This window comes from Haliotis rufescens, unplaced genomic scaffold (assembly GCF_023055435.1).
Source record: "Haliotis rufescens isolate VD_foot unplaced genomic scaffold, xgHalRufe1.0.p SCAF_2, whole genome shotgun sequence".
Taxonomy (NCBI): domain Eukaryota; kingdom Metazoa; phylum Mollusca; class Gastropoda; order Lepetellida; family Haliotidae; genus Haliotis; species Haliotis rufescens.
Genome location: NW_025963890.1, coordinates 31,905,377 through 31,977,465, shown reverse-complemented (window position 1 = coordinate 31,977,465; position 72,089 = coordinate 31,905,377). Strand labels below are relative to the sequence as shown.

The 72,089-nt window shown below is 40.0% G+C and overlaps 2 protein-coding genes across 2 annotated transcripts; one reads left to right on the top strand and one right to left on the bottom strand.

Moving 5' to 3' along the window:
- The first annotated feature begins 36,861 nt into the window (after positions 1 to 36,861).
- Positions 36,862 to 51,487, top strand: LOC124127441. Its single transcript, XM_046490836.2, has 2 exons — positions 36,862 to 37,691; positions 48,333 to 51,487. The coding sequence occupies exon 2, from the start codon at positions 49,629 to 49,631 to the stop codon at positions 51,483 to 51,485; it is 1,857 nt and encodes a 618-aa protein (XP_046346792.1). The 5' UTR covers positions 36,862 to 37,691; positions 48,333 to 49,628; the 3' UTR covers positions 51,486 to 51,487.
- A 2,530-nt stretch (positions 51,488 to 54,017) lies between these two features.
- On the bottom strand, positions 54,018 to 56,439 carry LOC124127442 (the record flags this gene model as incomplete). The annotated part of the gene is made up of 1 exon (XM_046490837.1): positions 54,018 to 56,439. A coding segment is annotated over one exon (2,007 nt), but the record flags the coding sequence as incomplete, so codon positions are not given.
- Positions 56,440 to 72,089: the final 15,650 nt, after the last annotated feature.

Sequence of the window (72,089 nt, the reverse complement as noted above, 5' to 3'; positions counted from 1 at the left end):
AGTTACCATCTAGTGTAACTGACAGCATATTACCGTTTAGTGTAACTGACAGCCTATTACCATGTAGTGTAAGTGACAGCATGTTACCATCTAGTATAACTGACAACATATTACCATAAAGTGTAACTGACAGGATGTTACCATCTAGTGTAACTGACAGCATGTTACCATGTAGTGTAACTGACAGCATGTTACCATGTAGTGTAACTGACAGCATGTTACCATGTAGTGTAACTGACAGCATGTTACCATCTAGTGTAACTGACAGCATGCTACCATGTAGTGTAACTGACAGCATATTACCATGTAGCGTAACTGACAGCATGTTACCATGTAGTGTAACTGACAGCATGCTACCATGTAGTGTAACTGACAGCATGTTACCATGTAGTGTAAGTGACAGCATGTTACCATCTAGTATAACTGACAGCATATTACCATAAAGTGTAACTGACAGGATGTTACCATCTAGTGTAACTGACAGCATGTTACCATGTACTGTAACTGACAGCATGTTACCATGTAGTGTAACTGACAGGATATTACCATCAAGTGTTACGGATAGCATGTTACCATGTAGTGTAAGTGACAACATGTTACCATGTAGTGTAAGTGACAGCATGTTACCATCTAGTGTAACTGACAGCATATTACCATCAAGTGTAACTGACAGCATGTTACCATGTAGTGTAACTGGCAGCATGATACCATGTAGTGTAACTGACAGCATGTTACTATGTAGTGTAAGTGACAGCAAGTTACCATCTAGTGTAAGTGACAGCATATTACCATAAAGTGTAACTGACAGGATGTTACCATGTAGTGTAACTGACTGCATGTTACCATGTTGTGTAACTGACAGCATGTTACCATCTAGTGTAACTGACAGCATATTACCATGTAGTGTAACTGACAGCATGTTAAAATCTAGTGTAACTGACAGCATGTTACCATGTAGTGTAACTGACAGCATGTTACCATGTAGTGTAACTGACAGCATTTTACCATCTAGTGTAACTGACAGCATATTACCATGTAGTGTAACTGACAGCATGTTAAAATCTAGTGTAACTGACAGCATGTTACCATGTAGTGTAACTGACAGCATGTTACCATGTAGTGTAACTGACAGCATGTTACCATCTAGTGTAACTGACAGCATGCTACCATGTAGTGTAACTGACAGCATGTTACCATGTAGTGTAACTGACAGCATGTTACCATGTAGTGTAACTGACAGAATGCTACCATGTAGTGTAAGTGACAGTATGTTACCATGTAGTGTAACTGACAGCCTATTACCATGTAGTGTAACTGACAGCATGTTACCATCTAGTGTAACTGACAGCATGTTACCATGTAGTGTAACTGACAGCATGTTACCATCTAGTGTAACTGACAGCATGTTACCATGTAGTGTAACTGACAGCATGTTACCATCTAGTGTTACTGACTGCATGTTACCATCTAGTGTTACTGACAGCATGTTACCATCTAGTGTAACTGACAGCATGTTACCATCTAGTGTAACTGACAGCATGTTACCATCTAGTGTAACTGACAGCATGTTACCATCTAGTGTAAGTGACAGCAAGTTACCATCTAGTGTAACTGACAGCATGTTACCATGTAGTGTAACTGACAGCATGTTACCATCTAGTGTAACTGACAGCATGTTACCATGTAGTGTAACTGACAGCATGTTACCATCTAGTGTAAGTGACAGCAAGTTACCATCTAGTGTAACTGACAGCATGTTACCATAAAGTGTAACTGACAGGATGTTACCATGTAGTGTAACTGACAGCATTTTACCATCTAGTGTAACTGACAGCATATTACCATTTAGTGTAACTGACAGCATGTTAAAATCTAGTGTAACTGACAGCATGTTACCATGTAGTGTAACTGACAGCATGTTACCATGTAGTGTGACTGACAGCATGTTACCATGTAGTGTAACTGACAGCATGTTACCATGTAGTGTAACTGACAGCATGCTACCATGTAGTGTAACTGACAGCATATATCCATGTAGTGTAACTGACAGCATGTTACCATGTAGTGTAACTGACAGCATGCGGCCATGTAGTGTAACTGACAGGATGTTACCATGTAGTGTAACTGACAGCCTATTACCATGTAGTGTAAGTGACAGCATGTTACCATCTAGTGTAACTGACAGCATATTACCATAAAGTGTAACTGACAGGATGTTATCATCTAGTGTAACTGACAGCATGTTACCATGTAGTGTAACTGACAGCATGTTACCATCTAGTGTAACTGACAGCATATTGCCATGTAGTGTAACTGACAGCATGTTAAAATCTAGTGTAACTGACAGCATGTTACCATCTAGTGTAACTGACAGCATGTTACCATCTAGTGTAACTGACAGCATGTTACCATCTAGTGTAACTGACAGCATATTACCATGTAGTGTTACTGACAGCATATTACCATAAAGTGTAACTGACAGGATGTTACCATCTAGCGTAACTGACAGCATGTTACCATGTAGTGTAACTGACAGCATGTTACCATGTAGTGTAACTGACAGGATATTACCATCAAGTGTTACAGATAGCATGTTACCATGTAGTGTAAGTGACAACATGTTACCATGTAGTGTAAGTGACAGCATGTTACCATCTAGTGTAACTGACAGCATATTACCATCAAGTGTAACTGACAGCATGTTACCATGTAGTGTAACTGGCAGCATGCTACCATGTAGTGTAACTGACAGCATGTTACTATGTAGTGTAAGTGACAGCAAGTTACCATCTAGTGTAAGTGACAGCATATTACCATGTAGTGTAACTGACAGGATGTTACCATGTAGTGTAACTGACTGCATGTTACCATGTAGTGTAACTGACAGCATGTTACCATCTAGTGTAAGTGACAGCATATTACCATGTAGTGTAACTGACAGCATGTTAAAATCTAGTGTAACTGACAGCATGTTACCATGTAGTGTAACTGACAGCATGTTATCATGTAGTGTAACTGACAGCATGTTACCATGTAGTGTAACTGACAGTATGTTACCATGTAGTTTAACTGACAGCATGTTACATCCGGTGTAACTGACAGCATGTTACCATGTAGTGTAAGTGACAGCAAGTTACCATCTAGTGTAACTGACAGCATATTACCATAAAGTGTAACTGACAGGATGTTACCATGTAGTGTAACTGACAGCATTTTACCATCTAGTGTAACTGACAGCATATTACCATGTAGTGTAACTGACAGCATGTTAAAATCTAGTGTAACTGACAGCATGTTACCATGTAGTGTAACTGACAGCATGTTACCATGTAGTGTAACTGACAGCATGTTACCATCTAGTGTAACTGACAGCATGCTACCATGTAGTGTAACTGACAGCATATTACCATGTAGTGTAACTGACAGCATGTTACCATGTAGTGTAACTGACAGAATGCTACCATGTAGTGTAAGTGACAGTATGTTACCATGTAGTGTAACTGACAGCCTATTACCATGTAGTGTAACTGACAGCATGTTACCATCTAGTGTAACTGACAGCATGTTACCATGTAGTGTAACTGACATCATGTTACCATCTAGTGTAACTGACAGCATGTTACCATGTAGTGTAACTGACAGCATGTTACCATCTAGTGTTACTGACAGCATGTTACCATCTAGTGGAACTGACAGCATGTTACCATCTAGTGTAACTGACAGCATGTTACCATGTAGTGTAACTGACAGCATGTTACCATCTAGTGTTACTGACTGCATGTTACCATCTAGTGTTACTGACAGCATGTTACCATCTAGTGGAACTGACAGCATGTTACCATCTAGTGTAACTGACAGCATGTTACCATGTAGTATAACTGACAGCATGTTACCATCTAGTGTAACTGACAGCATGTTACCATGTAGTGTAACTGACAGCATGTTACCATCTAGTGTAACTGACAGCATGCTACCATGTAGTGTAACTGACAGCATGTTACCATCTAGTGTAACTGACAGCATGTTACCATGTAGTGTAACTGACAGAATGCTACCATGTAGTGTAAGTGACAGTATGTTACCATGTAGTGTAACTGACAGCCTATTACCATGTAGTGTAACTGACAGCATGTTACCATCTAGTATAACTGACAGCATGTTACCATGTAGTGTAACTGACAGCATGTTACCATCTAGTGTAACTGACAGCATGTTACCATGTAGTGTAACTGACAGCATGTTACCATCTAGTGTTACTGACTGCATGTTACCATCTAGTGTTACTGACAGCATGTTACCATCTAGTGGAACTGACAGCATGTTACCATCTAGTGTAACTGACAGCATGTTACCATGTAGTGTAACTGACAGCATGTTACCATCTAGTGTTACTGACTGCATGTTACCATCTAGTGTTACTGACAGCATGTTACCATCTAGTGGAACTGACAGCATGTTACCATCTAGTGTAACTGACAGCATGTTACCATGTAGTATAACTGACAGCATGTTACCATCTAGTGTAAGTGACAGCAAGTTACCATCTAGTGTAACTGACAGCATATTACCGTTTAGTGTAACTGACAGCCTATTACCATGTAGTGTAAGTGACAGCATGTTACCATCTAGTATAACTGACAGCATATTACCATAAAGTGTAACTGACAGGATGTTACCATCTAGTGTAACTGACAGCATGTTACCATGTAGTGTAACTGACAGCATGTTACCATGTAGTGTAACTGACAGCATGTTACCATGTAGTGTAACTGACAGCATGTTACCATCTAGTGTAACTGACAGCATGCTACCATGTAGTGTAACTGACAGCATATTACCATGTAGTGTAACTGACAGCATGTTACCATGTAGTGTAACTGACAGCATGCTACCATGTAGTGTAACTGACAGCATGTTACCATGTAGTGTAACTGACAGCCTATTACCATGTAGTGTAAGTGACAGCATGTTACCATCTAGTATAACTGACAGCATATTACCATAAAGTGTAACTGACAGGATGTTACCATCTAGTGTAACTGACAGCATGTTACCATGTAGTGTAACTGACAGCATGTTACCATGTAGTGTAACTGACAGCATGTTACCATGTAGTGTAACTGACAGCATGTTACCATGTAGTGTAACTGACAGCATGTTACCATGTAGTGTAACTGACAGCATGTTACCATCTAGTGTAACTGACAGCATGCTACCATGTAGTGTAACTGACAGCATATTACCATGTAGTGTAACTGACAGCATGTTACCATGTAGTGTAACTGACAGCATGCTACCATGTAGTGTAACTGACAGCATGTTACCATGTAGTGTAAGTGACAACATGTTACCATGTAGTGTAAGTGACAGCATGTTACCATCTAGTGTAACTGACAGCATGTTACCATGTAGTGTAACTGGCAGCATGATACCATGTAGTGTAACTGACAGCATGTTACTATGTAGTGTAAGTGACAGGAAGTTACCATCTAGTGTAAGTGACAGCATATTACCATAAAGTGTAACTGACAGGATGTTACCATGTAGTGTAACTGACAGCATGTTACCATGTTGTGTAACTGACAGCATGTTACCATCTAGTGTAACTGACAGCATATCACCATGTAGTGTAACTGACAGCATGTTTAAATCTAGTGTAACTGACAGCATGTTACCATGTAGTGTAACTGACAGCATGTTACCATGTAGTGTAACTGACAGCATGTTACAATCTAGTGTAACTGACAGCATATTACCATGTAGTGTAACTGACAGCATGTTAAAATCTAGTGTAACTGACAGCATGTTACCATGTAGTGTAACTGACAGCATGTTACCATGTAGTGTAACTGACAGCATGTTACAATCTAGTGTAACTGACAGCATGTTATCATGTAGTGTAACTGACAGCATGTTACCATGTAGTGTAACTGACAGCATGTTACCATGTAGTGTAACTGACAGCATGTTACATCCGGTGTAACTGACAGCATGTTACCATGTAGTGTAAGTGACAGCAAGTTACCATCTAGTGTAACTGACAGCATATTACCATAAAGTGTAACTGACAGGATGTTACCATGTAGTGTAACTGACAGCATTTTACCATCTAGTGTAACTGACAGCATATTACCATGTAGTGTAACTAACAGCATGTTAAAATCTAGTGTAACTGACAGAATGTTACCATGTAGTGTAACTGACAGCATGTTACCATGTAGTGTAACTGACAGCATGTTACCATCTAGTGTAACTGACAGCATGCTACCATGTAGTGTAACTGACAGCATATTACCATGTAGTGTAACTGACAGCATGTTACCATGTAGTGTAACTGACAGAATGCTACCATGTAGTGTAAGTGACAGTATGTTACCATGTAGTGTAACTGACAGCCTATTACCATGTAGTGTAACTGACAGCATGTTACCATCTAGTGTAACTGACAGCATGTTACGATGTAGTGTAACTGACAGCATGTTACCATCTAGTGTAACTGACAGCATGTTACCATGTAGTGTAACTGACAGCATGTTACCATCTAGTGTTACTGACTGCATGTTACCATCTAGTGTTACTGACAGCATGTTACCATCTAGTGTAACTGACAGCATGTTACCATCTAGTGTAACTGACAGCATGTTACCATGTAGTGTAACTGACAGCATGTTACCATCTAGTGTAAGTGACAGCAAGTTACCATCTAGTGTAACTGACAGCATGTTACCATGTAGTGTAACTGACAGCATGTTACCATCTAGTGTAACTGACAGCATGTTACCATGTAGGGTAACTGACAGCATGTTACCATCTAGTGTAAGTGACAGCAAGTTACCATCTAGTGTAACTGACAGCATATTACCATCAAGTGTAACTGACAGGATGTTACCATCTAGTGTAACTGACAGCATATTACCATTTAGTGTAACTGACAGCATGTTAAAATCTAGTGTAACTGACAGCATGTTACCATGTAGTGTAACTGACAGCATGTTACCATGTAGTGTGACTGACAGCATGTTACCATGTAGTGTAACTGACAGCATGTTACCATCTAGTGTAACTGACAGCATGCTACCATGTAGTGTAACTGACAGCATATATCCATGTAGTGTAACTGACAGCATGTTACCATGTAGTGTAACTGACAGCATGCGGCCATGTAGTGTAACTGACAGCATGTTACCATGTAGTGTAACTGACAGCCTATTACCATGTAGTGTAAGTGACAGCATGTTACCATGTAGTGTAACTGACAGCATATTACCATAAAGTGTAACTGACAGGATGTTATCATCTAGTGTAACTGACAGCATGTTACCATGTAGTGTAACTGACAGCATGTTACCATCTAGTGTAACTGACAGCATATTGCCATGTAGTGTAACTGACAGCATGTTAAAATCTAGTGTAACTGACAGGATGTTACCATGTAGTGTAACTGACAGCATGTTACCATCTAGTGTAACTGACAGCATGTTACCATGTAGTGTAACTGACAGCATGTTACATCCGGTGTAACTGACAGCATGTTACCATGTAGTGTAAGTGACAGCAAGTTACCATCTAGTGTAACTGACAGCATATTACCATAAAGTGTAACTGACAGGATGTTACCATGTAGTGTAACTGACAGCATTTTACCATCTAGTGTAACTGACAGCATATTACCATGTAGTGTAACTGACAGCATGTTAAAATCTAGTGTAACTGACAGCATGTTACCATGTAGTGTAACTGACAGCATGTTACCATGTAGTGTAACTGACAGCATGTTACCATCTAGTGTAACTGACAGCATGCTACCATGTAGTGTAACTGACAGGATATTACCATGTAGTGTAACTGACAGCATGTTACCATGTAGTGTAACTGACAGAATGCTACCATGTAGTGTAAGTGACAGTATGTTACCATGTAGTGTAACTGACAGCCTATTACCATGTAGTGTAACTGACAGCATGTTACCATCTAGTGTAACTGACAGCATGTTACCATCTAGTGTAACTGACAGCATGTTACCATGTAGTGTAACTGACAGCATGTTACCATCTAGTGTTACTGACTGCATGTTACCATCTAGTGTTACTGACAGCATGTTACCATCTAGTGTAACTGACAGCATGTTACCATCTAGTGTAACTGACAGCATGTTACCATGTAGTTTAACTGACAGCATGTTACCATCTAGTGTAAGTGACAGCAAGTTACCATCTAGTGTAACTGACAGCATATTACCGTTTAGTGTAACTGACAGCCTATTACCATGTAGTGTAAGTGACAGCATGTTACCATCTAGTATAACTGACAGCATATTACCATAAAGTGTAACTGACAGGATGTTACCATCTAGTGTAACTGACAGCATGTTACCATGTAGTGTAACTGACAGCATGTTACCATGTAGTGTAACTGACAGCATGTTACCATGTAGTGTAACTGACAGCATGTTACCATCTAGTGTAACTGACAGCATGCTACCATGTAGTGTAACTGACAGCATATTACCATGTAGCGTAACTGACAGCATGTTACCATGTAGTGTAACTGACAGCATGCTACCATGTAGTGTAACTGACAGCATGTTACCATGTAGTGTAAGTGACAGCATGTTACCATCTAGTATAACTGACAGCATATTACCATAAAGTGTAACTGACAGGATGTTACCATCTAGTGTAACTGACAGCATGTTACCATGTAGTGTAACTGACAGCATGTTACCATGTAGTGTAACTGACAGGATATTACCATCAAGTGTTACGGATAGCATGTTACCATGTAGTGTAAGTGACAACATGTTACCATGTAGTGTAAGTGACAGCATGTTACCATCTAGTGTAACTGACAGCATATTACCATCAAGTGTAACTGACAGCATGTTACCATGTAGTGTAACTGGCAGCATGATACCATGTAGTGTAACTGACAGCATGTTACTATGTAGTGTAAGTGACAGCAAGTTACCATCTAGTGTAAGTGACAGCATATTACCATAAAGTGTAACTGACAGGATGTTACCATGTAGTGTAACTGACTGCATGTTACCATGTTGTGTAACTGACAGCATGTTACCATCTAGTGTAACTGACAGCATATTACCATGTAGTGTAACTGACAGCATGTTAAAATCTAGTGTAACTGACAGCATGTTACCATGTAGTGTAACTGACAGCATGTTACCATGTAGTGTAACTGACAGCATTTTACCATCTAGTGTAACTGACAGCATATTACTATGTAGTGTAACTGACAGCATGTTAAAATCTAGTGTAACTGATAGCATGTTACCATGTAGTGTAACTGACAGCATGTTACCATGTAGTGTAACTGACAGCATGTTACCATCTAGTGTAACTGACAGCATGCTACCATGTAGTGTAACTGACAGCATATTACCATGTAGTGTAACTGACAGCATGTTACCATGTAGTGTAACTGACAGAATGCTACCATGTAGTGTAAGTGACAGTATGTTACCATGTAGTGTAACTGACAGCCTATTACCATGTAGTGTAACTGACAGCATGTTACCATCTAGTGTAACTGACAGCATGTTACCATGTAGTGTAACTGACAGCATGTTACCATCTAGTGTAACTGACAGCATGTTACCATGTAGTGTAACTGACAGCATGTTACCATCTAGTGCTACTGACTGCATGTTACCATCTAGTGTTATTGACAGCATGTTACCATCTAGTGTAACTGACAGCATGTTACCATCTAGTGTAACTGACAGCATGTTACCATCTAGTGTAACTGACAGCATGTTACCATCTAGTGTAAGTGACAGCAAGTTACCATCTAGTGTAACTGACAGCATGGTACCATGTAGTGTAACTGACAGCATGTTACCATCTAGTGTAACTGACAGCATGTTACCATGTAGTGTAACTGACAGCATGTTACCATCTAGTGTAAGTGACAGCAAGTTACCATCTAGTGTAACTGACAGCATGTTACCATGTAGTGTAACTGACAGCATGTTAAAATCTAGTGTAACTGATAGCATGTTACCATGTAGTGTAACTGACAGCATGTTACCATGTAGTGTAACTGACAGCATGTTACCATCTAGTGTAACTGACAGCATGCTACCATGTAGTGTAACTGACAGCATATTACCATGTAGTGTAACTGACAGCATGTTACCATGTAGTGTAACTGACAGAATGCTACCATGTAGTGTAAGTGACAGTATGTTACCATGTAGTGTAACTGACAGCCTATTACCATGTAGTGTAACTGACAGCATGTTACCATCTAGTATAACTGACAGCATATTACCATAAAGTGTAACTGACAGGATGTTACCATCTAGTGTAACTGACAGCATGTTACCATGTAGTGTAACTGACAGCATGTTACCATGTAGTGTAACTGACAGCATATTACCATCTGGTGTAAGTGATAGCATGTTACCATGTAGTGTAACTGACAGCATGTTACATCTGGTGCAATTGACAGCATGTTACCATCTGGTGTTAATGACAACATGTTACCATCTAGTGTAAGTGACAGCAAGTTACCATCTAGTGTAACTGACAGCATGTTACAATGTAGTGTAACTGACAGCATGTTACCATCTAGTGTAACTGACAGCATGTTACCATGTAGTGTAACTGACAGCATGTTACCATCTAGTGTAAGTGACAGCAAGTTACCATCTAGTGTAACTGACAGCATGTTACCATAAAGTGTAACTGACAGGATGTTACCATGTAGTGTAACTGACAGCATTTTACCATCTAGTGTAACTGACAGCATATTACCATTTAGTGTAACTGACAGCATGTTAAAATCTAGTGTAACTGACAGCATGTTACCATCTAGTGTAAGTGACAGCAAGTTACCATCTAGTGTAACTGACAGCATGTTACAATGTAGTGTAACTGACAGCATGTTACCATCTAGTGTAACTGACAGCATGTTACCATGTAGTGTAACTGACAGCATGTTACCATCTAGTGTAAGTGACAGCAAGTTACCATCTAGTGTAACTGACAGCATGTTACCATAAAGTGTAACTGACAGGATGTTACCATGTAGTGTAACTGACAGCATTTTACCATCTAGTGTAACTGACAGCATATTACCATTTAGTGTAACTGACAGCATGTTAAAATCTAGTGTAACTGACAGCATGTTACCATCTAGTGTAACTGACAGCATGTTACCATGTAGTGTGACTGACAGCATGTTACCATGTAGTGTAACTGACAGCATGTTACCATGTAGTGTAAGTGACAGCAAGTTACCATCTAGTGTAACTGACAGCATGTTACCATAAAGTGTAACTGACAGGATGTTACCATGTAGTGTAACTGACAGCATTTTACCATCTAGTGTAACTGACAGCATATTACCATTTAGTGTAACTGACAGCATGTTAAAATCTAGTGTAACTGACAGCATGTTACCATCTAGTGTAACTGACAGCATGTTACCATGTAGTGTGACTGACAGCATGTTACCATGTAGTGTAACTGACAGCATGTTACCATGTAGTGTAACTGACAGCATGCTACCATGTAGTGTAACTGACAGCATATATCCATGTAGTGTAACTGACAGCATGTTACCATGTAGTGTCACTGACAGCATGCGGCCATGTAGTGTAACTGACAGGATGTTACCATGTAGTGTAACTGACAGCCTATTACCATGTAGTGTAAGTGACAGCATGTTACCATCTAGTGTAACTGACAGCATATTACCATGTAGTGTAACTGACAGGATGTTATTATCTAGTGTAACTGACAGCATGTTACCATGTAGTGTAACTGACAGCATGTTACCATCTAGTGTAACTGACAGCATATTGCCATGTAGTGTAACTGACAGCATGTTAAAATCTAGTGTAACTGACAGCATGTTACCATGTAGTGTAACTGACAGCATGTTACCATCTAGTGTAACTGACAGCATGTTACCATGTAGTGTAACTGACAGCATGTTACCATGTAGTGTAACTGACAGCATGTTACCATCTAGTGTAACTGACAGCATGCTACCATGTAGCGTAACTGACAGCATATTACCATGTAGCGTAACTGACAGCATGTTACCATGTAGTGTAACTGACAGCATGCTACCATGTAGCTTAACTGACAGCATGTTACCATGTAGTGTAACTGACAGCCTATTTTCATGTAGTGTAAGTGACAGCATGTTACCATCAAGTATAACTGACAGCATATTACCATCTAGTGTAACTGACAGGATGTTACCATGTAGTGTAACTGACAGCATGTTACCATGTAGTGTAACTGACAGCATGTTACCATGTAGTGTAACTGACAGGATATTACCATCAAGTGTTACTGATAGCATGTTACCATGTAGTATAACTGACAGCATGTTACCATGAAGTGTAACTGACAGCATATTACCATGTAGTGTAGCTGACAGCATATTACCATCTGTTGTAAGTGATAGCATGTTACCATGTAGTGTAACTGACAGCATGTTACCATGAAGTGTAACTGACAGCATGTTACCATGTAGTGTAACTGACAGCATATTACCATCTGGTGTAAGTGATAGCATGTTACCATGTAGTGTAACTGACAGCATGTTACATCTGGTGCAATTGACAGCATGTTACATCTGGTGTTAATGACAACATGTTACCATGTAGTGTAAGTGACAGCATGTTACCATATAGTGTAACTGACAGCATGTTACCATGAAGTTCAAATGACAGCATGTTACCATCTAGTGTAACTGACAGCATGCTACCATGTAGTGTAACTGAGAGCATGCTACCATGTAGTGTAACTGACAGCATGCTACCATGTAGTGTAAATGACAGCATGTTACAATGTAGTGTTACTGACAGCATGTTACCATCTAGTGTTACTGACAGCATGTTACCATGTAGTGTAACTGACAGCATGTTACCATCTAGTGTAACTGACAGCATATTACCATGTAGTGTTACTCATAGCATGTTACCATGTAGTATAACTGACAGGATGTTACCATGTAGTGTAACTGACAGCATATTACCATGTAGTGTAACTGACAGCATGTTACCATGTAGTGTAACTGAAAGCATGTTACCACCTTGTGTAAGTGACAGCATGTTACGATGAAGTGTAACTGACAGCATGTTACCATGTAGTGTAACTGACAGCATATTACCATCTGGTGTAAGTGACAGCATGTTACCATGTAGTGTAACTGACAGCATGTTACATCTGGTGCAATTGACAGCATGTTACATCTGGTGTTAATGACAACATGTTACCATGTAGTGTAAGTGACAGCATGTTACCATCTAGTGTAACTGACAGCATATTACCATGTAGTGTTACTGACAGCATATTACCATAAAGTGTAACTGACAGGATGTTACCATCTAGTGTAACTGACAGCATGTTACCATGTAGTGTAACTGACAGCATGTTACCATGTAGTGTAACTGACAGGATATTACCATCAAGTGTTACAGATAGCATGTTACCATGTAGTGTAAGTGACAACATGTTACCATGTAGTGTAAGTGACAGCATGTTACCATCTAGTGTAACTGACAGCATATTACCATCAAGTGTAACTGACAGCATGTTACCATGTAGTGTAACTGGCAGCATGCTACCATGTAGTGTAACTGACAGCATGTTACTATGTAGTGTAAGTGACAGCAAGTTACCATCTAGTGTAAGTGACAGCATATTACCATCAAGGGTAACTGACAGGATGTTACCATGTAGTGTAACTGACTGCATGTTACCATGTTGTGTAACTGACAGCATGTTACCATCTAGTGTAACTGACAGCATGTTAAAATCTAGTGTAACTGACAGCATGTTACCATGTAGTGTAACTGACAGCATGTTATCATGTAGTGTAACTGACAGCATGTTACCATGTAGTGTAACTGACAGCATGTTACCATGTAGTTTAACTGACAGCATGTTACATCCGGTGTAAATGACAGCATGTTACCATGTAGTGTAAGTGACAGCAAGTTACCATCTAGTGTAACTGACAGCATATTACCATAAAGTGTAACTGACAGGATGTTACCATGTAGTGTAACTGACAGCATTTTACCATCTAGTGTAACTGACAGCATATTACCATGTAGTGTAACTGACAGCATGTTAAAATCTAGTGTAACTGACAGCATGTTACCATGTAGTGTAACTGACAGCATGTTACCATGTAGTGTAACTGACAGCATGTTACCATCTAGTGTAACTGACAGCATGCTACCATGTAGTGTAACTGACAGCATATTACCATGTAGTGTAACTGACAGCATGTTACCATGTAGTGTAACTGACAGAATGCTACCATGTAGTGTAAGTGACAGTATGTTACCATGTAGTGTAACTGACAGCCTATTACCATGTAGTATAACTGACAGCATGTTACCATCTAGTGTAACTGACAGCATGTTACCATGTAGTGTAACTGACAGCATGTTACCATCTAGTGTAACTGACAGCATGTTACCATGTAGTGTAACTGACAGCATGTTACCATCTAGTGTTACTGACTGCATGTTACCATCTAGTGTTACTGACAGCATGTTACCATCTAGTGGAACTGACAGCATGTTACCATCTAGTGTAACTGACAGCATGTTACCATGTAGTATAACTGACAGCATGTTACCATCTAGTGTAAGTGACAGCAAGTTACCATCTAGTGTAACTGACAGCATATTACCGTTTAGTGTAACTGACAGCCTATTACCATGTAGTGTAAGTGACAGCATGTTACCATCTAGTATAACTGACAGCATATTACCATAAAGTGTAACTGACAGGATGTTACCATCTAGTGTAACTGACAGCATGTTACCATGTAGTGTAACTGACAGCATGTTACCATGTAGTGTAACTGACAGCATGTTACCATGTAGTGTAACTGACAGCATGTTACCATCTAGTGTAACTGACAGCATGCTACCATGTAGTGTAACTGACAGCATATTACCATGTAGTGTAACTGACAGCATGTTACCATGTAGTGTAACTGACAGCATGCTACCATGTAGTGTAACTGACAGCATGTTACCATGTAGTGTAACTGACAGCCTATTACCATGTAGTGTAAGTGACAGCATGTTACCATCTAGTATAACTGACAGCATATTACCATAAAGTGTAACTGACAGGATGTTACCATCTAGTGTAACTGACAGCATGTTACCATGTAGTGTAACTGACAGCATGTTACCATGTAGTGTAACTGACAGGATATTACCATCAAGTGTTACGGATAGCATGTTACCATGTAGTGTAAGTGACAACATGTTACCATGTAGTGTAAGTGACAGCATGTTACCATCTAGTGTAACTGACAGCATATTACCATGTAGTGTAACTGACAGCATGTTAAAATCTAGTGTAACTGACAGCATGTTACCATGTAGTGTAACTGACAGCATGTTACCATGTAGTGTAACTGACAGCATGTTACAATCTAGTGTAACTGACAGCATATTACCATGTAGTGTAACTGACAGCATGTTACCATCTAGTGTAACTGACAGCATATTGCCATGTAGTGTAACTGACAGCATGTTAAAATCTAGTGTAACTGACAGCATGTTACCATGTAGTGTAACTGACAGCATGTTACCATGTAGTGTAACTGATAGCATGTTACATCTGGTGTAACTGACAGCATGTTACCATGTAGTGTAAGTGACAGCAAGTTACCATCTAGTGTAACTGACAGCATATTACCATAAAGTGTAACTGACAGGATGTTACCATGTAGTGTAACTGACAGCATTTTACCATCTAGTGTAACTGACAGCATATTACCATTTAGTGTAACTGACAGCATGTTTAAATCTAGTGTAACTGACAGCATGTTACCATGTAGTGTAACTGACAGCATGTTACCATGTAGTGTAACTGACAGCATGTTACCATCTAGTGTAACTGACAGCATGCTACCATGTAGCGTAACTGACAGCATATTACCATGTAGCGTAACTGACAGCATGTTACCATGTAGTGTAACTGACAGCATGCTACCATGTAGCGTAACTGACAGCATGTTACCATGTAGTGTAACTGACAGCCTATTTTCATGTAGTGTAAGTGACAGCATGTTACCATCAAGTATAACTGACAGCATATTACCATCTAGTGTAACTGACAGGATGTTACCATGTAGTGTAAGTGACAGCATGTTACCATGTAGTGTAACTGACAGCATGTTACCATGTAGTGTAACTGACAGGATATTACCATCAAGTGTTACTGATAGCATGTTACCATGTAGTATAACTGACAGCATGTTACCATAAAGTGTAACTGACAGCATATTACCATGTAGTGTAGCTGACAGCATATTACCATCTGTTGTAAGTGATAGCATGTTACCATGTAGTGTAACTGACAGCATGTTACCATGAAGTGTAACTGACAGCATGTTACCATGTAGTGTAACTGACAGCATATTACCATCTGGTGTAAGTGATAGCTTGTTACCATGTAGTGTAACTGACAGCATGTTACATCTGGTGCAATTGACAGCATGTTACATCTGGTGTTAATGACAACATGTTACCATGTAGTGTAAGTGACAGCATGTTACCATATAGTGTAACTGACAGCATGTTAACATGAAGTTCAAATGACAGCATGTTACCATCTAGTGTAACTGACAGCATGCTACCATGTAGTGTAACTGACAGCATGCTACCATGTAGTGTAACTGACAGCATGCTACCATGTAGTGTAAATGACAGCATGTTACAATGTAGTGTTACTGACAGCATGTTACCATCTAGTGTTACTGACAGCATGTTACCATGTAGTGTAACTGACAGCATGTTACCATCTAGTGTAACTGACAGCATATTACCATGTAGTGTTACTGATAGCATGTTACCATGTAGTATAACTGACAGGATGTTACCATGTAGTGTAACTGACAGCATATTACCATGTAGTGTAACTGACAGCATGTTACCATGTAGTGTAACTGAAAGCATGTTACCACCTTGTGTAAGTGACAGCATGTTACCATGAAGTGTAACTGACAGCATGTTACCATGTAGTGTAACTGACAGCATATTACCATCTGGTGTAAGTGACAGCATGTTACCATGTAGTGTAACTGACAGCATGTTACATCTGGTGCAATTGACAGCATGTTACATCTGGTGTTAATGACAACATGTTACCATGTAGTGTAAGTGACAGCATGTTACCATATAGTGTAACTGACAGCATGTTACCATGAAGTTCAAATGACAGCATGTTACCATCTAGTGTAACTGACAGCATGCTACCATGTAGTGTAACTGACAGCATGCTACCATGTAGTGTAACTGACAGCATGCTACCATGTAGTGTAAATGACAGCATGTTACAATGTAGTGTAACTGACAGCATGTTACCATCTAGTGTTACTGACAGCATGTTACCATCTAGTGTAACTGACAGCATGTTACCATGTAGTGTAACTGACAGCATGTTACCATCTAGTGTAACTGACAGCATATTACCATGTAGTGTTACTGACAGCATATTACCATAAAGTGTAACTGACAGCATGTTACCATCTAGTGTAAGTGACAGCATATTACCATGTAGTGTAACTGACAGCATGTTAAAATCTAGTGTAACTGACAGCATGTTACCATGTAGTGTAACTGACAGCATGTTATCATGTAGTGTAACTGACAGCATGTTACCATGTAGTGTAACTGACAGCATGTTACCATGTAGTTTAACTGACAGCATGTTACATCCGGTGTAAATGACAGCATGTTACCATGTAGTGTAAGTGACAGCAAGTTACCATCTAGTGTAACTGACAGCATATTACCATAAAGTGTAACTGACAGGATGTTACCATGTAGTGTAACTGACAGCATTTTACCATCTAGTGTAACTGACAGCATATTACCATGTAGTGTAACTGACAGCATGTTAAAATCTAGTGTAACTGACAGCATGTTACCATGTAGTGTAACTGACAGCATGTTACCATGAAGTGTAACTGACAGCATGTTACCATCTAGTGTAACTGACAGCATGCTACCATGTAGTGTAACTGACAGCATATTACCATGTAGTGTAACTGACAGCATGTTACCATGTAGTGTAACTGACAGAATGCTACCATGTAGTGTAAGTGACAGTATGTTACCATGTAGTGTAACTGACAGCCTATTACCATGTAGTATAACTGACAGCATGTTACCATCTAGTGTAACTGACAGCATGTTACCATGTAGTGTAACTGACAGCATGTTACCATCTAGTGTAACTGACAGCATGTTACCATGTAGTGTAACTGACAGCATGTTACCATCTAGTGTTACTGACTGCATGTTACCATCTAGTGTTACTGACAGCATGTTACCATCTAGTGGAACTGATAGCATGTTACCATCTAGTGTAACTGACAGCATGTTACCATGTAGTATAACTGACAGCATGTTACCATCTAGTGTAAGTGACAGCAAGTTACCATCTAGTGTAACTGACAGCATATTACCGTTTAGTGTAACTGACAGCCTATTACCATGTAGTGTAAGTGACAGCATGTTACCATCTAGTATAACTGACAGCATATTACCATAAAGTGTAACTGACAGGATGTTACCATCTAGTGTAACTGACAGCATGTTACCATGTAGTGTAACTGACAGCATGTTACCATGTAGTGTAACTGACAGCATGTTACCATGTAGTGTAACTGACAGCATGTTACCATCTAGTGTAACTGACAGCATGCTACCATGTAGTGTAACTGACAGCATATTACCATGTAGTGTAACTGACAGCATGCTACCATGTAGTGTAACTGGCAGCATGATACCATGTAGTGTAACTGACAGCCTATTACCATGTAGTGTAAGTGACAGCATGTTACCATCTAGTATAACTGACAGCATATTACCATAAAGTGTAACTGACAGGATGTTACCATCTAGTGTAACTGACAGCATGTTACCATGTAGTGTAACTGACAGCATGTTACCATGTAGTGTAACTGACAGGATATTACCATCAAGTGTTACGGATAGCATGTTACCATGTAGTGTAAGTGACAACATGTTACCATGTAGTGTAAGTGACAGCATGTTACCATCTAGTGTAACTGACAGCATGTTACCATGTAGTGTAACTGGCAGCATGATACCATGTAGTGTAACTGACAGCATGTTACTATGTAGTGTAAGTGACAGGAAGTTACCATCTAGTGTAAGTGACAGCATATTACCATAAAGTGTAACTGACAGGATGTTACCATGTAGTGTAACTGACAGCATGTTACCATGTTGTGTAACTGACAGCATGTTACCATCTAGTGTAACTGACAGCATATTACCATGTAGTGTAACTGACAGCATGTTAAAATCTAGTGTAACTGACAGCATGTTACAATCTAGTGTAACTGACAGCATATTACCATGTAGTGTAACTGACAGCATGTTACCATCTAGTGTAACTGACAGCATATTGCCATGTAGTGTAACTGACAGCATGTTAAAATCTAGTGTAACTGACAGCATGTTACCATGTAGTGTAACTGACAGCATGTTACCATCTAGTGTAACTGACAGCATGTTACCATGTAGTGTAACTGATAGCATGTAACATCTGGTGTAACTGACAGCATGTTACCATGTAGTGTAAGTGACAGCAAGTTACCATCTAGTGTAACTGACAGCATATTACCATAAAGTGTAACTGACAGGATGTTACCATGTAGTGTAACTGACAGCATTTTACCATCTAGTGTAACTGACAGCATATTACCATTTAGTGTAACTGACAGCATGTTTAAATCTAGTGTAACTGACAGCATGTTACCATGTAGTTTAACTGACAGCATGTTACCATGTAGTGTAACTGACAGCATGTTACCATCTAGTGTAACTGACAGCATGCTACCATGTAGCGTAACTGACAGCATATTACCATGTAGCGTAACTGACAGCATGTTACCATGTAGTGTAACTGACAGCATGCTACCATGTAGCGTAACTGACAGCATGTTACCATGTAGTGTAACTGACAGCCTATTTTCATGTAGTGTAAGTGACAGCATGTTACCATCAAGTATAACTGACAGCATATTACCATCTAGTGTAACTGACAGGATGTTACCATGTAGTGTAACTGACAGCATGTTACCATGTAGTGTAACTGACAGCATGTTACCATGTAGTGTAACTGACAGGATATTACCATCAAGTGTTACTGATAGCATGTTACCATGTAGTATAACTGACAGCATGTTACCATGGAGTGTAACTGACAGCATATTACAATGTAGTGTAGCTGACAGCATATTACCATCTGTTGTAAGTGATAGCATGTTACCATGTAGTGTAACTGACAGCATGTTACCATGAAGTGTAACTGACAGCATGTTACCATGTAGTGTAACTGACAGCATATTACCATCTGGTGTAAGTGATAGCATGTTACCATGTAGTGTAACTGACAGCATGTTACATCTGGTGCAATTGACAGCATGTTACATCTGGTGTTAATGACAACATGTTACCATGTAGTGTAAGTGACAGCATGTTACCATATAGTGTAACTGACAGCATGTTAACATGAAGTTCAAATGACAGCATGTTACCATCTAGTGTAACTGACAGCATGCTACCATGTAGTGTAACTGACAGCATGCTACCATGTAGTGTAACTGACAGCATGCTACCATGTAGTGTAAATGACAGCATGTTACAATGTAGTGTTACTGACAGCATGTTACCATCTAGTGTTACTGACAGCATGTTACCATGTAGTGTAACTGACAGCATGTTACCATCTAGTGTAACTGACAGCATATTACCATGTAGTGTTACTGATAGCATGTTACCATGTAGTATAACTGACAGGATGTTACCATGTAGTGTAACTGACAGCATATTACCATGTAGTGTAACTGACAGCATGTTACCATGTAGTGTAACTGAAAGCATGTTACCACCTTGTGTAAGTGACAGCATGTTACCATGAAGTGTAACTGACAGCATGTTACCATGTAGTGTAACTGACAGCATATTACCATCTGGTGTAAGTGACAGCATGTTACCATGTAGTGTAACTGACAGCATGTTACATCTGGTGCAATTGACAGCATGTTACATCTGGTGTTAAAGACAACATGTTACCATGTAGTGTAAGTGACAGCATGTTACCATATAGTGTAACTGACAGCATGTTACCATGAAGTTCAAATGACAGCATGTTACCATCTAGTGTAACTGACAGCATGCTACCATGTAGTGTAACTGACAGCATGCTACCATGTAGTGTAACTGACAGCATGCTACCATGTAGTGTAAATGACAGCATGTTACAATGTAGTGTAACTGACAGCATGTTACCATCTAGTGTTACTGACAGCATGTTACCATCTAGTGTAACTGACAGCATGTTACCATGTAGTGTAACTGACAGCATGTTACCATCTAGTGTAACTGACAGCATATTACCATGTAGTGTTACTGACAGCATATTACCATAAAGTGTAACTGACAGCATGTTACCATCTAGTGTAAGTGACAGCATATTACCATGTAGTGTAACTGACAGCATGTTAAAATCTAGTGTAACTGACAGCATGTTACCATGTAGTGTAACTGACAGCATGTTATCATGTAGTGTAACTGACAGCATGTTACCATGTAGTGTAACTGACAGCATGTTACCATGTAGTTTAACTGACAGCATGTTACATCCGGTGTAAATGACAGCATGTTACCATGTAGTGTAAGTGACAGCAAGTTACCATCTAGTGTAACTGACAGCATATTACCATAAAGTGTAACTGACAGGATGTTACCATGTAGTGTAACTGACAGCATTTTACCATCTAGTGTAACTGACAGCATATTACCATGTAGTGTAACTGACAGCATGTTAAAATCTAGTGTAACTGACAGCATGTTACCATGTAGTGTAACTGACAGCATGTTACCATGTAGTGTAACTGACAGCATGTTACCATCTAGTGTAACTGACAGCATGCTACCATGTAGTGTAACTGACAGCATATTACCATGTAGTGTAACTGACAGCATGTTACCATGTAGTGTAACTGACAGAATGCTACCATGTAGTGTAAGTGACAGTATGTTACCATGTAGTGTAACTGACAGCCTATTACCATGTAGTATAACTGACAGCATGTTACCATCTAGTGTAACTGACAGCATGTTACCATGTAGTGTAACTGACAGCATGTTACCATCTAGTGTAACTGACAGCATGTTACCATGTAGTGTAACTGACAGCATGTTACCATCTAGTGTTACTGACTGCATGTTACCATCTAGTGTTACTGACAGCATGTTACCATCTAGTGGAACTGACAGCATGTTACCATCTAGTGTAACTGACAGCATGTTACCATGTAGTATAACTGACAGCATGTTACCATCTAGTGTAAGTGACAGCAAGTTACCATCTAGTGTAACTGACAGCATATTACCGTTTAGTGTAACTGACAGCCTATTACCATGTAGTGTAAGTGACAGCATGTTACCATCTAGTATAACTGACAGCATATTACCATAAAGTGTAACTGACAGGATGTTACCATCTAGTGTAACTGACAGCATGTTACCATGTAGTGTAACTGACAGCATGTTACCATGTAGTGTAACTGACAGCATGTTACCATGTAGTGTAACTGACAGCATGTTACCATCTAGTGTAACTGACAGCATGCTACCATGTAGTGTAACTGACAGCATATTACCATGTAGTGTAACTGACAGCATGTTACCATGTAGTGTAACTGACAGCATGCTACCATGTAGTGTAACTGACAGCATGTTACCATGTAGTGTAACTGACAGCCTATTACCATGTAGTGTAAGTGACAGCATGTTACCATCTAGTATAACTGACAGCATATTACCATCAAGTGTAACTGACAGGATGTTACCATCTAGTGTAACTGACAGCATGTTACCATGTAGTGTAACTGACAGCATGTTACCATGTAGTGTAACTGACAGGATATTACCATCAAGTGTTACGGATAGCATGTTACCATGTAGTGTAAGTGACAACATGTTACCATGTAGTGTAAGTGACAGCATGTTACCATCTAGTGTAACTGACAGCATGTTACCATGTAGTGTAACTGGCAGCATGATACCATGTAGTGTAACTGACAGCATGTTACTATGTAGTGTAAGTGACAGGAAGTTACCATCTAGTGTAAGTGACAGCATATTACCATAAAGTGTAACTGACAGGATGTTACCATGTAGTGTAACTGACAGCATGTTACCATGTTGTGTAACTGACAGCATGTTACCATCTAGTGTAACTGACAGCATATTACCATGTAGTGTAACTGACAGCATGTTAAAATCTAGTGTAACTGACAGCATGTTACCATGTAGTGTAACTGACAGCATGTTACCATGTAGTGTAACTAACAGCATGTTACAATCTAGTGTAACTGACAGCATATTACCATGTAGTGTAACTGACAGCATGTTACCATCTAGTGTAAGTGACAGCATATTACCATGTAGTGTAACTGACAGCATGTTAAAATCTAGTGTAACTGACAGCATGTTACCATGTAGTGTAACTGACAGCATGTTACCATCTAGTATAACTGACAGCATGTTACCATGTAGTGTAACTGATAGCATGTTACATCTGGTGTAACTGACAGCATGTTACCATGTAGTGTAAGTGACAGCAAGTTACCATCTAGTGTAACTGACAGCATATTACCATAAAGTGTAACTGACAGGATGTTACCATGTAGTGTAACTGACAGCATTTTACCATCTAGTGTAACTGACAGCATATTACCATTTAGTGTAACTGACAGCATGTTACCATGTAGTGTAACTGACAGCATGTTACCATGTAGTGTAACTGACAGCATGTTACCATGTAGTGTAACTGACAGCATGTTACCATCTAGTGTAACTGACAGCATGCTACCATGTAGCGTAACTGACAGCATATTACCATGTAGCGTAACTGACAGCATGTTACCATGTAGTGTAACTGACAGCATGCTACCATGTAGCGTAACTGACAGCATGTTACCATGTAGTGTAACTGACAGCCTATTTTCATGTAGTGTAAGTGACAGCATGTTACCATCAAGTATAACTGACAGCATATTACCATCTAGTGTAACTGACAGGATGTTACCATGTAGTGTAACTGACAGCATGTTACCATGTAGTGTAACTGACAGCATGTTACCATGTAGTGTAACTGACAGGATATTACCATCAAGTGTTACTGATAGCATGTTACCATGTAGTATAACTGACAGCATGTTACCATGAAGTGTAACTGACAGGATGTTACCATGTAGTGTAACTGACAGCATTTTACCATCTAGTGTAACTGACAGCATATTACCATAAAGTGTAACTGACAGGATGTTACCATCTAGTGTAACTGACAGCATGTTACCATGTAGTGTAACTGACAGCATGTTACCATGTAGTGTAACTGACAGGATATTACCATCAAGTGTTACGGATAGCATGTTACCATGTAGTGTAAGTGACAACATGTTACCATGTAGTGTAAGTGACAGCATGTTACCATCTAGTGTAACTGACAGCATGTTACCATGTAGTGTAACTGGCAGCATGATACCATGTAGTGTAACTGACAGCATGTTACTATGTAGTGTAAGTGACAGGAAGTTACCATCTAGTGTAAGTGACAGCATATTACCATAAAGTGTAACTGACAGGATGTTACCATGTAGTGTAACTGACAGCATGTTACCATGTTGTGTAACTGACAGCATGTTACCATCTAGTGTAACTGACAGCATATTACCATGTAGTGTAACTGACAGCATGTTAAAATCTAGTGTAACTGACAGCATGTTACCATGTAGTGTAACTGACAGCATGTTACCATGTAGTGTAACTAACAGCATGTTACAATCTAGTGTAACTGACAGCATATTACCATGTAGTGTAACTGACAGCATGTTACCATCTAGTGTAAGTGACAGCATATTACCATGTAGTGTAACTGACAGCATGTTAAAATCTAGTGTAACTGACAGCATGTTACCATGTAGTGTAACTGACAGCATGTTACCATCTAGTATAACTGACAGCATGTTACCATGTAGTGTAACTGATAGCATGTTACATCTGGTGTAACTGACAGCATGTTACCATGTAGTGTAAGTGACAGCAAGTTACCATCTAGTGTAACTGACAGCATATTACCATAAAGTGTAACTGACAGGATGTTACCATGTAGTGTAACTGACAGCATTTTACCATCTAGTGTAACTGACAGCATATTACCATTTAGTGTAACTGACAGCATGTTACCATGTAGTGTAACTGACAGCATGTTACCATGTAGTGTAACTGACAGCATGTTACCATGTAGTGTAACTGACAGCATGTTACCATCTAGTGTAACTGACAGCATGCTACCATGTAGCGTAACTGACAGCATATTACCATGTAGCGTAACTGACAGCATGTTACCATGTAGTGTAACTGACAGCATGCTACCATGTAGCGTAACTGACAGCATGTTACCATGTAGTGTAACTGACAGCCTATTTTCATGTAGTGTAAGTGACAGCATGTTACCATCAAGTATAACTGACAGCATATTACCATCTAGTGTAACTGACAGGATGTTACCATGTAGTGTAACTGACAGCATGTTACCATGTAGTGTAACTGACAGCATGTTACCATGTAGTGTAACTGACAGGATATTACCATCAAGTGTTACTGATAGCATGTTACCATGTAGTATAACTGACAGCATGTTACCATGAAGTGTAACTGACAGCATATTACCATGTAGTGTAGCTGACAGCATATTACCATCTGTTGTAAGTGATAGCATGTTACCATGTAGTGTAACTGACAGCATGTTACCATGAAGTGTAACTGACAGCATGTTACCATGTAGTGTAACTGACAGCATATTACCATCTGGTGTAAGTGATAGCATGTTACCATGTAGTGTAACTGACAGCATGTTACATCTGGTGCAATTGACAGCATGTTACATCTGGTGTTAATGACAACATGTTACCATGTAGTGTAAGTGACAGCATGTTACCATATAGTGTAACTGACAGCATGTTAACATGAAGTTCAAATGACAGCATGTTACCATCTAGTGTAACTGACAGCATGCTACCATGTAGTGTAACTGACAGCATGCTACCATGTAGTGTAACTGACAGCATGCTACCATGTAGTGTAAATGACAGCATGTTACAATGTAGTGTTACTGACAGCATGTTACCATCTAGTGTTACTGACAGCATGTTACCATGTAGTGTAACTGACAGCATCTTACCATCTAGTGTAACTGACAGCATATTACCATGTAGTGTTACTGATAGCATGTTACCATGTAGTATAACTGACAGGATGTTACCATGTAGTGTAACTGACAGCATATTACCATGTAGTGTAACTGACAGCATGTTACCATGTAGTGTAACTGAAAGCATGTTACCACCTTGTGTAAGTGACAGCATGTAACCATGAAGTGTAACTGACAGCATGTTACCATGTAGTGTAACTGACAGCATATTACCATCTGGTGTAAGTGACAGCATGTTACCATGTAGTGTAACTGACAGCATGTTACATCTGGTGCAATTGACAGCATGTTACATCTGGTGTTAATGACAACATGTTACCATGTAGTGTAAGTGACAGCATGTTACCATATAGTGTAACTGACAGCATGTTACCATGAAGTTCAAATGACAGCATGTTACCATCTAGTGTAACTGACAGCATGCTACCATGTAGTGTAACTGACAGCATGCTACCATGTAGTGTAACTGACAGCATGCTACCATGTAGTGTAAATGACAGCATGTTACAATGTAGTGTAACTGACAGCATGTTACCATCTAGTGTTACTGACAGCATGTTACCATCTAGTGTAACTGACAGCATGTTACCATGTAGTGTAACTGACAGCATGTTACCATCTAGTGTAACTGACAGCATATTACCATGTAGTGTTACTGACAGCATATTACCATAAAGTGTAACTGACAGCATGTTACCATCTAGTGTAAGTGACAGCATATTACCATGTAGTGTAACTGACAGCATGTTAAAATCTAGTGTAACTGACAGCATGTTACCATGTAGTGTAACTGACAGCATGTTATCATGTAGTGTAACTGACAGCATGTTACCATCTAGTGTAACTGACAGCATGTTACCATGTAGTGTAACTGACAGCATGTTACCATGTAGTGTAACTGACAGGATATTACCATCAAGTGTTACGGATAGCATGTTACCATGTAGTGTAAGTGACAACATGTTACCATGTAGTGTAAGTGACAGCATGTTACCATCTAGTGTAACTGACAGCATATTACCATCAAGTGTAACTGACAGCATGTTACCATGTAGTGTAACTGGCAGCATGCTACCATGTAGTGTAACTGACAGCATGTTACTATGTAGTGTAAGTGACAGCAAGTTACCATCTAGTGTAAGTGACAGCATATTACCATAAATTGTAACTGACAGGATGTTACCATGTAGTGTAACTGACTGCATGTTACCATGTTGTGTAACTAACAGCATGTTACCATCTAGTGTAAGTGATAGCATATTACCATGTAGTGTAACTGACAGCATGTTAAAATCTAGTGTAACTGACAGCATGTTACCATGTAGTGTAACTGACAGCATGTTATCATGTAGTGTAACTGACAGCATGTTACCATGTAGTGTAACTGACAGCATGTTACCATGTAGTTTAACTGACAGCATGTTACATCCGGTGTAACTGACAGGATGTTACCATGTAGTGTAAGTGACAGCAAGTTACCATCTAGTGTAACTGACAGCATATTACCATAAAGTGTAAATGACAGGATGTTACCATGTAGTGTAACTGACAGCATTTTACCATCTAGTGTAACTGACAGCATATTACCATGTAGTGTAACTGACAGCATGTTAAAATCTAGTGTAACTGACAGCATGTTACCATGTAGTGTAACTGACAGCATGTTACCATGTAGTGTAACTGACAGCATGTTACCATCTAGTGTAACTGACAGCATATTACCATGTAGTGTAACTGACAGCATATTACCATGTAGTGTAACTGACAGCATGTTACCATGTAGTGTAACTGACAGAATGCTACCATGTAGTGTAAGTGACAGTATGTTACCATGTAGTGTAACTGACAGCCTATTACCATGTAGTATAACTGACAGCATGTTACCATCTAGTGTAACTGACAGCATGTTACCATGTAGTGTAACTGACAGCATGTTACCATCTAGTGTAACTGACAGGATGTTACCATGTAGTGTAACTGACAGCATGTTACCATCTAGTGTTACTGACTGCATGTTACCATCTAGTGTTACTGACAGCATGTTACCATCTAGTGGAACTGACAGCATGTTACCATCTAGTGTAACTGACAGCATGTTACCATGTAGTATAACTGACAGCATGTTACCATCTAGTGTAAGTGACAGCAAGTTACCATCTAGTGTAACTGACAGCATATTACCGTTTAGTGTAACTGACAGCCTATTACCATGTAGTGTAAGTGACAGCATGTTACCATCTAGTATAACTGACAGCATATTACCATAAAGTGTAACTGACAGGATGTTACCATCTAGTGTAACTGACAGCATGTTACCATGTAGTGTAACTGACAGCATGTTACCATGTAGTGTAACTGACAGCATGTTACCATGTAGTGTAACTGACAGCATGTTACCATCTAGTGTAACTGACAGCATGCTACCATGTAGTGTAACTGACAGCATATTACCATGTAGTGTAACTGACAGCATGTTACCATGTAGTGTAACTGACAGCATGCTACCATGTAGTGTAACTGACAGCATGTTACCATGTAGTGTAACTGACAGCCTATTACCATGTAGTGTAAGTGACAGCATGTTACCATCTAATATAACTGACAGCATATTACCATAAAGTGTAACTGACAGGATGTTACCATCTAGTGTAACTGACAGCATATTACCATAAAGTGTAACTGACAGGATGTTATCATCTAGTGTAACTGACAGCATGTTACCATCTAGTGTAACTGACAGCATGCTACCATGTAGCGTAACTGACAGCATATTACCATGTAGTGTAACTGACAGCATGTTACCATGTAGTGTAACTGACAGCCTATTACCATGTAGTGTAAGTGACAGCATGTTACCATCAAGTATAACTGACAGCATATTACCATCTAGTGTAACTGACAGGATGTTACCATGTAGTGTAACTGACAGCATGTTACCATGTAGTGTAACTGACAGCATGTTACCATGTAGTGTAACTGACAGGATATTACCATCAAGTGTTACTGATAGCATGTTACCATGTAGTATAACTGACAGCATGTTACCATGAAGTGTAACTGACAGCATATTACCATGTAGTGTAGCTGACAGCATATTACCATCTGTTGTAAGTGATAGCATGTTGCCATGTAGTGTAACTGACAGCATGTTACCATGAAGTGTAACTGACAGCATGTTACCATGTAGTGTAACTGACAGCATATTACCATCTGGTGTAAGTGATAGCATGTTACCATGTAGTGTAACTGACAGCATGTTACATCTGGTGCAATTGACAGCATGTTACATCTGGTGTTAATGACAACATGTTACCATGTAGTGTAAGTGACAGCATGCTACCATGTAGTGTAACTGACAGCATATTACCATGTAGTGTAACTGACAGCATGTTACCATGTAGTGTAACTGACAGAATGCTACCATGTAGTGTAAGTGACAGTATGTTACCATGTAGTGTAACTGACAGCCTATTATCATGTAGTGGAACTGACAGCATGTTACCATGTAGTGTAACTGACAGCATGTTACCATCTAGTGTTACTGACAGCATGTTACCATCTAGTGTAACTGACAGCATGTTACCATCTAGTGTAACTGACAGCATGTTACCATGTAGTATAACTGACAGCATGTTACCATCTAGTGTAAGTGACAGCAAGTTACCATCTAGTGTAACTGACAGCATATTACCGTTTAGTGTAACTGACAGCCTATTACCATGTAGTGTAAGTGACAGCATGTTACCATCTAGTATAACTGACAGCATATTACCATAAAGTGTAACTGACAGGATGTTACCATCTAGTGTAACTGACAGCATGTTACCATGTAGTGTAACTGACAGCATGTTACCATGTAGTGTAACTGACAGCATGTTACCATGTAGTGTAACTGACAGCATGTTACCATCTAGTGTAACTGACAGCATGCTACCATGTAGTGTAACTGACAGCATATTACCATGTAGCGTAACTGACAGCATGTTACCATGTAGTGTAACTGACAGCATGCTACCATGTAGTGTAACTGACAGCATGTTACCATGTAGTGTAACTGACAGCCTATTACCATGTAGTGTAAGTGACAGCATGTTACCATCTAGTATAACTGACAGCATATTACCATAAAGTGTAACTGACAGGATGTTACCATCTAGTGTAACTGACAGCATGTTACCATGTAGTGTAACTGACAGCATGTTACCATGTAGTGTAACTGACAGGATATTACCATCAAGTGTTACGGATAGCATGTTACCATGTAGTGTAAGTGACAACATGTTACCATGTAGTGTAAGTGACAGCATGTTACCATCTAGTGTAACTGACAGCATATTACCATCAAGTGTAACTGACAGCATGTTACCATGTAGTGTAACTGGCAGCATGATACCATGTAGTGTAACTGACAGCATGTTACTATGTAGTGTAAGTGACAGCAAGTTACCATCTAGTGTAAGTGACAGCATATTACCATAAAGTGTAACTGACAGGATGTTACCATGTAGTGTAACTGACTGCATGTTACCATGTTGTGTCACTGACAGCATGTTACCATCTAGTGTAACTGACAGCATATTACCATGTAGTGTAACTGACAGCATGTTAAAATCTAGTGTAACTGACAGCATGTTACCATGTAGTGTAACTGACAGCATGTTACCATGTAGTGTAACTGACAGCATGTTACAATCTAGTGTAACTGACAGCATGTTATCATGTAGTGTAACTGACAGCATGTTACCATGTAGTGTAACTGACAGCATGTTACCATGTAGTGTAACTGACATCATGTTACATCCGGTGTAACTGACAGCATGTTACCATGTAGTGTAAGTGACAGCAAGTTACCATCTAGTGTAACTGACAGCATATTACCATAAAGTGTAACTGACAGGATGTTACCATGTAGTGTAACTGACAGCATTTTACCATCTAGTGTAACTGACAGCATATTACCATGTAGTGTAACTGACAGCATGTTAAAATCTAGTGTAACTGACAGCATGTTACCATGTAGTGTAACTGACAGCATGTTACCATGTAGTGTAACTGACAGCATGTTACCATCTAGTGTAACTGACAGCATGCTACCATGTAGTGTAACTGACAGCATATTACCATGTAGTGTAACTGACAGCATGTTACCATGTAGTGTAACTGACAGAATGCTACCATGTAGTGTAAGTGACAGTATGTTACCATGTAGTGTAACTGACAGCCTATTACCATGTAGTGTAACTGACAGCATGTTACCATCTAGTGTAACTGACAGCATGTTACCATGTAGTGTAACTGACAGCATGTTACCATCTAGTGTAACTGACAGCATGTTACCATGTAGTGTAACTGACAGCATGTTACCATCTAGTGTTACTGAGTGCATGTTACCATCTAGTGTTACTGACAGCATGTTACCATCTAGTGTAACTGACAGCATGTTACCATCTAGTGTAACTGACAGCATGTTACCATGTAGTGTAACTGACAGCATGTTACCATCTAGTGTAAGTGACAGCAAGTTACCATCTAGTGTAACTGACAGCATGTTACCATGTAGTGTAACTGACAGCATGTTACCATCTAGTGTAACTGACAGCATGTTACCATGTAGTGTAACTGACAGCATGTTACCATCTAGTGTAAGTGACAGCAAGTTACCATCTAGTGTAACTGACAGCATATTACCATTAAGTGTAACTGACAGGATGTTACCATGTAGTGTAACTGACAGCATTTTACCATCTAGTGTAACTGACAGCATATTACCATTTAGTGTAACTGACAGCATGTTAAAATCTAGTGTAACTGACAGCATGTTACCATGTAGTGTAACTGACAGCATGTTACCATGTAGTGTAACTGACAGCATGTTACCATGTAGTGTAACTGACAGCATGTTACCATCTAGTGTAACTGACAGCATGCTACCATGTAGTGTAACTGACAGCATATATCCATGTAGTGTAACTGACAGCATGTTACCATGTAGTGTAACTGACAGCATGCGGCCATGTAGTGTAACTGACAGCATGTTACCATGTAGTGTAACTGACAGCCTATTACCATGTAGTGTAAGTGACAGCATGTTACCATCTAGTGTAACTGACAGCATATTACCATAAAGTGTAACTGACAGGATGTTATCATCTAGTGTAACTGACAGCATGTTACCATGTAGTGTAACTGACAGCATGTTACCATCTAGTGTAACTGACAGCATATTGCCATGTAGTGTAACTGACAGCATGTTAAAATCTAGTGTAACTGACAGCATGTTACCATGTAGTGTAACTGACAGCAGGTTACCATCTTGTGTAACTGACAGCATGTTACCATGTAGTGTAACTGATAGCATGTTACATCTGGTGTAACTGACAGCATGTTACCATGTAGTGTAAGTGACAGCAAGTTACCATCTAGTGTAACTGACAGCATATTACCATAAAGTGTAACTGACAGGATGTTACCATGTAGTGTAACTGACAGCATTTTACCATCTAGTGTAACTGACAGCATATTACCATTTAGTGTAACTGACAGCATGTTTAAATCTAGTGTAACTGACAGCATGTTACCATGTAGTGTAACTGACAGCATGTTACCATGTAGTGTAACTGACAGCATGTTACCATCTAGTGTAACTGACAGCATGCTACCATGTAGCGTAACTGACAGCATGTTACCATGTAGCGTAACTGACAGCATGTTACCATGTAGTGTAACTGACAGCATGCTACCATGTAGCGTAACTGACAGCATGTTACCATGTAGTGTAACTGACAGCCTATTACCATGTAGTGTAAGTGACAGCATGTTACCATCAAGTATAACTGACAGCATATTACCATCTAGTGTAACTGACAGGATGTTACCATGTAGTGTAACTGACAGGATATTACCATCAAGTGTTACTGATAGCATGTTACCATGTAGTATAACTGACAGCATGTTACCATGAAGTGTAACTGACAGCATATTACCATGTAGTGTAGCTGACAGCATATTACCATCTGTTGTAAGTGATAGCATGTTACCATGTAGTGTAACTGACAGCATGTTACCATGAAGTGTAACTGACAGCATGTTACCATGTAGTGTAACTGACAGCATATTACCATCTGGTGTAAGTGATAGCATGTTACCATGTAGTGTAACTGACAGCATGTTACATCTGGTGCAATTGACAGCATGTTACATCTGGTGTTAATGACAACATGTTACCATGTAGTGTAAGTGACAGCATGTTACCATATAGTGTAACTGACAGCATGTTACCATGAAGTTCAAATGACAGCATGTTACCATCTAGTGTAACTGACAGCATGCTACCATGTAGTGTAACTGACAGCATGCTACCATGTAGTGTAAATGACAGCATGTTACAATGAAGGGTTACTGACAGCATGTTACCATCTAGTGTAACTGACAGCATGTTACCATGTAGTGTAACTGACAGCATGTTACCATCTAGTGTAACTGACAGCATATTACCATGTAGTGTTACTGATAGCATGTTACCATGTAGTATAACTGACAGGATGTTACCATGTAGTGTAACTGACAGCATATTACCATGTAGTGTAACTGACAGGATGTTACCACCTTGTGTAAGTGACAGCATGTTACCACCTTGTGTAAGTGACAGCATGTTACCATGAAGTGTAACTGACAGCATGTTACCATGTAGTGTAACTGACAGCATGTTACCATCTAGTGTTACTGACAGCATGTTACCATATAGTGTAACTGACAGCATGTTACCATGTAGTGTAAGTGACAGCATGTTACCATATAGTGTAACTGACAGCATGTTACCATGAAGTTCAAATGACAGAATGTTACCATCTAGTGTAACTGACAGCATGCTACCATGTAGTGTAACTGACAGCATGCTACCATGTAGTGTAACTGACAGCATGCTACCATGTAGTGTAAATGACAGCATGTTACCATGTAGTGTAACTGACAGCATGTTACCATCTAGTGTAACTGACAGCATGTTACCATGTAGTGTAACTGACAGCATGTTACCATCTAGTGTAACTGACAGCATACTACCATGTAGTGTTACTGATAGCATGTTACCATGTAGTATAACTGACAGGATGTTACCATCTAGTGTAACTCACAGCATGTTACCATGTAGTGTAACTGAAAGCATGTTACCACCTTGTGTAAGTGACAGCATGTTACCATGTAGTGTAACTGACAGCATGTTACCATGTAGTGTAAGTGACAGGATATTACCATGTAGTACAACTGACAGCATGTTACCATGTAGTGTAACTGACAGCATGTTACATCTGGTGTAACTGACAGCATGTTACTATGTAGTGTATCTGACAGCATGTTACCATGTAGTGTCACTGAAAGGATGTTACCATGTAGTGTAAGTGACAGCATGTTACCATGAAGTTCAACTGACAGGATGTTACCATGTAGTATAACTGACAGCATGTTACCATGTAGTGTAACTGACAGCATATTACCATGTAGTGTAACTGACAGCATGTTACCATGTAGTGTAACTGAAACATGTTACCACCTTGTGTAAGTGACAGCATGTTACCATGTAGTGTAACTGACAGCATGTTACCATGTAGTGTAAGTGACAGGATGTTACCATGTAGTATAACTGACAGCATGTTACCATGTAGTGTAACTGACAGCATATTACCATGTAGTGTAACTGACAGCATGTTACCATGTAGTGTAACTGAAACATGTTACCACCTTGTGTAAGTGACAGCATGTTACCATGTAGTGTAACTGACAGCATGTTACCATGTAGTGTAAGTGACAGCATGTTACCATGTAGTGTAACTGACAGCATGTTACATCTGGTGTAACTGACAGCATGTTACCATGTCGTGTAACTGACAGCATGTTACTATGTAGTGGAACTGACAGCATATTACCATGTAGTTCAACTGACAGCATGTTACCATGTAGTGTAATTGACAGCATGTTACATCTGGTGTAACTGACAGCATGTTACCATGTAGTGTAACTGACAGCATGTTACGATGTAGTACAACTGACAGCATGCTACCATGTAGTGTACCTGATAGCATGCTACCATGTAGTGTACATGACAGCATGTTACCATGTAGTTTAGCTGACAGCATGTTACCATGTAGTGCCACTGAAAGCATGTTACCATGTAGTGTAAGTGACAGCATGTTACCATGTAGTTCAACTGACAGCATGTTACCATGTAGTGTAACTGACAGGATGTTACCATGTAGTGTAACTGACAGCATGTTACCATGTAGTGTAACTGACAGCATCTTACCATGTAGCGCATGTTACATCTAGTGTAACTGACAGCATGTTACATCTGGTGTAACTGACAGCATGTTACTATGTCGTGTAACTGACAGCATGTTACCATGTGGTTTTACTGACAGCATGTAACCATGTAGTGTAACTGAGAGCATGTTACCATGTAGTGTAACTCACAGGATGTTACCATGCAGTGTAACTGACAGCATGTTACCATGTAGTGTAACTGACAGCGTGTTACCATGTAGTGTAACTGACAGCATGTTACCATGTAGTGTAACTGACAGCATGTTACCATGTAGTGTAACTGACAGCATGTTACCATGTAGTGTAACTGACAGCATGTTACCATGTAGTGTAACTGACTGCATGTTACCATGTAGTGTAACTGACAGGATGTTACCATGTAGTGTAACTGACAGCATGTTACCATGTAGTGCATGTTACATGTAGTGTAAGTGACAGCATGTTACATCTGGTGTAACTGACAGCATGTTACCATGTCGTGTAACTGACAGCATGTTACTATGTAGTGTAACTGACAGCATATTATGATCTAGTGTAAGTGACAGGATATTATGATCTAATGTAACTGACAACATGTTACCATGTAGTGTAACTGACAGCATATTATGATCTAGTGTAACTGACAGCATATTATGATCTAGTGTAACTGACAGCATGTTATTATCTACTGCCACTTGAGGTCCTTTTTGACAAACACTTGTCATTTGTCTCATTTGCGTGGGATACTTGTTTTGATCACATATGTTTTCGTAGAAAAATAGCATGTGTACATTGACATGAGTAAAGGAGTGTGATGGGCCATGGGTGGGGAAGGTGTGTTGGTGTGTCTATGGATGTGTCTTGGGAGTGTTACATCCTGAGGTATAAAAAGAAATGCACAATATGTATAAAAATAGTGAAACAGATTGTGCAAAATATCTCACAACAGATTTGAGAGAATTTACACACATATTTACAAAATACCTCTTTTGTGAGGAGAGCACCGGATAAAGTAGTAGGTTGCTAAGGCAACATTGGGTGCATTCTAAATGACATAACAATAGAAATGAGTTGTGTGTGACTGGCGGCAGAATCATCAGTTGAAACTATACAGTAAAACAATCAGAGTAAATCTCTATCTTGGTATTTCATATCTGAACAATGCCAACATTTGCAACATGAGTGCAGTATTTGTAACACTAAGTAAATATATAGCACTGTTTGAGTTCACAATTAATCCAAACTACCCTGGAGCCAGGTATACATCAATAAATCAAAGAACAGAAACTTAGGTGATATCCAAAGCAGCCAGATGAGCTGGATGTGTTACCTGGATCATCTTACACCTTTACTGATGGCCATCCTTAACATGGCACCTGTTGACAAGCTATTGTTAGAATGAAACATGAATGAGTATCTCAGTGTCATTTAGCCTCACATACATGTTATGAACCCTGTTTCGGAGAGAAAGTGCAAGATATTAACCTGTGGTGATCTGGCATATCATCTTCCTTGAAAATAACCATCCCAAACTACTGAGTTGATGTTTCTCTTCCAACCATAACAAAAAAAAATGCATATTCACATTGGCCTTTTAACAGAGTGTACAGTCAAAACAGCCATGTGCTTACCTAAAGCATGAATGTAGTGGTGTAGATTGCCTTATAATATCAGCAGACCAGCCTTCACCATGATAACAAGGGTGAAGTTACATTTTCATTCAGATCAATAGTAATAACTGTTCAATGGGGACAGCAGACATTATGTACAGTTTGACAGAAAAATCAATAAAGCCAGCAGCTATGTAAAAAAGGCAGCTACTATCTAGCATTGATGTGTATACCATTGCAACATGAGACTGTTGCTAGCAACACTATTGGCAACCAAAAGCCAAACCTCCATGGGTACAACCATAGAACCAGGATAGGAAAGTCCACATGTGTCCTGCATGCAGCGACGATATATAGCCTGCACCTTGACAGTAGTGAATACGGCCTGCACCATGCCAGCAGTGAATACAGCCTCGACTTGAGAGTAGTGAATACAGCCTGCACCATGACAGTAGGTAATATAGCCTGCACCTTGACAGTAGTGAATACAGCCTGCACCTTGACAGTAGTGAATACAGCCTGCACCATGCCAGCAGTGATTATAGCCTGCACCTTGACAGTAGTGAATATAGCCTGCACCTTGACAGTAGTGAACACAGCCTGCACCATGCCAGCAGTGATTATAGCCTGCACCTTGACAGTAGTGATTATAGCCTGCACCTTGACAGTAGTGAACACAGCCTGCACCTTGCCAGTAGTGATTATAGCCTGCACCTTGCCAGTAGTGAATACAGCCTGCACCTTGACAGTAGTGATTATAGCCTGGACCTTGACAGTAGTGAATATAGCCTGCACCTTGACAGTAGTGATTATAGCCTGCACCTTGACAGTAGTGAATACAGCCTGCACCTTGACAGTAGTGATTAGAGCCTGCACCTTGACAGTAGTGAATACAGCCTCAAACTTGACAGTAGTGAATACAGCCTGCACCTTGACAGTAGTGAATACAGCCTGCACCATGCCAGTAGTGATTAAAGCCTGCACCTTGACAGTAGTGAATATAGCCTGCACCTTGACAGTAGTGAATACAGCCTGCACCTTGACAGTAGTGATTATAGCCTGCACCATGCCAGCAGTGATTATGGTCTGCACCTTGACAGTAGTGAATATAGCCTGCACCTTGACAGTAGTGTACACAGCCTGCACCTTGACAGTAGTGATTATAGCCTGCACCTTGACAGTAGTGAACACAGCCTGCACCATGCCAGCAGTGATTATAGCCTGCACCTTGACAGTAGTGAATATAGCCTGCACCTTGACAGTAGTGAATACAGCCTGCACCTTGACAGTAGTGATTATAGCCTGCACCTTGACAGTAGTGAACACAGCCTGCACCTTGACAGTAGTGAATATAGCCTGCACCTTGACAATAGTGAATATAGCCTGCACCTTGACAGTAGTGAATACAGCCTGCACCTTGACAGTAGTGAATATAGCCTGCACCTTGACAGTAGTGAATACAGCCTGCACCTTGACAGTAGTGATTAAAGCCTGCACCTTGACAGTAGTGAATACAGCCTGCACCATGCCAGTAGTGATTATAGCCTACACCTTGTCAGTAGTGAATATAGCCTGCACCTTGACAGTAGTGAATACAGCCTGCACCTTGACAGTAGTGATTATAGCCTGCACCTTGACAGTAGTGAACACAGCCTGCACCTTGACAGTAGTGAATATAGCCTGCACCTTGACAATAGTGAATATAGCCTGCACCTTGGCAGTAGTGAATACAGCCTGCACCATGCCAGCAGTGATTATAGCCTGCACCTTGACAGTAGTAAATACAGCCTGCACCTTGACAGTAGTGATTATAGCCTGCACCTTGACAGTAGTGAATATAGCCTGCACCTTGACAGAAGGTAATATAGCCTGCACCTTGACAGTAGTGAATATAGCCTGCACCTTGACAGTAGTGAATATAGCCTGCACCTTGACAGTAGTGAATATAGCCTGCACCTTGACAGTAGTGAATATAGCCTGCACCTTGACAGTAGTGAATATAGCCTGCAACATGACAGTAGCGAATATAGTCTGCAACATGACAGTAGCGAATATAGCCTGTATCATGACAGTAGCGAATATAGCCTGCACCATGACAGTAGTGTATATAGCCGGCATCATGACAGTAGTGAATATAGCCTGCACCGTGACAGTAGTGAATATAGCCTACACCTTGTCAGTAGTGAATATAGCCTGCACCTTGACAGTAGTGATTATAGCCTGCACCTTGACAGTAGTGAACACAGCCTGCACCTTGACAGTAGTGAATATAGCCTGCACCTTGACAGTAGTGAATACAGCCTGCACCTTGACAGTAGTGATTAAAGCCTGCACCTTGACAGTAGTGAATACAGCCTGCACCATGCCAGTAGTGATTATAGCCTACACCTTGTCAGTAGTGAATATAGCCTGCACCTTGACAGTAGTGAATACAGCCTGCACCTTGACAGTAGTGATTATAGCCTGCACCTTGACAGTAGTGAACACAGCCTGCACCTTGACAGTAGTGAATATAGCCTGCACCTTGACAATAGTGAATATAGCCTGCACCTTGGCAGTAGTGAATACAGCCTGCACCATGCCAGCAGTGATTATAGCCTGCACCTTGACAGTAGTGAATACAGCCTGCACCTTGACAGTAGTGATTATAGCCTGCACCTTGACAGTAGTGAATATAGCCTGCACCTTGACAGAAGGTAATATAGCCTGCACCTTGACAGTAGTGAATATAGCCTGCACCTTGACAGTAGTGAATATAGCCTGCACCTTGACAGTAGTGAATATAGCCTGCACCTTGACAATAGTGAATATAGCCTGCACCTTGACAGTAGTGAATATAGCCTGCAACATGACAGTAGCGAATATAGTCTGCAACATGACAGTAGCGAATATAGCCTGTATCATGACAGTAGCGAATATAGCCTGCACCATGACAGTAGTGTATATAGCCGGCATCATGACAGTAGTGAATATAGCCTGCACCGTGACAGTAGTGAATATAGCCTGCACCATGACAGTAGTGATTATAGCCTGCATCATGACAGTAGTGAATATAGCCTGCACCTTGACAGTAGTGAATATAGCCTGCACCTTGACAGTAGTGAATATAGCCTGCACCTTGACAGAAGTGAATATAGCCTGCACCTTGACAGTAGAGATTACAGCCTGCACCTTGAAAGTAGTGAATATAGCCTGCATCATGACAGTAGTTGATATAACACACCACGATAGGTGTGACTATATCACACACAACATCGCAGGTGCAATTTTATAACAGACACCACAGCAGGTGTGACTATATAACACACCACGGCATGTGCGACTACATAACACACACGACGATGGGGTTTTACTATATAACACACACCACAGCAGGTGTGACTATATAACACACCATGGCATGTGCAGCTACATAACACACACGACGATGGGGTTGACTATATAACACACACCACAGCAGGTGTGACTATATAACACACCATGGCATGTGCGACAACATAACACACGCCTCTATGGGTGTGACGATATAACACACACCACAGCAGGTGCAACTACATAACACACACCACAGCAGGTGTGATTATATATAACACACACCACAGCAGGTGCAACTACATAACACACACCACAGCAGGTGTGACTATATAACATACACCACAGCAGGTGCATCTACATAACACACACCACAGCAGGTGCAACTATATAACTCACATGACAATAGCTAACTACTATATAACAAACACCACGATGGCTGCGACTATATAACACACACCACAACAAGTGCGATTACAGAACACACACTATGATGGATGGGACTATATACCACACACCACAGCAGGTGCAACTATATAACTTACACCATGATGGGTGAAACTATATAACACACACCATGACAGGTGTGACTTTATAACACACACCATGACAGGTGTGACTATATAACACACACCATGACAGGTGTGACTATATAACACACACCATGACAGGTGTGACTATATAACACACACCATGACAGGTGTGACTATATAACACACCATGACAGGTGTGACTATATAACACACACCATGACAGGTGTGACTATATAACACACATCATGACAGGTGTGACTATATAACACACACTACGACAGGTGCGACTATATAACACACACCATGACAGGTGCGACTATATAACACACACCATGACAGGTGCGACTATATAACACACACCACGACAGGTGTGACTATATAACACACACCGCGACAGGTGCGACTATATAACACACACCACGACAGGTGCGACTATATAACACACACCACGACAGGTGTCACTACATAACACACATATACAGGGATTAATCATGTCAATTTTAATACTCCATTCCATCCCTGTGCTTCAGAAACCTAACAACGAACCACTGCTCACGTAAAAGTACAGGTATCTCCAATCATTTACAATATCATAGTTACACCATGTGAGTAGTGCTAAACTTTCTTCTACGGGTGTGCATAGTCACAACGAGACGAATCAGCTTCTGTACATGAGCATTTATTTATCTGTGCTGTGAAAGTACCAACAATATCTCCGCCATTAAACACAAACCATCGAACGATATGTATTATGATAACAGTATGTATAACATGGCTTTGAAGAATATTCCAATTACCGTATTCGACGTAATAAGCGCCCCGCTCTAATAAGCGCCCAAGGCGATATTTGCTAATATATTGGCAAGTGAACAATCCCAATTAGCACCCCTTCCGATTGATCAATGTACACAAGACTTATCTATTCGTGTATAATACGCACTCGTGTGTTATATGCACCCTTAATTATGGGCAATTAAATTCTGAAAAATATATCTGTCGTATATAAACAGTTCAAACCGTCAGCATAAACCACAAAATTTATCTGTCAACTGTTTTTTCCACCAAAATAACATTCTAACAAAAGCCCCCTATTTCTAATTTTGAGAGCGCCCTGGGCGCTTATTACGTCGAATACGGTATATAAAAACGCCATGCCAGTTGAAAGAAACTCAAAACTGAACGCTAATCACGGGAACAGGTGTAGGGTGCTATTGTATCAAGAACAATAATTGGTGTGACAGTGGGATTTGAACCCCAAATCAGCAGACGTCTAAGGGATGTGATTCACCCCTTCCTAATTTGCTAATTGTAACCCTGTTGTCATAACGTCAATAGGCAGTCAGGTGACTCACATTACTAATCCATGGCAATGGGGGGGACTGTAAAGTCTGCTTCAACAATAAACAGAACATATAGTCAGCTCCAATAACGCCTGCATTAATAACCAAAAATATGACATTATGGAAATACCAGCTCTAAAACATTTGACGTTGTGAAATAGTAACGGAAGACAAAAGATTTGGCTTTGTGTTCAAATAGATATGTCATTCGTTTGTGTATAGGTTAAAGTATTTGGAAACTCAAAAGTCACCAAATAAAAGTAAACTTGAGCGATTACTTAACTTCAAGAAGTTATCAGTTGCCTGGTATTTATACACGATCTGTGAGCAAATTCTGACACGCCTCAAAATGTAGTGTAGGATAAGATGTTGGGTTTCACAAGACTTGATCCATACACTGTATAATGAGGATGTTCATAGTGCGATGTACGTCAGCAGCATCTTAGGTACAAGCAAACACTGTCAGACACCGTGTTTGTGTGTTCACAACAGCACTTCAACATTTGGCATACTAGACATTATTAGCACAAGTGTAATTGTAACAGTGAATATTATCCTACCCTATTTGTTATACCGGAGATGAAATTCTCTAGTGTCAGGATGATTCTCCAGAGTGAATTTGAACCCATACCAGTGTGTTTAATCCTATCCTATACGATACTCAAGAGTAAAACTTCCCCCGGGATAATATTTAGGTAGGATATAATCATTGCTGACATCAGAGACCATATATGGTCTGACATAATCACTCTCTTGGTTGTTGTGGAGACCAATAATACAGCTATACCGTAAACAGACACATTATACATTAGAAAATCTTATTATTTCAATCATGAAGAAATGTAGCCTTCCTGGTGTTACATTACAGATAGACTGGTAAGTGTATGAATTGGGTTTAATACGGCTTTAAACAGTATTCATGTTATATCACTGTTTGTCAGCATAATGTGGGAGGAAGTCTGAAGTGATGCAGGTCTCAGATGCTTATCACTTTAGAGAAAACCTTGAACATGGGTATGGTGCTGACAAACCTAGAAACATAATCGGGGTGAACCAGGATTTGAACCCACAATCATAGGTTTCTGGCATGCCCAAGGGACACAACTCTGTACAGTGAATTGTGGCACCTTGGCCACACATGCCCCCCTCCCCCCAAATACAGGGAAATAACATTGATAGTTAATAGATTCCAATATGACTATATGATTAGAAAGGTGTTTGCGTTACATGCTGAAACATAGTGCCATGACACTCAAAGCAGCTCATCTAGATGTGCAGTCAACAGTTTAAGAGTAACAAAATATGCTGTCAGCATTTATATTCAATTATTTTCTGAATAAACAATGAGGACAAAGAACAAACACTAAAATCTATCATTTGATCAAAATATGCAGCATGTGAAGAAGAAACATACAAGTGCAGAGGTCAAATAAAGATTTAAGTGAGTGAGGGAGTTGGTTTTAATGCCGTTTTGAACACTATTCAAGTCATATCATGGTGTGTCAGGTTCATGTGGGAGGAAAGGCTGAAGTGATGCAAGTCTCAGACGTTTACCACTTCGGTGAAACCCATGGGCACGGGTATGGTGCTGACAAACCTGGAAACATAATCGGGGCGACCTGGAATTCAAACCCACAATCACAGGTTTCTGGCGTGCCCAAGGGACACAACTTTGCACAGTGAATTGTGGCGCCTTAGACAACTGGGTCATTGTGCCCACATCAAGGTTAAAAATATTGCAAAAAATGGAATATAGTAACTACTGACTAAATGTGGCTACCTTGGTGAATAAATTCAGGGGCCATAATGTGTTTGAACAAGCATGTGACATTTCTGCAACATTGGTCAAGTTGTCTCTGAGGAGATGATGTTTACTGTGCAAGGAAGTGCATTTTGAGAGAATTTAGGAGCATAGTAAAAGTAAAGGTCAAACCAAGGTCAAGATGTACCGGTAACATATCGTGACAAAGGGACCATGTGTTCAGCCCCACTTCTAAAAAAACATCCCCTATTTGTGGAATTAATTACCTAGCTCCAATGAGCAACACATGACCAACGTTGAGACCAATCTTCAATTTCTAGCTGTCAGTAGGATCAAAGTGCAGCATCATAACTGGTGGTAACAAGTATGTGAAGTTTCAGCTTCACTGGTTCAATGGTTGCTCAGATGTTTCCGATGCCCGATGCACCATGCATGACGGACAAGCAGGCCACAACATAAGCTCTCATAACTTTCTGTCAGGTGAGCTAATAAGCAGTCCACCATTTATGGAATACCTCAAAACTTTCGAACCAGAAACATATATCATAAACAATTTTGATATTACTAAATCAGTTGACAGATGATCTCATCAATATGATTCATGTTTTATACCTTATATTGTCTAATGCAATACAACTTGATCTTTGCCTCAAGCTACCCTAACAACAAGTTATACTTACTTCCAGGCAAAGGACTTCTGCTTTGGGATAACACATGCACTGTGAAGTACAACATTGAAACAGAAGAAAGTCTCATGCATGTAACCACCAAAATGAGAATCTAACAGATACTTCAAGTCTAATGACCTTGACCTTCAATCTCAGACATCAAGAATGGTTTCTTGAAAATTTCAAACTGAAAGCATATGTTGTGTTACAAATGTAAAGTAACTGTAGCCTAATGTAATAATACACTTCTAAGTATACTGTTTTACTGTTTACAAATCCTAGAATGTGTCAATGAGCTTGACATATGGCAGGTATAGACAAAAATGTATAATACATATTGTTATTATAATAGATAATCGTGAATTAAAAATCAAGCATTCCATGTTTTTACATTAAGGTTTCCAGTGACCATGACCTTGATGGAGGTCATTGAGAATCTTCCCAAATTAAAACCCCACCCAGGAAATCATTAAGTTTCCCAATCATAAATATTCATGTTATCATGTGCACAAGCATCTTTGATGCCTAAGTCTCATTGAGTGACCTTGACCTTCAAGATTATCCAATCACATGTGGGAACATTATTTTTGCAATCTTAGGAGGTGTTACAAATATTAAGTATCCATACTGTCAATGCTTTCTGAATCAAAATGCAAATTTCGTTATGAGTAAATGACCTTCAAGGTGACTTTGACAATTGATACACCCATGACACATGCCAGGTAAAGAGTTACTCACTTAGAGTCTATCAGAACTGTTTCGAAATTGCTTGATTTGTTTATGAATTAATCTGAAATTTCCAGTGAAATTTGAGCCATGTTTCATGAGGACCCTAGTGATCATGCTAAAGAATATTCAATCAAACTCCACCACAGACATCATCGATGCTAAGTTTGTAAAGTTCAAAATGAGTAACCTTGACCTCAAATATCCTTCAATCATGTGTTAGAAAACTTCACAAGTGTATATAGGAGGCATATCAGGTATGAAGTCTCTAACATCAGTCATAAGCGGATGGTTGAGAAAACAAGTTGCCGTATTCAAATTTGAACAAATATATTTACATCCAGGTATATGGGCGGCCATTCGGTCAAAAAATACAAACTTGAAAAAAAGGACAAAAGTACGCAATTAAGGTCAAATATTACGAATAAAGAACTAAATGTTACTACTAAAGGTCAAAATACAATATTAATAGTCAAATGTTAGGAAAAGACATCATAAGAAAAGAAAGAACAATGTGTACGAAAGAACGTCAGTGAGCATGAAAGGACGTTTTCAATAAAGTACGTCAGTGAGCACAAAAGGACGTTTTCAATAAAGAACGTCAGTGAGCACGAAAGGACGTTGACAATAAAGAACGCCAGATGGCGCTGCAACTTGTAAAACATTCCGAGTTTAATCGGCTTGTTCCGCCGTGTATAGTATATGATAACTGCATGCCGAGGTGCGCAATGTATTACGTCATTCCTCGTGCACTCACCGTCTGACGTCACACATATATATACATGTATTTATAATGTATAATGTACACATTGTGTATAAACATGTTGCGTTAAGCTTTGTCACCACTTAAGGGCCTTTTCATAAATACAGTATACTGTGTAAAACCAACATCTGTATACAACCTTAAAAAAACACTCACTTAACGTTAAACTAGGATTCACCTACAGTGATCCAATAACTGTTCATGCTTGGTGCAACACGAGGGTGCTATGATGCCGAGATTTGTTTCAGACGCACATTTTCATCTGAAGAGTGAACGTTGTGCGAGAGTTTGTTTTCTTTAACAGCTTTTCGGAAACTGTGTGCGAACAAAATGCTGCCTAATATCTGAACAACAAATATATATATATCAAATGGATTTGTATGCATATGAATAACTTACACATTCGTTAGGAAAAATAGCTCGCCATAAATAAAGAAAATCGAGTTTCATCTATGACGCCAGCTTTCGTTTTCAAACCATATTTATTTTTCTTGTTTACATCCACATTTATATGTGTGACGTCAGACGGTGAGTGCACGAGGAATGACGTAATACATTGTGCACCTCGGCATGCAGTTATCACGGCAGAACAAGCCGATTAAACTTGGAATGTTTTACAAATTGCAGCGTCATCTGGCATTCTTTATTGTCAACGTCCTTTCGTGCTCACTGACGTTCTTTATTGAAAACGTCCTTTCGTGCTCACTGACGTTCTTTATTGAAAACGTCCTTTCGTGCTCACTGACGTTCTTTCGTACACATTGTTCTTTCTTTTCTTATGATGTCTTTTCCTAACATTTGACTATTAATATTGTATTTTGACCTTTAGTAGTAACATTTAGTTCTTTATTCGTAATATTTGACCTTAATTGCGTACTTTTGTCCTTTTTTTCAAGTTTGTATTTTTTGACTGAATGGCCGCCCATACAGGTGTATGATACTATCACATGAAATCAGAATTATCTAAAATGTACCTACATGTAGTTTGGGGCTCTTCCATGAGGTTCCAAGTCAGTGTTGATACATGAAGTAACCAAAGAAGTTCAGTTTCAATTTCGTGATCATTTGCCTTGAAAAGCATAGAATACACATAAACTCACACCTCATCCTATCTGCAAACAAGTACCATGAAACTTAAAAACTGGATTTTTGAAATCAGTACAGAGACCATATACCGACATATTGTCTCTGAACAGTAATTTCATCTGTTATGGTGGATGGGCTTTAAAGATGTAAATCTCAACATTACTGTACTAGGCCATGGGCTACTTAGGTCCACTGTGCACCCCCCCCACCTCCCAACAAAACCTACTTTTTCTGAAGCCTTAGTATATCCTGAACATGAAATCATATGTTAACATTGAAAATATAGGGATGCACTTCCTGTTTTCATCATGTTTGTGGAGGTACCCTCAAAATCGCGATTTTGCAATCCACGTCGAGTGTCATTTTTGTACTTCAAAAAAAAGGTCAATAAATGTCTTTACAAATGTCCAATCTCTATGTGTAATATATCAAAATAAAGCTGAAGTTATTCCGGTTACAATTATGTTATTTTCATTTAAATATAATGAGAAGTATAGTGGCTATTAAACTTTTACTTAGTAGAACACACATATGCAAATTTGCTCCACGCAGATCGCTCAAACTTTCCATAATTTTCTATTATATGGAAAAATAAATACGAGGTAATCACAAAAACAAATACAGGCTATAATCTAGTGATATATAACTTTATCTTGAAAAAAAATCATTTGAATAAACACTATAATTGGACACATGAGAGTTCAAAGTACACGTGCCACGGTCATGTCCCAAAATATCACCTTCACAATAGAAGATCACACACACACACACACACACACACACACACACACATTATAGATTTAATTAAAAATAACACAAATTAAAACAAATGGATGAATTTTCCATGCACTGACAAAAGTGTATGTGTTTGTAACATATAAACTTTTTGTCCTATTTTTCAGACTGATGCATAAGTGATATCTGAAACGAGAGACATGGAGACAGGCGATGAGGTTGAACCTCCACCTAAGCGTCAAAGGATGGCCAAAGTGGTGAAGAGGAAACGAAACAAATATGCATTGTTCACATCCCAGGATTACAATACGGAACATTCCAACTGTTTTCTGCTACAAAGGATGCCGAAAACAGACTTATCAAATTGAAGGAGATACGCGAAAGGAGATTATCTCAGCCTCCGTGTTCTGTTCATCGAATGAAAGAGACATGTCTGCTTATACCGAACACAATAGCTGCACACCATGGATACCACAGAGAGTGTTACGAACGATTCACCATGAATCTCAACCGCCTCTCCTCACACTCTGATCCCTCAGGACCATCATGTTCTAAATCAAGCAGAAGAAGTTCAGCAGACCATGTATTATTTACTCCCGACTGCATATTCTGCAATTCAGAAGGAAGGAAGAAGATCAAGGAAAAAGGAACATGGACCACTGAGCGACTGAGCCAGTTTGAACATGATGGATGGATAACTATACTGGAGATAGCCGGGGAAAAAAATGATGAAAAACTTCTCACAAGGATTCGAGGGCAAGACTTGTTTGCCTGTGAAGCAAAGTACCACAAGTCATGTAGGGGTAAATACACACAGAATCCTGATAAATGGAGGAGTACACATGATGAAGACAAATCAAGGCAACTGAAGCTCACAGAGGCCCATAATATAGCATTCAGTGCTGTATGCAAAGTGATCGATATAGATATCATAGAGCAGAAGAACATGATGAAACTGACTGATCTGTGTAAGATATATATTGAAAGCTTGCAACTAACTGAGTTTCCAAATCCAAACTACCATGGTGAGAACCTCAAAGAAAAGCTTGAGAAACACCAGACGTATAAGGACAGGTTGTCTTTCTGTATGTTGAACAACACCGGAAACTTTCAAACCTATATTGTATATTCTTCAGATATTGATGTCAGCAATGCTGTTAGACGTGCATATGAGCTCGCTTCTTCAGATATGATCAAAGAAGTTGGAAGTTATCTGCACAAGATTATTCTTGACAGCTTTGCAAAAGCAAAGGAATTGAAATGGCCCCCCATCTGCTCAGGATCTTGGAAATGTTGATGATGTTCTGCCACCACAACTCCAGAAATTCCTCAACTATGTCCTAACAGATAAAGGGACCACCCACACACCTAAATCATATCGACTTGTACTTTCGATAGGACAGGACCTCTGTCGTGCGGCAACAAACGGGGAGTGGAAACTCCCAAAGCATGTGTTGATATGCATGACACTTCGCCATCTGTTCAGAAGTGAGCGATTGATAACACTGCTCAACCGAATGGGCCATTGTGAGAACTACTCATTTTCACTGGAATTAGAAACAGCGCTGGCTCAGGCCATTGCGCAAACATCAACTCTATTGTCAACTCAGATTATTCGGTCACCTACTGCACCAGCAGTTTTTCATTCTGAAATTGATAACTTCGACCAATTACTGAACAACCTCACCGGAATGGACTCAATTCATACTGCCCATGGTATCATGCTGCAGGATATAGAAGGCAAATCAGAGGATCATGGTGGTATTCACATAGACATTCCATCAATTCTGAAGGACAGCACAACAAAGCAACGGTCATTAAACCTCGATCCAGCTGACAATCTCCCAGAATGCTATGTCACCCAGCGTAGAAGTCCACAGATAATCATCAAACAGCTGACATATCCTGGTGGCGAAGACACGTACAATGCAGCTAACATGCGACACATATTGTGGATGCTGATAAGGATGAAGAGCAGTTTATCACACCAGACTGTTCCCGGATGGACAGGCTTTGTGTCTCTAACTGGAACAACTCCTGAGAATTTGACAACAATAGACTACTATCCCGTTATTGGTTGTCCAATCACAGAATACAAAACTGTGCAGGAGTGTCTACGCTATGCTGAAAATGCCACCAATGAAGTTGATCAGGAATACATCATCACCACATTCGACTTAGGTGTATGTATGAAAGCATACCCACTCGTCTGGAACAATCAAACCAAATATGAGAAGCACATAATCCTGATTGGAACCTTCCATCTAGTTTGCGCATACATGAAGATGATAGGAAAGAAAATGAATGGGTCAGGCCTCTCTGACATATTGCTGGAATCTGGCTTGATTGCGTCGGGTTCCATCACAGGTGTTCTTTCGGGGAAACACTATGAGAGAGCAATGCACTGCCACAAGGTCTTGTTGGAATGCCTTGAGAGACTTCCGATGACTCAGTATGTAGCAAGTCAGGGTCAAACTGAAGCACTGTCTTCGTTATCTGAGCAATCTAAGCAACTTCTAGTTCTAGTGAACTACATCAAAGGGTTTCAGCAATATCGTGATGACATTAGAGCAGGACTTCGTGGAGAGACTGCTCAAATGTGGCTATCATACATGGATCATGTATGGCTTGTACTATCACTGATACATTCAGTGAAGCACAATGATTTTCTCCTCTATGGACATTGTCTTCATCTCATGGCCGACCTATTTTTTAGCTTTGGCGGACAAAATTATGCGAGGTACCTCACATATTTTTCGACATTCATAGCCAACATCGAGACATCTCATCCAGGAGCTACAGACTTGATGAAGAGAGGTGCTATTAGCGTAGCCCGATCATTCATTCCTGGCAACAGATGTGCAGTCGACAAGACAATGGAAGAGACTTTCATGCGACATGCCAAGTCTCATGGGGGTGCTGGTGCTGGTGAATCAGGAGTGTTGACTAACCATGATGCTTACCAACGCTGGGTTAGAACCACTCACGCCAGATCACAGTATGTCAATGCCACACTCAATATGGCTGATATGTTGTCAGACCGCATTGGGGAATCCAAACATCATGATGTCCGTCCTGCTGAGGTTCTTAAAAGTGAAAAACTAGTAAAGCGGACACAAGAAGCTGTGGAAAGTTTTTTAAACCCATTCACAGTAGACAAGAAACATCAGTTGTTGATACTTCCATCAGGACAAGCAGCATCCGAGGATGTGAAAGTAGATGTCCTCAGAGCAGAAGTGGCAGGTAGAGAAGCAAAGAATGCCTTCATTGAAACCCATTTGAAAACAGGCAAAGATTTCTTTGAACCAGTGAGCGTTTGAATCTCAAAACTTTGGGAGACATGAACAAGAAGATCAGCATTACAACCACTGCAAACAAAGTAGTCCAGTATAAGCAACAGGGAAACATAGCTTTTCATTTGTTCATCAAATCCCAAAATCAAGGAATACAAATCGATCTGAAGGAACTCCTGACATATCCCTTAACTCCTGTGCCATACAGCATTGGGACTGCCGACGGCTTCCTTGCAAAGACAGACAAGGCAAAGGCTTTCCATCACCTGACCAAGGATCTGGAGGACGTGGATGTCCCTCCTGCTAATGAAACTCTTGTAATCCATGATGGCAACGCTTGTTTTTACTACTTGAAGGACATTCCTGGTAACTTCAGCCAAATTTGCCAGAAAGTCTTTGATATCATGTCAAAAACCGGTGATGTTGTGTTCAGCACAGACAGCTATGTGGCAAACTCTGTCAAATCCATGGAGCGACAAAGAAGGGGATGTGGGGAGAAACTCATTGTCAAAGGAGGGAATACGAAAAAACCCGCGGACTGGAAGGAGTTCCTATGCAATGATATCAACAAGCAACAGTTCATCACCCTTCTTACTCGACTCTGGAGCCAAGATAAATATGCCAAAAAACTACAAGGTAGAAAAGTAACAGTCGTATGTGAAGGCTCTGCATACCAACTTACTTCTGATGACGGTCTGAGAACACAGTGTGCAGAAATACCAGTCATCAAGTCTTCCCAGGAGGAGACAGATTCCAGGATCATCCTTTATTGTGAATATGCCAGGCTCCAAAACTACAAGTATGTCAGAGTAAAGAGCCCAGATACTGACATTTTGTTTATCCTTCTCCATTATGCACTCAAGATGGAGAATATCAAAATTCTCTTTGACACCGGAACTGGTAACAAAAAAAGGTTGATTGATGTCAGTGAACTTGCTCTGTCACATACTCAGCAACACTGCACAGCGATGATGGCACTTTATGCCTACAGTGGTTGTGATACTACAAGTGCCTTCAAAGGCCATGGGAAGGTAAAACCACTGAAAACTCTGTCAAGGATGCCCAACTTCGTGCCACTGCTTGCCAGGTTGGGTGACGCATGGCATGTACCTGTCGACGTCATGGATGAACTTGATCAGTTCACATGTGCTTTGTATGGGAAACCTCGTATACTGAGTGTCAACGATCTACGCTCCCTCAGAATGAATGAGCTATGTGCCAAAGATGATCTACCTGGCCCTTGTCGCAATGTTGATATGGGAACCCTACCTCCCTGTCGAAAGAGTCTTGATCAGCACATAAGAAGGGTCAATTATCAGGTTGCGTATGGAAGAGAGCACACATTGCCGATCCACATATTCCAGCTCCTGTTGATGGTCATGGTTGGGTGATGATTGGAGGGAAACTCGAACCACTGTGGTATGAAGGTGACGTGTTGCCACAGCGACTAGTAGATATAACTGAAACAGGGGATACAAGCAGTGATGAGGAGTTTGACTCTGATGATATATCTCTTCCTGATGCAGTAGACTACCTCGACGTTGATAGTTCAGACAGTGACTAGATTGAACATTTAGTGTGCCTACAGACGTTTGAAATTTTGTAAATTGTTTTATTGTCATGAATTTACATCAATGCTGGTTTCTTGTTTGTCCCGATGCAATCATGCATTGATAAATATGCATTTTCCACTTAAAATCTGAAATCGAGATACATGTATATATGTTGACATGAACACTAGACTGGTAAATTTGTCCGTTGTCATTTTAATGGAAAACCATACTTATGATATGTAAAACATGTACTGTAATACCTAATTTGATATCTGCTTATGTGGCCAAGAGTCTTTTTAAAGTTTAGATTTAATTTGTTTGACCCAAATGTAATTTCGGATATTCTATATTGCCAAACAAAAGCTATTCTAAGTTAAAAGAAATCTATAATGTAAATGGTAATTCTATGGATTGTACCACGATGTATAGTTTGAATTCTCATGTGTCCAATTATAATGTTTATTCAAATGATTTGTTTTCAAGATAAAGTTATATATCACTAGATTATAGCCTGTATTTGTTTTTGTGATTACCTTATATTTATTTTTCCATATAATAGAAAATTATGGAAAGTTTGAGCGATCTGCGTGGAGCAAATTTGCATATGTGTGTTCTACTAAGTAAAAGTTTAATAGCCACTATACTTCTCATTATATTTAAATGAAAATAACATAATTGTAACCGGAATAACTTCAGCTTTATTTTGATATATTACACATAGAGATTGGACATTTGAAAAGACATTTATTGACCTTTTTGTTGAAGTACAAAAATGACACTCGAAGCGGATTGCAAAATCGCGATTTTGAGGGTACCTCCACAAATATAATGAAAACAGGAAGTGCATCCCTATATTTTCAATGTTAACATATGATTTCATGTTCAGGACATACTAAGGCTTCAGAAAAAGTAGGTTTTGTTGGGAGGTGGGGGGGGTGCACGGTGGACCTAAGTAGCCCATGGCCTATACGAGTTGATCAACAACTATTTTATAATATGCCTTGTATGTCAATGAATGTCTTGTAGATTTAAAAATTTAAAAGGACAAAAACAGAAACACATATACCTGTTATGTTTCTAACATAACATCATAATACTGTAGTCAAGAGTGCGTGCGCATGTATGTGTGTGTGTGTACGCATGTATGTGTGTGTGTGTGTGTGTGTGCACATGTATGTGTGTGTGTGTGTGCGCATGTCTGTTTATAGGTGTAGGAGAACTTAATTTAATGCATTTTCTTACTCTCCATGATATGTGCAATCCTAAGATGTCAAGGGTGTGTGTATACTAACACTGAAGTATGAGAACTGAAGTCTTGTACTTAGGGATAGGGAAATATCTACCTGAAATGAAATACTCATGATGAAAATGTTACATATGTATGTATGATGTATGTTTACATCATATAGTCTATGTGTCGGCTACAAATCCTCTGGTTCCTCTTCAGGAAGTCTAATGATAGGTATTCCATGAATGGCTTGTTGTTGATTTGAGTCCTCAGGACTAAACTGCCTGTCTCTACAAGACCAGGCTACAGATTGTTCCTCTTCAAAATCCTCCTCTTCGATACTGTCTTGGGGCGAGAGTCGTCGTACTGAACTAGCACTACTATCACTGCCTAGGCTGGTACTGCGCATATCTGGTGCGAGTCTGTCACGCCTCCTATCATCCCCTATAACAGGTTCTGTGTGTTTACGATGCAACCTGTGCCGATAGTGCAAGCGTGGGGAACGCCGTGCACCAAGTCTAGTGTCATGTGGCTCCTGGCGGATAAAGTCATTAAAAATATTGTTTGTAGTTTCATCAATGCTATAATCCCTTGATAAATATTTTTCACGTGTTTCCAGTGAGTGAGACTTAAAAAATCTCTTAAAAACTGAAATTTTACTTGGGACTGTATTATCTTCAAAACTGTCTCCTGATGCAAGTTCTGACTTGGAATCTGTCTCTGGTTCATTTATACTTTCATAAACACGCACCATCTGCCTCTCGCGACTGTAGGCACGCCTCTTTTTTGATGCCGTTTTGCCATTTCTGCGATCAAAATGGGATGCATGCCCCGATCGCTTTTGGGCATGTTTTGGACTTTCCAAGCTTCCAGGTTTAAGGTCTTGAACTGTGGAAGTTTGTGTTGGTTTTTGTTGAGACTTATGGAGGGATTTAAGGGGAGATTTTGGTGGTGAGATTTCAAGACAGGGAGCTCCTGGGGATGTATCCTTCTCCACATCTGCATTTTCTTTAGTCGAACCCTGTGTTTCTAATGACTTGTACCCGCTATCTGCCTTCATTTGCCTTAACTTGCTCTGTTGGCTCTCTGTCGTACTGTCGGTGTTGTCTGTCGTTGACTCGAAAGATGTTGTTGTGACTTCATAGCGACTAGTGTCCGATACATCTCCATCAGTTTCCACACTATCAAAACTATTTTCAGTGCTTGTATTGGGGCCAGCTTTCTGTAACCTCTTGGTTAAAATGTTTCTGTAGTTCTGACGTCTATTTTCATAGTTTGGATGAAGAAGATTCTTTGAGGAGGTTCGACCAGCTCCTTCCCACTGAATACTGTTATCTCTCTGATCACCTACCCCAACATCACTGGGAGCCTCTGTGTTGGACTCAAATGAAGTAGTGTACGGTGTAATTTGCTCATGTTCAGGTGATTCTTCAGGTGATGTCATGTCCTCCATTCTTATTGTGTCACTGCACTCATCCTCGTCCTCTAATGTAGCTCGAAGGTTCCAAAGTTCCCGATATTTCTGGGTGCCGTTAAGAGTCTCTGTGTCGTCACTCTCTTCTGGCATGATTCCTTCAAGGTCAAGGTCATTTAGATACACTACTTGCTCCTCGTTTAATTGTTCCAGACTTCCTGTGTCATTGTATCGTACTTTAGATGACATTGGAGAACCTAACTCTGATATCACATCATAGTCAGTATTATAAAAAGGTCCCTTTGAAAACTCTGTTATCTTTAGTACATCATAATCAGCAAAGTCCTCATAACTTTTAACTTTTCTTGTCTCTCTGTACATTTTCTGTGTCGTCGGGCTAACCGTCTCCAAACTATGTGAGTATTTTTGGGCAGGACTTGTTCGAAGACTTTGAGGTGGGTGTGGTCTTAAATCTTTTCTAAATTCACCTGCTTCTTGGACACCTTTTCTTTCATCTAACTTGTTAATAGTTTGTTGATGGTGTATTTCCACTGCTACCTGCGTTCTTATAGGTTTCAGTGTTGGTGACAGTGAGCTGTTTAGGTCAAGTATTGGCAGGGACTCTCTGCGTGCCTTTTCCTCAACCTTCCGCAACTGTTCTTCTATACTAGCCCTTAGTGCTGCTTCATCAACCCAGGTCCTAGCACCTAGGGAATACTGCCGTGGTACTGACTTGTCAATCTTAGAACGCTTCAGGTGATGGAAATCGCCCTCTGTATACCTTAAACCAGAAATCAGAATTTAACCATTACAAAACCTGTATGAAAATGATTTCATAAACAAAGTGTAGCAGCTCCAGTCAAATTCTGACAAATTCTTAAAACATTCCAGGTTATACATGGGGCTGCTTGAAGATATTGCCACAGTTACTATATATAACACACCATATTTAATTTTAACTCAATGTGTCAGTTTGGCATGACATAGACTCTTTTCAATTCAATTATTATTTATTCTAGCTATCTAAATGTACCGTACTACTCAATCCACAAATAAGTAACACACTAACATTCTCACGAAGGTTTCTTACTTTTATATTTTCTTTGTACATGTATCTTCTACTAATGTCTACAACCTACATAATATTCCTTTATGTTTATTATGTTCAAATTATGTATTAACAACTCTTCTTAATTGAAATGTGCTTAATTTCTTTTCTTTGTTTTCGTTTTTATTTTTGTGTTACGCAATTTTTAATGAAGGAAGTCTGTCAGTCATTGTAAACTTGCCATCTTGTTTGCAAAGAGAATGTCTTTGCTGACCCATAGCCTCATAACCATTCTATGTGAATTCATCTATCTATGTATCATTCATATTCTTCTCATTTTATATTTGTAACACCATATATTTTCACCACATACATATGTAGAGTGTTACAACACTCTGGGGGCTTTCAGGTTAATGTTTCTTATCCTACTCGGGGTAATCTGCTGCAGTGGAATATCATGCCATCATCAGTAATTTATTGCTCAATTCCGGACGCTCAAATATTGAGGCAAGCACCCCGTTATTTTACATCATCTCGAGCGTACCAGAATGGGGGCACGAAACCCACTATTTACAGTTTCTGAGGCGTGTCAGAGAAGGTGCATCGTTAGCCGATCAACTGGGATTCCTGCAGCAACCTTCCAGTGAAGGCATACTGATGAAAAGAACTTCTAGACCCTGCATTTGAGGTGCAGGGACTACAGAAGAAATGTTACAAAGGGGCAACTGACTCTACTCTAGATGCAGCTCTGTTTCATTGATCACACAAACCAGACATGAACACATACTAGTGTCTGGCGAGATTTTAAAAAAAATGGATGCTCAAAAACTGTTCAGAGACATCCATGGACACGACTCCATCTTAATGGCTAGTTAAAGATGGTTATGGAGGTTGAAAAAACGACATGGCAAGTCATTTACAGTTTCTTAAATCAGTACAGGCCAGTCTTGTCACAACTGTAAATTTGATCTTGGTCATAGCCCTTTGCTTCAATAGTGAATGAATGAGTCTTGTTTCATGCCGCTTTTATCAATATTCCAGCAATATCATGGCAGGGGGACACCAGAAATGGGCTTTACACATTGTACCCATGTCAGGAATCAAACCTGGGTCTTCGGCGTGATGAGCAAACGTTTTAACCACTAGGCTACCCGACCACACTACCTGCACATCATTGTGCCTCTGCAATTGCGCAGGTGACAGCAAGGATTTTTGAAGAATATTTTTTATAAATTTGTGCCAGCTGTCAGTGACCACTTACAATCCTGCAACTTGAAGGAGAGAGCCTTTCTCCAACTCAATAACTGCCCAGCCAATCCCCCAGCAAGCACCTTGAAAGTCATATGATGAACTAATAAAGGTATGAGGGGCGTTCATAAAAGATTTCCCCTTAACCACTTAGGGTTATCATATTTGGTTGAAATTTCACATGTGTAATGATACATGTATCTATGGGTTATGTCTGAATTTGCAGCACCGAACTATTAATCTTTTCACTTTTACAGGTGTTATGATCGAGTAGGGTGTGACAATGGAGCCAGTAGAATACCGAGCAGTGAATAGGTTTATATATTTGAAAGGTCGCACACCAAAAGAAACTTTCGATGAAATGAAAGCAACTTATGGGGAAGATGCCCCATCATATGACGTTGTTAAACACTGGCATCGCCAGTTCAAGTGTGGTCAGACATCTGTGGAAACAGCTGCCATTCCTGGTTGCCCCCATTCAGCCATTGATGAGGACACTATCCATCAAGTGGAGACTGCCATTTTGGCAGACCGACGTATAACTTTTCGCCAGTTAACACAAGATGTCAAGATCAGTGTAGGGTCTGTGGAAAAAATCATCCATGACAATTTGAACATGCATAAGGTGTCTGCACGATGGATTCCCAGGTTTTCTCACACCTTTCCAAAAGCAGGAATGAGTCAATTGCTCAAAAGATCTTTTGGACATGTGCCAAAAAAAACACATGATGAAACACTGATTTCTGAAGTCAAGTCCTGGTTTGAGACGCAAATTTAGGGCTTTTACAAGCGAGGTCTCCACAGTTGCATAAAACGATGGGAGAAGTGTATAACTCTTGGTGGTTCCTATGTGGAGAAAGACTAATACCTATGCCAAGTTTCATTCCACTAGGTCCATCGGAAGTGGGTCAGGGGAAATCTTTAATGAACACCCCTCATATCTTACTGCCATAGAATACAACCTCTTTGATCCAACTGCTTGATCAAGATGTCAAGGCGTACAAAGCACATTATTGGAGCTTTCTTGTTACTGCGTTCGTAGGAAGTGTACTGGACACCAAAGATGTCATCCTTCACACAGACAGCCAGCAGCTGCAGGAAGTGGACACCAACTATCATCCACAACTGCTGGATGAAGGGACATGACAGATGCTGTTTGAAGGTTCCATGTGTCCACTAAAGAAAACAACTGCAACGGCAATGCTTTGGAACTCCTGCAACGACAACCTGCTATTTGCTGAGGTCCGCACTGACAAAGAGTTGATCACTTGTGCTAACCCCAAGAAAGAGTCAATCGACAGTGAAGACAACAAAAGTGATGAGACATCTGTGAGGCTATTACTGCCACAGAATATCTACAGCTCCACAAAGAACAAAGTGCACTATTTGAAGAACTTCGGGGATACAAGTTTGTTGTTTACTGTCACACGTAAAAATTCGGAGGATGGGACAGTAAAAAACACGAAAATCAGTGACTGTTTCAGGAAATCAAGTGTGTGTGTTAATACAAGTATCATTCAGTTGGTTTTAAACTCCACTTTGAATAGTGTTTCATCAGAGTTTTCCTGTAATTACTACTTGTAATATAAAACCATATAGCTCTCATCCAGTCAAATCTGTGTTTGTGTTTATTTCTTTTCAAACAATGGAGCAGCACACATCATGTACATGCATCAAAGGTGCATGAAGGCAAGCCGGCTGTGTCTGGGCCTTACATCAAGCTCATAACTTGGAAATGTCATCACATATCAACCAATCACGGCCTGGGTGTCACATTTAGTTTTATTACAAGACTCATCTGGCTTTGTAATGCACTCTTATCAATCATGAATATGAATGGATCGGTAAAAGCATGTTTCTTCTGAAAAACTAGAATATAAGAACAGTTTGTTTCCATACAACATTCAGTCACAAAATAATGTAATACTGAAGGACTCATTTTCACTTATTTTGTCTGATTTATGTGTGCATTTTGACCCACGATCTAGGCTACATACATTCATTAGCAAAACATCATCAGCAATGAGTATCTGTATAACACTCTTTCCTAGAATGCGAGATCGGGATCTTGGGCACTGACAACAGTGGTATATCAAGGGTTCACTCTACCTGGCAAAAACCTGTTCCGGATGCCATCTTTGTATTAAAGTACGTGTGAAAAAGATTTTCTGAAGAAATCCTTTTCGTACAGCTACTAGTGATAGAAAAGACTGGGAGAGACAACTTCCAAGATGACTTTAAAAGTATCGTGCTACTGCTCATCATGTAACTGGTGAGCCTTGTTTCTGAACAGGGATATCAAAACAAAATTGCCTGTGCTACATTCCGATAAACCTCATCCTTTGATGGCAAAGAAATTGAAATTTGCAGAGAAAACAGCAAAACAACATACAGCATTGAAGGTGACATTGTGTATGTGGCTAACATTGTACGTGGCAAATTGCAGCCAACCTACAATGAGTGGGTTAGATCGCTGACTTTGTGTGCTGGCGATTAGGTGCCTCACTCTGAGAGTGTGAGTTCGAATCCTGGATGGGACTCAACCTCAAAAAGTACTGGCATTTGTACTTTACTAAGAAAGTGTAATCCAAAATACAATGATGTAAGACATGTACGTGGTGCTTCATAAGAAACAGTGAGACACTTTCCAGATAGGTAATTGTAAGACTGGTGTTGTCTGTGTGAGAAATGCAAAATTTTTGGGACATGTTCTATGTGTCGATTCTAGGTATGAAGTTAATACTGACAGTTTGTGCAGCAAACAACAACAAACAATGGAATATAGTAACACAATTGATTGACATTGGAGACAACGGGGGGCTACCTCAGTTGCTGGTGCTAGTGGATCGTAAACCCAAGCAATAGGATATAGAGAAAGAGTACCCTGAGGATCGTGGATCCTGGGTTGATAGCATGTTTGTGGGTCGTCAACCTGAGTATTGTTGTGGATTAATCTGGGGTCTAGGATCCCAGTGTCAGTAAAGATGTACCCTTGGAGGTCGTGAACCCCCGGTGTTAGGTTAGGGATAGGATTCCAGTATTAGTAAAGATGTACCCTTGGAGGTCGTGAACCCCCGGTGTTAGGTAAGGGATAGGATGCCAGTATTAGTAAAGATGTACCCTTGGAGGTCATGAACCCCCGGTGTAAGGTAAGGGATAGGATCCCAGTATTATAAAAGATGTACCCTTGGAGGTCGTGAACCCCCGGTGTTAGGTTAGGGATAGGATCTCAGTATTATAAAAGATGTACCCTTGGAGGTCGTGAACCCTGGGTGTTAGGTTAGGGATAGGATTCCAGTATTAGTAAAGATGTACCCTTGGAGGTCGTGAACCCTGGGTGTTAGGTTAGGGATAGGATCTCAGTATCAGTAAAGATGTACCCTTGGAGGTCGTGAACCCCCGGGTGTTAGGTTAGGGATAGGATTCCAGTATTGGTAAAGATGTACCCTTGAAGGTCGTGAACCCCCGGGTGTTAGGTAAGGGATAGGATCTCAGTATCAGTAAAGACGACCCTTGGAGGTTGTGAACCCCCGGCGTTAGGTTAGGGATAGGATTCCAGTATTAGTAAAGATGTACCCTTGGAGGTTGTGAAGCCGCGGGTGTTAGGTTAGGGATAGGATCCCAGTATTAGTAAAGATGTACCTTTGGAGGTCATGAACCCCCGGTGTTAGGTTAGAGATAGGATCTCAGTATCAGTAAAGATGTACCCTTGGAGGTCGTGAACCCCCGGTGTTAGGTTAGGGATAGGATCCCAGTATTAGTAAAGATGTACCCTTGGAGGTCGCGAACCCCGGGTGTTAGGTTAGGGATGGGATCTGAGTATTAGTAAAGATGTACCCTTGGAGGTCGTGAACCCCGGGTGTTAGGTTAGGGATAGGATCTCAGTATTAGTAAAGATGTACCCTTGGAGGTCGTGAACCCCCGATGTTAGGTTAGGGAGAGGTATATGGTATGAGTTGGGGGCTACAGACGCCCAAAGAGAGGTTGTGTAGCAATCGAGTGCCCCCAAGGAAAATATAGATGGTAAATCGCTGAATTGCAAAATAATATGTAATGACTTATAACAAAGTTTTATAGCACCAGTCCTCTGTACACATGCCGTATAGTCTGTATCACAGCGAGCACTGGAACTTAAGCCGTGTGAGAAATGCAAAATGTTTGGGACATGTTCTATGTGTCATTCCATGTATAAAGTTGATACTGACACTGATTCAATTGAACTGATGCCTAAAACAGATCTGCCTACACATGTGACAGTACTTGTGCCATATAACAGATTTACTGATTCTGGTGCTGTTAGATATAAAACTGAGGATTTGATAGAGATTCTGTAAATGTTGGATGTGGTGTAACAGGCTGAAACATCCCCCTAGCCAGTAATTCTTCTCCTCCCCAGTCAAGCCCCTAATGAGGTGGGGAAGGTTCAGCCAAGGCCAGATCTTCCCACTCTCTCGACTCCAAACTAGGCCAGTTCTACCGATATCGTGGGCCAGTTCTTCTTCACTGTGGTCTAACCTTCCCAAGGTACTCAAACGCATAATGACGCAGTGAAAGAGTTTTTCGAGGTCATGCCTCTCCCCTTCAGGATTTCTCCAGAAAAAACAACATATATCATACATTTGTCATATTTGGGGAAACTATATATTCATCTTCAAATATTTTTTATATTGTTCCACAATACTGAGGATTTCTATTTTCATAATTATGGAATATGAACATATTGATTCGCATTGATGACTGACAAATGCTAAGCTTCTATGCTGCAAGTGATATTCAAAATGTTTCTGTAAGCTTATTTTCTTCAGTATTGTAATGTTGGGAGATTAAATGGTTGATCTATATTTTAGTGTCATGATATGGCAATGCGTATTTTATTCTTAGCTGTATGCAAGGACGAATTATGTTTATTTTAACGGAAGTGAGGGCGAGAGCACACGTTATGATTTGAAGAATGCGATGCGGTGACGTGCGGGATTTGCGAAAACGATTGCGTTACACATTGAACTTGTCAAGTGAAAGTGTATATGTTTGCGGCGATGTATTATGCTCTCAAGAATCCTAACAATGATTTTTACATGCACAACGGTTCTCAGTAATAAATCCATCAAAATTCATGAAGTGTGTTGTGTCTCATGGTTACACCACGAAGAGCATGGAACATCAACCAGATGCGTGGAAATAAGATAAAACCACAAAATCAAGAACCGTTACAAGTATAGTACGCACCCAAATATAATGCTCATCCCCCTCAAGAGGATTCAGTATTTTGGAAAAGAAGATTTTTCGAGTATTATGTGCAGAAAAATATTACACCCTACCCCTTCAGCGAATTCTGGTAAACTAACGGGTGATAAGAAACTTGGTCAGTACAAATTTGAAATTTGAGATAAAAAAATCACCAGATATACACAGTAAAAAAAGTGTTGCACCCCCTATACTTTTTCATGGAGGGGTGTTTTGAAAGGGTGTAAAGTGACCGAATTAATATTATAACCAGGATTTCGTGTATACCAACAAACCAGTGTATTGTCTATACAATGAACTTAAATGGGGTATTCCTAGACCTTATGGCATGTAATAATCTCATGCTGAACTTTTACGAAAAATGAACGAACAACGAAGACGCATTAAGTATGGTGACATCTCAATAATTTTTAGTGACCAAATTCATCCAATAGGGTAAGAATGTCATATGGAGATTTGACAAACACAGTAAGTCAATATCGAGAACTTCCACCAAGCACTTGGATCACAGCTTGAAGTCTTCATCTCATACTCCTCACCAGACGTTGGAATCGCTCCATGGGCAGCTGCTGCCACTCCTCGTGTAATGCTGCTTCCAATTCATGCAAGTTCTGTGGAGGAGGGTCCCGACGATAAATCAGGCGTCCCAAAATGTCCCATACATGTTACAGAGGATTCAGATCTGGACTCATTGCTGGCCATGGAATCTGCGTCAGAGCATTGTTGTGGATAACCTGGGTCACAGCTCGTGAACGATGTGGTCTGGCATTGTCATCCATGAATATCGGTCTGGTGGCCAGTGGATGATTGTCAAAATGGGGCACCACAACTGGATTCAGCACCTCTTGGATGTAGAGCTCCCCTGTCAAGTTGCCTCGTATGGTCACTAAATCAAGCTTACAATCAAATGAGAAGCATCCCCAGACCATAACAGATCCACCTCCATATGGTACAGTTGACATGATGTTTCTTGTAGTATAAGCTGTTCCAGGACGCCTCCATACTCTCACTCTTCCATCCACAACATGCAGAAGGAACCTGTTTTCGTCCGACCAGTGGACTCTTCTCCAGGACCTCAAGTTCCAGTTCTGTCTCAGTCTACACCAGGCTAGACGTAGTCGTTTGTGGTTGTCTGTGAGTTTAGGTCGCTTGATGGACTTCAACCCTGCAGCTTTAAGACGATTTCTCACGGTCTGGGTACTGAACTGTTGACGAGGAAGCCAAAGACGTTTCAAGGTTGTGCTTGTAGCAAATGGATGACGCCTTACCACCCTCAACAACGCTCTGTCATCTCTAACTGTGGTCTTACGTGGTCTGCCAGAGGGTCTGCGATTCCTTACATCATTAGTTTGTGCGTGTTTTCTGACCAAACGGCTTATTGTTGAGTAGTGATGTCCGGTTCTTCTGCCAATCTCCTTGAACGAAAGACCTGCTCCATGAAGGCCAATAATCTGCCACTTGACTGCTTCTGACAATCGTCTACCCGGCATTGTGGGTTACAATAAACTGGGCTGTCAGAGAACATCTTTTATAGGCGATGTTGAGCTTAAGAAGATACTGCAATCTGCAAATGTCATGCACCATGCAATTCACGTGCTGATTGCTACGTTTTGGTGATCATCTTCCCTCCGAAAACATTACACATTTAACATCAGATCCCCAAGGAATACCTACCATTAAAACCAGAGTCGGGCGTTTTAAATGTTGTGATGTATCAAACGTATTAATGTGGGGGTGCAACACTTTTTTTACTGTGTATATATTGATTTACTATTTAAATTGTATTTTCTGTTCTGCTAGGCATTGTTTTACATGCAGAGATTAAGATTACCGTGTGTATTTTCTCGTAAACTAAACTGGAACAGCAATCAGCTGTTCACACATTTTCTTGGAATCCACCGTGATTCAGTTAAAACTTAGCCAATCATATAAGTTTAAAGACTTTGGATGCAAAGATAAAAAAAAAATTGTAACTGAAACAATTACTTTATCGGGAATAATATATTTTTATATCGGGTTATTTTAGTTGCAGCTTTTACTATAGTTTTTTTTCACATGGAAGAATTTGACTAGTCACCGTTGACATAGAATCGTCAAACTACAACAAATATGACTTTTAATGAGTCAAAGTATGGCATTTGTGACATATGTATCCATTCTCTGTCAACTAAAGTTTGTTTCAAGGCGTCAATAGTGGTAATCTGACTATGGTTGCTGTAAACAATGGTGAGTTGTCTGATCTACCGATTACTTCATACATGATTTCGCCAAATTTTAATTTAAACAATATTAAAATTAATGAAATTGGTCACAAACTTAAGTCCAGATATACAATGAATACTTTTTATAACCAGACAGTGTTAATGACAAAATTACATTGCATACCCCAGTATGGAGTTGTTGACATGGTATTTCCAGTGTTACGCGCTCATGGTTATGTCTTTTTGTTTGGGGAAAAAAACATCAAAACTCATTATGGCATGTATATGGCCATCTTCCCGAGGCAAGGGAGTTAACCGTCTTTAATAGTACAGTCTCACCCTTGCCGAACTGGGTTGGAATTCCTGGGCTCGACCGTAGCGCCACTAGTGGTTGTTACGAGTTATGTCCCTTCTAAGTCTCTCATATGGACCAATCAGATTCCACCTCTCGTATCACTTGCATTTGTTTCAAACCAAATGGCAGCGCCCAGTCAAAACAATCTGATCGACAATTAAGATCTATATTGTGATACAACGGGTCTCACATAGCGAAGTGCATCAAATCACATGAGCACCTTGATTAAAAACATGAAAAGACTTGAAAAGAATCTGTTGACAACGAGTTTGCTGTGCACATGCTTTGCAAATCCTGCAATCGACAGGAATCTGCACGACATTTTACGAACCGGATTAAGATTTTGGTGCGCGATTTTGATTGGGCTATGCATTAGTCCAGCCAAAATGTAACTCCATAATACCAGCCTAGTTCGGCAAGGGTGGAAACTGGCCTTTTATAGTCAGTTAACTCTCTTGCCTCGGGAAGATGGTATATGGTCCCCTTCTACACAGCTGTGTTTTGGGGAAAAAAGAGTGCACTATACTCAAGAAAATAAGGTATTTGTTTCTCTGTACTATTTAATTGTCTAATTGACATAAAAATTAACAAGGGCAAAAGTGAGCGTGGCTCACTAATACCCCGGACCCGCCTAGTGTATCAGTAGTTTCAGGTGGCTGTAGAACCAGTCCATCACGCTCAACCTGCCCTGTGTGAGATGCCTGATGGAAGTCACTCTGTTTCATTAGAAAATGGATAGGGTTAGGGTTTGAAAAATTCATAAAAAAATGGAACATTAATAAAAACAATTTTTTTCTTTTGACTGCACCCCTCCATATGACACAGATTATATGTACTAAGTTTGAGATTAATCAACTAAATAGTTTAAGAGAAATCACGAGGACAAAGTGTTGTGACGAACGGATGGACGGACAGATGGAACCTTGGTATAACTATATATCCCCAACCTAAAAGGTCGGGATTATAAGTATAGGAGAAACCATTTCTACGAGGGATTACCAGCGATTGTAAACCCTGACATGAGGTATGTCACCGAATGTCAGGGTTTACAATCGCTGGTAATCCCGAGGAGAAATGGTTTGTCCAACTTATAAACCGACTCATCGCATAGACAACGTTTTTAATTAAATAACTGTAATAAAAACTCTCAAATGTATAACCTGAATCGGAGATGAAATATTGCCTGCAGTTGTGAACCTGGTTCAATGAAACCGGTGACCTCAGCACGTTTCGCAATGGTGCGAAATCTGCACGTGCGTCTCGCAATGGCACGAACTCTGCACGTGTGTCTCGTAGGATGTTCGTAGTTTTTGTTCTATCAAGGGTTTACAATGATTGTAAGCCCTCCTGCGAGGTGTTACAATCATTGTAATACCTCCTACAAGGTGTTACCACAATTTCAAAAACTCCATATCGAGTAACACAAACAGCCAGTAGGTTTATAAAAATAAGTAGATGTGGAGCTTATACATTTACATATAATTGTAGCTAATTAATCTCTCACATTTTTTTGCTAACTTGCTCTTTTTTCTTGCACCCAGGATCGAAGAGGACAAAAATCAAATTTTCATTGCCTAATGTATCTGAAATTCAGGGTATGAGAGGAACCTTCCCGACCATAGGTAAGTTTACAATTTGTGTGGGGTAGGGTGATCTATGATGTGGTTCAACAGTAACCTGTAGTTTTACTGGGAATGATCGAGCTTGCTGGTACAATATGATTACCAATGGAAATGAGTATGACTGAACACCTGCTTTTTAGCCAGGAGATGAGCTGGACATTTTGACACGAGGTAGGGCCTATCTCACAATCAACATGGTGTGACCTGTCAATTTTTAAGATTTCATGGATTCCAAAGCCAGAGTGTGAATGGAATGAGACATTCGTGGCCCAGACATTGTGGGTCATGTATGATTTTCTTAATTGTGCGTGTTCTGAAATGAATTTCATCAAGTTTGACTACAATGATGTACGGACATTGTTTTCGTGGATTTTCAAATGGACAAGTGTTTTCTGAGTGATGGAATTTCAAATCCTCTTCTGCCAAATCTTTATGATGGTGGTTGACAGAGATAGCGACGAATGTCGATCACAAAAAGGTTTGTAAACAGGTTGTGATGAATAAGTATTTTTTAAATAATTTTTATAATGTTATATTTTACTTTCATTGTCGGTTGTTTCAATGTGGAAATAGCTTAAATTGTTCTGATTCTGGTCACCATAGAACATTTCCCTAACAGTTTCATAAACATCTCATCTGTATCCAAAAGATATGCCTTCGTTAAATCTTTTAATGTCATCATCGAAGCAGTCAGTATTTTACAGTTCATATGGGGTGCTCGATCGGCAGCCACTTTCTATGAATCAATATGTAGGCTATCTATGTATTCATATGCACGTTTTTTGTGAAGAGGCTTTATGTATTTGAAAGGGGTTTCTGTAGCAAAAAGGAAACCTCTTTTCAACCAATCAGAATCAAGCATTCATCAATGTCGTGGTAGAATTTATGATAGAGAGAGAATGTCCCATTCCTAATTATCTGGGTTTTTATCAGGAAGGGCAAAATATTGGTTCTGCCATTATCACTTCGGAATTTTTTGCAGGTAAACCTTATATGGCCTGTTCCTGATACCATCCTTGTATTTTCAGCTGCAGTAAATCATTGTCTTGCTAACTGAAATGTTTTTCGTTTGGTGTGCCTTTCTTAACCAGCTTACTGGCTGAGCTTGAGAAGAAGTACATTCTAAAAAAAATTATGACATCAGAAAACTCATGGATGAAGTAGGTTTGATACTACTGTCATACCAGTCAGGAAATGTCATGGATGAAGTAGGTTTGATACTCCTGTCATACCAGTCAGGAAATGTCATGGATGAAGTAGGTTTGATACTACTGTCATACCAGTCAGGAAATGTCATGGATGAAGTAGGTTTGATACTACTGTCATACCAGTCAGGAAATGTCATGGATGAAGTAGGTTTGATACTCCTGTCATACCAGTCAGGAAATGTCATGGTTGAAGTAGGTTTGATACTACTGTCATACCAGTCAGGAAATGTCATGGATGAAGTAGGTTCGATACTCCTATCATACCAGTCAGGAAATGTCAAGGTTGAAGTAGGTTTGATACTACTGTCATACCAGTCAGGAAATGTCATGGATGAAGTAGGTTTGATACTACTGTCATACTAGTCAGGAAATGTCATGGATGAAGTAGGTTTGATACTACTGTCATACCAGTCAGGAAATGTCATGGTTGAAGTAGGTTTGATACTACTGTCATACCAGTCAGGAAATGTCATGGATGAAGTAGGTTTGATACTACTGTCATACCAGTCAGGAAATGTCATGGATGAAGTAGGTTTGATACTCCTGTCATACCAGTCAGGAAATGTCATAGTTGAAGTAGGTTTGATACTACTGTCATACCAGTCAAGAAATGTCATGGATGAAGTAGGTTTGATACTCCTGTCATACCAGTCAGGAAATGTCATGGTTGAAGTAGGTTTGATACTACTGTCATACCAGTCAGGAAATGTCATAGTTGATGTAGGTTTGATACTACTGTCATACCAGTCAGGAAATGTCATGGATGAAGTAGGTTTGATACTACTGTCATACCAGTCAGGAAATGTCATGGTTGATGTAGGTTTGACACTAATGTCATACCAGTCAGGAAATGTCATGGTTGAAGTAGGTTTGATACTACTGTCATACCAGTCAGGAAATGTCATAGTTGATGTAGGTTTGATACTACTGTCATACCAGTCAGGAAATGTCATGGATGAAGTAGGTTTGATACTACTGTCATACCAGTCAGGAAATGTCATGGTTGATGTAGGTTTGACACTAATGTCATACCAGTCAGGAAATGTCAAGGTTGAAGTAGGTTTGAAACTACTGTCATACCAGTCAGGAAATGTCATGGATGAAGTAGGTTTGATACTCCTGTCATACCAGTCAGGAAATGTCATGGATGAAGTAGGTTTGATACTACTGTCATACCAGTCAGGAAATGTCATGGATGAAGTAGGTTTGATATCAGTGTCATACCAGTCAGGAAATGTCATGGATGAAGTAGGTTTGATACTACTGTCATACCAGTCAGGAAATGTCATGGATGAAGTAGGTTTGATACTCCTGTCATACCAGTCAGGAAATGTCATGGATGAAGTAGGTTTGATATCAGTGTCATACCAGTCAGGAAATGTCATGGATGAAGTAGGATTGATACTACTGTCATACCAGTCAGGAAATGTCATGGATGAAGTAGGTTTGATACTCTTGTCATACCAGTCAGGAAATGTCATGGATGAAGTAGGTTTGATACTCCTGTCATACCAGTCAGGAAATGTCATGGATGAAGTAGGTTTGATACTCCTGTCATACCAGTCAGGAAATGTCATGGATGAAGTAGGATTGATACTACTGTCATACCAGTCAGGAAATGTCATGGATGAAGTAGGTTTGATACTACTGTCATACCAGTCAGGAAATGTCATGGATGAAGTAGGTTTGATACTCCTGTCATATCAGTCAGGAAATGTCATAGTTGATGTAGGTTTGATACTACTGTCATACCAGTCAGGAAATGTCATGGATGAAGTAGGTTCGATACTCCTATCATACCAGTCAGGAAATGTCAAGGTTGAAGTAGGTTTGATACTACTGTCATACCAGTCAGGAAATGTCATGGATGAAGTAGGTTTGATACTACTGTCATACCAGTCAGGAAATGTCATGGATGAAGTAGGTTTGATACTACTGTCATACCAGTCAGGAAATGTCATGGTTGAAGTAGGTTTGATACTACTGTCATACCAGTCAGGAAATGTCATGGATGAAGTAGGTTTGATACTCCTGTCATACCAGTCAGGAAATGACATGGATGAAGTAGGTTTGATACTCCTGTCATACCAGTCAGGAAATGTCATAGTTGAAGTAGGTTTGATACTACTGTCATACCAGTCAGGAAATGTCATGGATGAAGTAGGTTTGATACTCCTGTCATACCAGTCAGGAAATGTCATGGTTGAAGTAGGTTTGATACTACTGTCATACCAGTCAGGAAATGTCATGGAGGAAATAGGTTTGATACCACTGTCATGCAAGTCAGGAAATGTCATGGTTGGAAAACAGTCATACTTACAAATGTACTTGTCTAATAGTCTTTCCCCCAGTGACTTAAGCAGACATTACATTAATGCAAACAGAGACAATACACATGAACATATCAGGCTAACCTTCTAGAACGCCTCAGTTTGTTGGTAGAAGAAGTCGGTAGATTATCCAATTGGAAAGATACACGTCTCCCACCATTTGGAACCTGATCATCATTTTCTTCGCTCAGACTTTTGAAGACCTCTGTCTCAAGGTCCTGTGATTGTTGTTGGGCTGTAAAAACAGTTTTACATTTTGTCAGCATTTACACAATGTAAAATATGTGACAAGCACATTTCATACATTAGAGGAGAATTAATACAATAATAATGATATTTGTTCGTGAGAGAACTCAAGACAAAAGCAGTAATTGCTTTTTTCATGCATACATTAGCTGGAAGTATCAGCATTGGGGATGTGCTTAGTGTCTTTGTTTTCATGGATTTTTCACTGTGTTGGTTGCATACTGTTACATACATGAATTTTAACAATAACATGTAATGGATGACAAAAAGCACACAAATTGTAGGATGAAGCCAGATGTACAGTAAGGATACCATGTGGTACACGGGGCATGAAGCCAGATGTACAGTAAGGATACCATGTGGTATACTGGGGATGAAGCCAGATGTACAGTAAGGATACCATGTGGTACACGGGGATGAAGCCAGATGTACAGTAAGGATACCATGTGGTACACGGGGCATGAAGCCAGATGTACAGTAAGGATACCATGTGGTACACCGGGCATGAAGCCAGATGTACAGTAAGGATACCATGTGGTACACCGGGCATGAAGCCAGATGTACAGTAAGGATACCATTTGGTACACGGGGCATGAAGCCAGATGTACAGTAAGGATACCATGTGGTACACCGGGCATGAAGCCAGATGTACAGTAAGGATACCATGTGGTACACGGGGCATGAAGCCAGATGTACAGTAAGGATACCATGTGGTACACCGGGCATGAAGCCAGATGTACAGTAAGGATACCATGTGGTACACCGGGCATGAAGCCAGATGTACAGTAAGGATACCATTTGGTACACGGGGCATGAAGCCAGATGTACAGTAAGGATACCATGTGGTACACGGGGCATGAAGCCAGATGTACAGTAAGGATACCATGTGGTATACTGGGGATGAAGCCAGATGTACAGTAAGGATACCATGTGG

What these genes read in the sequence shown, in the direction of transcription:
- LOC124127441 (XM_046490836.2), top strand. Translation starts at nt 49,629, where the DNA reads ATGACACTTCGCCATCTGTTCAGAAGTGAGCGATTGATAACACTGCTC.